This window comes from Silurus meridionalis, chromosome 8 (genome assembly GCF_014805685.1).
Source record: "Silurus meridionalis isolate SWU-2019-XX chromosome 8, ASM1480568v1, whole genome shotgun sequence".
Lineage (NCBI taxonomy): Eukaryota > Metazoa > Chordata > Actinopteri > Siluriformes > Siluridae > Silurus > Silurus meridionalis.
In genome coordinates this window covers 24,814,194-24,886,282 of record NC_060891.1, presented here as the reverse complement: position 1 = coordinate 24,886,282, position 72,089 = coordinate 24,814,194, and the positions used below count along the sequence as shown (strand labels likewise).

Here is a 72,089-nt window from a genome sequence, read left to right as displayed (position 1 = left end):
TGCCCTAGCCTCCTTTACCCTAATGATTCTCCATCACACCGTTCTCTAAAGCGCTCGCTCTCTTTTACACTCACACCAGACATGACCTCATCAACTGGAAACCAAGCTGCTCCACCCTTGTAGTGAGAATCGGCTTTTATCTCCCTCACACACGTCTTGGCTTGAATTATTTATGAATTCCTTGTGTAGTGATCGGTTATTATCTACTAATTCAGCTACAATAACAAAAGACGCGAATTAGAACGTGACACGAAGGATGAAAAATAGGGGTGTTTCGATACTTTTGCCTCTCCTTTCGTCCGTGATGGTTCGGTTTCTATCCATCTCTCGCTTCTCTTATCTTATCTGGGTGTCCTGTTTTGTTTACTCGTGTGCCTTTCCGTACGACATAATTACATTATCTGATCGGAAAATGAAACCGAGGGCTTGTTCTAAATCTCCTCACGTCTCCATCTGGTCGCAAACGAACAAAATAATATTTAATGATTGAGTTTAACTCGTACAGAACAGTTTATGCGTTAGAAGAATGCAGCACAGAGAAGTGCAATGGGAAACGACAATAGCAATGTAACAGCAGTTCTAAATAAATAAATACCGTATTTTCCGGACTATAAGCCGCTACTTTTTCCCCACGCTTTGAATCCCGCGGCTTAAACAATGAAGCGGCTAAATTATGGATTTTTCCTGGGTTTTTCCCGGTTTCACAAATTTCAAACCAAAAACTGAGCCCTGTAACATTAGACCAATTAAATTGGCGAACAGGTTCAGGTGAACCAATGAAACTCTTTATATTAAATCAGATGCGCTCCCACTGAATCGGGCCGCACCACATCATAAATATGGATGATGTTCCTCTGACGTTTGACCTGCCGCTCACTCGGACTGTCTACAGGAAAAGCGAATCATTCGTCACGCTGAAAACAACCGGGTATGAAAAAACACACCTCCCCTGTGTTCTGAGCTGCACGGCATCGGGGGAAAAGCTTCACCAATGGTGATTTTTAAACGCACGATGATGCTAAAAAAAAAAACTCCAGAGAGAAATCGTTGTGAAAGGAAGGAGGAAGACAGTGAACAATGACTTTCTTGGTAGGCTACTGTTTAGATACAAGCCGTGTAACAGACACTGTCTTTCATTAAAGCCTGTGTAAAGTTCATTAGTTTCAGTGTAGACATAGAATATTTAGTTCTGCTATAGAACGCCAATTCAATACTATTGGACACCATTGGGATGAATGTGAACACTGACTGCACTGAATGAGCAAATGCAGACTAAATGTGCAATAGGATGTTCAAAAAGCATCTAAAATCTTAAAATCGGGTGTACACAAACTTTTGCCTATAAATTATATATTAATAAAGTATTGACACCATCCTGGTCTTGGGCTTGTATCCGTCTCCATTGTGTAGAGATAAAGTGAGAGACAACTATCGTGAACACTTCTTGCTTTTCTGAGTAAAGAGTAAACCTCCTGGATAGTTCTTCGGAGCTCCGAGTTCAATTCCTAGAACTTCAGAGTGCCACTTTTTCATCAAACACCACCACCACGGATCACAAAATCAATTACAAGACAATCAGCCTGTATCTGCCTGTATCCGTTTTCACTGCATAACTCTAGTACTCAGTAAATTAGTTAGGGTTCTCTCTTACTTTATCTCTATATAATGGGAAATGGATACAGGCCAAAGACCAGGGTGTTGATTATCCTGGAACTGATTTTGTGTGGCCTTCTGGCAGTCCTGGGAATTGAACTCGGAGCTTTGCGATTACTGTAAAACTGGAGTCTAGAGGTTGTCAAGTGGCCACAATTAAGGAAGAAAAAACAGCCATGAGGTTTATCGTACTATAAAATGTCACTTGGCTCCTTTAAAAGCTTCCTATTCATTTTAGTCACATGAGGCACCAGTGCTGTAATAAAAGTATCCAGAGTATTTTTATTATTATTTTTTTTTTCATATTTGTGACACTTGATTCATCCACATCATCGAGCGAAGTTGCCAGTTATTGCAAAAGCTTGATCCCAGTTGTTACCAATTATTAGGTTTGGGGGGAAATTACTTTTTCCACATCAGGCCAGGTAAAAAAAATCAATTAATTCATCAATTAATCAATCAAACGTTTTCACAGCACTGTACGTCCTTTCAACTTTTTTTTTTTCTTCATAATTCCTCCGAACATGATGCGAGACATTTGTCGAAAGGGGCAAAACAAAACCCGTTAATGCGGACACCTGACCGTAAGTTCGGCATGTCCGTTTTGAACGTCTCGTTCCATATTTAGACCTCGTTTGCTGTTATATTAACCTTCACACTTCTTTTAAGATGTTCCACTACATTTTTTGTGGAGATTTGTGCTCATTCGCATACAAGTTTGTTAAAGTCAGGTACTGATGTAGGTGAGGAGGACTGGGATGCAGTCAGGGTTGAAGTTCATTCCAAAGGTTTTTAATAGAGTTGGAGCTCTATAGCAGGAGATGTTTCACTCCAAGTTATGTAGAGCAGATCTTCATTTAGCTCGCTTTGTGCACAGGGGTATCGTCAAGCTGGAACAGGTTTGGGTCTTCGAGTACAAGTGAAGGGAAAATTTCATGATATCCAAAAGACCTCCTATACAATTGTGCCTTCAACTTTGTGGTAACAGTTGAAGAAAGAACCGCATCTACTTAGCAAGAGATCGAAAGTGACTCGGAAAGAGAATTAATTTTTATAATCACAGACACAAAGACAACTGGAGTGGCTGTGTTTCAAGATATAAACAGTGACTTAACTGACGTTCTGCATTTAAACCCATGAGAGCGACAGGAAACAGGAAGTGTTTTCTAGTGTGGTTGACACTTAAAGAGTGTGATGTTCGTGCTTTAGAGCGATAAGCGAGATAAAACAGCAGGGTGTAAATCAGGAAGAACAGTGCGTCTCCTAAACAACGAGCCGGCCGTCTGTACAGAGTTCACTGCGGGCCAGTTAGGATTCGGCTCGATTGGGATGAAGGAGGTTTTTGACGCCAGTCAAAACGTCACTGTGGGTAAATTAATGTTGACATGTTGGCACAGGGAAACGAGAAAATGCAGTAGGAAAGTAGAAAAACTAGTCACGGAGACTAAAATTGTGTTTACTTTTCCGCTCTCCGATTTATTGGGACGAACACACCAAAAAAAGAAAACGGACAAAAGAATCGATTTTTGCTCCGTGTTTGGACTCCTGGGCTGACGTTTTTTCCCCACAGAATGAGAAAATGCTTGCAAGTGTATAATCAAGACACCGGTATAAATTTGTAGACGGACAGCGTTTTTTTTGCACAAAGCGTTCGGTCACAGGACATGAGACGCCTTTCTTCCTGTTTGTGCTTCAGTGCTTCACTAGAAACCTTTGGGTCATTACACAGCAAACAGAGGTCTGCTGATGAACCCGAAATGAGAAAAGAGTGTTGTCTTGAAGCACTGGGACACTCCCTTTGTTGTTGATTTTGTGTGTGTGTGTGTGTGTGTGTGTGTGTGTGTGTGTGTGTGTGTGTGTGTGATCCACTGATGGCTAATAACTGCTGTTACTGCACTTAAACTATGAACTGAATCTTCAATATCTTAAGGACAAAATAAAGTCACAAGCTGCTTGGGGTTTTAAATGAAACTGCAGAAAATATATCAATGTGACTGTGTTTCGATGATCACGTGTGTGTGTGTGTGTGTGTGTGTGTGTGTGTAAGCTCACCGAGTGCAGCACCAATCTCATGACAAGTTGACATATCTGCAGCGTCAGTGAGCGAGCTGATAGCTGCAAAACTCCTTTGTGTGTGTGTGTGTGTGTGTGTGTGTGTGTGTGTCCTCTGAAACTCAAGTGCCACTGGGTCAGTATATGGCATAATTGAAGTCAGAACTTAAATGCTGAATCAGGGTGTGTGTGTGTGTGTGTTTTATCAGAAATAGAAGGAGGTTGCAGTTACACTACAATCCACTGAGCTCATATTATCTGGAATTAACACTGATCTCATACACAAGGTCATAGTGATAGAGAAAGAAAGGGAAATATGCAGAGTTTTTTTAACCAAAAGATGTATGGTCTGGCAAAAAAGTGGAAAATGCGATTTAGCTGTGATAAGAATAACTGAAATTCTCGTACGGTTTTGAAACATTTCATACACTGTTTAATACCAGCCCTGAAAAAAAGTCATGAGATTCCATGGAGACTAGGAGATGAGCTGAATCCTATTTTTGTGCTGTTTTGGTCCTAGATACACAAATACACTCTTTGACTTAACTAAGAACGCTTCAAAAAGTACACAAAGACTGATCCTCGTTTGATCATCAGAGATGGGCCTCAAAAGGATGGGGTTTCTTTAGAATCTGGTTTATCTGAAGGTCCCATCGTAGTGTTTCAGGAAGGGTTTGTTTTTCCATCGCTTTCACCACAGGCTCAATCATTAGAGATAAACAAAAAACAGTGATTTATTTATTTATTTAAAGTGTGTGCATTTTATATAATCTATCTATCTATCTATCTATCTATCTATCTATCTATACACACACACACACACAGGAGGTGGTAGCTCAGTAAATAAGATGTTTTACTTCTGATCGAAAGGTTGTGAGTTCAAATCCCAACACCACAAAGCTGCCACCACTGGGCCCTCAAACAAGGTCCTTAACCCTCAAACTTCTCTGATATCTGCTCCTGCTAAATGCCATAAATGTAAATATATAAGTCGAGACATGGCAAAACATAGCATTTTAACATAGCATAGCGATTTGAGGGCGGAGTCAGACACGTTCTGTTCCAGTGTCTGGTGACGCCCATAAAAAGAAGAGAGACAGGAAAAATTGGGCTTTGAAACACCAAAACAGAAAAAAAAAATATGAACTCTGTTGACGCAAGTAAGTCACCTCACAAGGAGGAAGATGCATAGATCAAATAAATATTAATATAAGTATTAAATAATTTCAATGCACACAGACTGAAGTAGTTTAAGTCTTCAGTTCTTTTAATTTTGATGATTTTGGCTCTGAAATACAGTAAATTACTGTAAAGTAAATGACAATATTCTAATTTATTGAGATGCACCTGCATTTGTTGTTTACTTCAACATCATCTGCACATTTTTCACTGCCGAAAACTTGACGATTATTTGCAGTACATATATTTACATATTTATCTGCACTTGTCAGTTTGCACAATGTTTCTATTTGCAATTCTGGCCGAGACTAAACTGCATTTCATTACTGTGTACCTGCACTACGCAATGACGAAGTTATTAAAAAAGACAAAAAAAAGCTTCATTGCTCATCACTTTTATGTCTATTATGTTATACAGTATCTCACAAAAGTGAGTACACCCCTTACATTTGAGCAACCATTTAGCATAGAGTTATTTTTAGAGGACAGTTAATCCTGGGGGTGTACTTACTTTTGTGAGATACTCGGCTTGACTAGCAAGATTTTTCATCTACACTCCATCTACAGAAAAGACCTGTAGCATGCTTGGGAGCACCACACAATCGTTTCGGAACGTTTTGAGAATGTGACGCCTCGTGTTGACTCCAAAACTTACAGGAGGACACCTGAGGTGACACCTTTTTTCCTCGTGTTCAAATGCGACTGTACGTTGCAAAATTCAAAACTGCAGCCTTGGAAATTTCCACCACAGAGTCATGTGAGAAAGTCGTACCAACGCTGAGGGAAGTGGTGACTCGGTGGTCAATCTGCCATGACTGGGTTAAACTTTAACGGTTGTATCCCACTCTCAAATGTAAGTCGTGTCGGATAATAGCATCAGCCCAATGTACATTTATAGCAGCACCTCAGGAAAAAGGTTTTATTTCTTATATACCACAATCATTAACTCTCATTTATTCATTTAGAAAGTTTGACATTTTTCATACTCTCATAGTTCGACACTGTTTCAACACCAACACTCCAGCTAGAAAAAAGCTAGAACAGTGAATCGATCATTAGTAATTGATTCATGCTAAGCTCCAAAGAAGAAAGCAAGACTGATAACAAGCAGGATCCATTTTTTCTTCATCGCGTGTTCATTCGCTAAGCTGAATAGCCAATCGGAGTTCTCTTTCTCGCAGACGAACTCCGCCCCCCGATTTGACGTGCAGAATCGACCGTAAAAACAGCTGACTGTGTCCAATCAGAGCTAACAGTGCAAAAAAAACTAAAGCTGACCGACGCTGAAAACTCCCCTAACGTTTCTTGATGGTTGCCTGTCAGCTTGTCGTGTACGAGGCTTTAAATTCTTATCGTTCGTTCTTAAATCGAGCCTTATACATTTCAGCTTTTGTAGAGAGAATGAGAATAACCTCAGGAGAGAGAACTTCCTGGAACTGTTTTGTTAGAGAGCCTTCAACCAGCGGTAGTTTAGGCTACAGGTAGACACGGGGCCCAAAATCAAAACTAGTGCTCTGATTGGAGAGGTGCGTGTTGCTCAATAAACCTTGAATTAAGCCTTTTTCTGTATCATGTCCCATCTACCTCTAATCATGGGTCCTCGTAAGTTAAAGCGCTGGTCACGAGTATCCGGAACAAATTACAGATGAGTAACAGAAGTAATACTGTAATATTATCCTAGTGTCTCAAAGCCACAGACTGGAAAAGAAAATCTGCTTTACGAGTAGCTAAAGTACAGATTTAGAGCTTAGATTGGACTCGGACATATGTTCCAAGGTGTGTTTTGAAGAAACGTTAAGCTATTAGGCAAAGTTTTAAATGGTATTTTTCCCTTTTTCTTTTCCCAGTCCCAACAAAGACGACATTAGATTTCAAAGTTTACAAGCCACCTTGTTTTACATATCTATATTAAAGTATGTTGCATGGTTGGAGATACACCTGGTAATGCTGTAAGTCAGCTAAAGTTGTGTAGTGTAGCATTTCCTCATCCGATTACGCTGCTCGCTGTGTGCACCGCCACGCCCTACTACCAGCCTGTTTACCCTGAGGGTTTTATTGTCTATAAACCGAACGAAGGCGTGCGATTTGGAACTGCAGGTGACCCAGCGGTCATGTGATCAGAGAAGAAGTAAAATTACCAGAAAAAAGATTAATGAAATGAGTGTGTAAGACGGCCCACAGCAGGCCTCAGGACCTCACACATCCATCAGTCTGGCTGCATGTCGCTCTTAATGCCCGCATTTACTACCACCGGTGCAGTCTACAGTCTGGCGGCGCAGATAACCATTAACAAAGGTCATTCCTGTTAAAGACCTCTTAAAGCTCCTGAGGCGCTAATAATAGACTCTGGGATGAAGCTGACGATGATGAAGCACTTAGATTTTTCAACGCTTCAGAAGCATTCAGGTAGAGATGTAAAATAAAATAGCGTAGGGGCGCTTTCAGGGGGGAGGTGAGCCGAGTTACAATTCTTACAATGACAACTAGTAGAGAAGGTAGGGAAAAAAAATTATTAAAAATTTTTATATATATATATATATATATATATATATATATATATATATATATATATATATATATATATATGCAATATCAGGATTATATATATATATATATATATATATATATATATATATATATATATATATATATATATATATTCATAAAGAATTTACAATATAATTTATATTTAATAGGCGAATTTTATATCTTCAAAATAATGGGTAAAACGTGATTCTTGGACTTTCCTGTGGCGGAAAACCTTATTACAGCTTTACCTGTAATTTTACAACTGACACCGAAGAGAATGTTATGTAAAAATCTCCTCAGAGAAAAAAAAGAACACACTATTGTTTCCATTCAACTTCCATGCAAGTCCCTGTGAATTGCTATAAAAACAATGATGTAATAGAACAAGTGTGTGTTGCTACACACTACATGGTCAAAAGTATGTGGGAAGATTCTGGGAAGGTGTTCAATAGGGTTGAGTTCAGAGCTCTATAGCAGGAGATCTTCCACTCCAACTCCTCTAAACTACATCTTCAAGGAACTGGTTTAGTGCACAGGGGTAGCGTCATGCTGGAACAGGGTTAAATCTCCTAGTTTAAGTGAAGGGAAAATTTCCCTGTATACTGGTGTGCCTCCAGGTTTGTAGTAACAGTTTGATGAAGAACCACGTGTGGCTGGTAACAGTCTGGTGTCCCAATTTTTTTAGTCATAGTGTATATAAACCAGGCAAATATACAGAAAAAGCTATTCCCAACTATGAGACTTGGAAATATAATAGCATTGTTGTTCACAATATATTATTGCTGATACTAAAACATGCCTAAATAATTATTTTTACAATTAGACAAAAAAATCCAAAAGGCTTGAGATATATATATATATATATATATATATATATATATATATATATATATATATATATATATATATATATATATATATATATATTCAGTACAGACCAAAAGTTTGGACACACCTTCTCATTCAAAGAGTTTTCTTTATTTTCATGACTATGAAAATTGTAGAGTCACACTGAAGGCATCAAGGGCTATTTGACCAAGAAGGAGAGTGATGGGGTGCTGCGCCAGATGACCTGGCCTCCACAGTCACCGGACCTGAACCCAATCAAGATGGTTTAGGGGTGAGCTGGACCGCAGAGTGAAGGCAAAAGGACCAACAAGTGCCAAGCATCTCTCGAATATGACATTTTTCAGTCATGAAAATAAAGAAAACTCTTTGAATGAGAAGGTGTGTCCAAACTTTTGGTCTGTACTGTATATATAAAAAAAAAAAGGAAAAAGAGCAAACTCATAGAAATTCAACACAAAATCAAGTTACATTAAATATTCCAACTGTGACTCAGACACATTAAATAAGAATTAAAACGACAACGTTGCCATGTAATGCGAATGCACACAGTAGCCGAGGCGGATGCAAACACAGGCTGAGATCCAAATCGGTAGATAGAACTGAAAACGTAGAATGTGCAACAACAATACGTGAGCAAAACGTTAACAACAAACCCAAACGTGTTCAAAATCCGGGAAACATAAAATGAGTTACTTCAGCTTGTGTGTATAAATGAGGGTTTTTTAAACAGTGTGTGAAAGTAGTGTAGAATAAAAGCAAGAGTTTGTAGGTATGTATTAGCAGTTGCTTTATGGTTGCATGCTGTATACTATAAGGAACTGGAGTTTCTACGTGACTGAGAGCTGACAAAATACAAATAAATGCCCTTTAGCATAAACAAATATCTACGGTTTTGCTTGTACTTCTCACCTACGATGATATCCCTGTGTGCAAACAATTTTAACTATTTTAAACCGTAAAATATATTCTCAAAGCCAGAACCACATGTTCGAATGGTTGTTCGGAAACCTACAATTGATTACAAAACAATAAAAAAACTTCCTGAGAAGAAAAAAAAAAGCTTTTCTGGTTAACAGGAAACCAGCTCTGGCACCGTGTGTGTGTGAAAAATGGGGTTTGACAGTGTAAAAGTACTGTTCTACTGCCCTGCTAATGCCCGTAACACACTCACGCAAAGTCAATACAGAGGCGAACAGAGAGAGGATGGAGATACAATACTAAATACATCCCCAGGGCTGAGTCCAACCGGCTCAATATTTCTATAAATGAATTTACTGGAACAATAACTCCACCTTAACCGCACGGAAGTTACGTTTCTATGATGTGGAGAGCAGCTGGCACAGCACAGACCACACGAAAACATCTGGGCCTTCAGGAAACCACAACAAACACCACCGGGTCACAATCAAGAGGAATATACTGCTTTTAATAAAAATGTTGATGTCAAGCAACCAGACAGACTAAATGATGAGCAAAATAAAAGATTTCTGATAAATTACATATATTGGAAAATTTGTAGCATATTGTAAATATTCATATATGTATATATTTCTAACAAGGCATCAGGAATTTTTTTGCTAAACAATTACACATTTATTTTATGAATATATTGAAAATATATATTTATAATACTCAGGAGGTGGAAACATTTAATTATGACTCAAATTTTGTATTATTGCATTAATTTAATATTCAAGTATTTAAAGAGTTTATATGGAATAGAATTATATAAATGATCGTTATATAATATTGTATTTTTAATAAGAGGTTATATGTAATACAATTCATCATAAGCTGCTTTTAATCAGTTAAAATGAAAAATCTCAAATCTCCCTCACTGTGACTAAATTTGCCACCATTTTTATTTAGAACGTTCCAGATCTTTTCCATTTAAAGCCAGTCAGAGAACACAAATCGGTTAAATTGTAATATTTTAGATTCTGAAAAGACTTTTGGCTTGTAACGTTTTGATTCCTACCAAAACCCACTACCAGGTCCAGAGACGAATGTTACAGTTGTGAACGATCACGATCGGATAGTCATGCTTAGTAGTAGCTACTTAATAGTAAAAACCTGCAAACATTACTGCTACTAATCATGACTACCTGATCGTGACCCGATTGCGATGTTCACAGGTTTCTTTGAACCTGTTAATGTGTGTTGTTAAAACAATTTTTTTTACTTACAGGTCAATATACAATCAACCTCCGATAATTCGCGGTTCGGAAAAATTTTGTTTGGAACCTAACTAACAGCAAGTTGCGGATTACCATAACATTTGCGCAGCGAGACCGAATGTTCAGGAACGTTAACATTCTAAACTCAAAAGCCATAAAAAAATGTTTTAAAGCACATTATTGTATTAAAGGTACAATGTCTAGGTGAATTCATTAAGGTACCGGAGGGGCTGCGTCCAAAGTTCGCCGATGTTCGGGAACTCTTCCAACGTAACCCCCACGAGTTCCGAGGGACCACTGTATTAGAAAACACCTGATCTGTTGTAACACCTTGTTTAATGCCTACAGCTCATTTTTTTCCCCATCTAAACCAGCTGATTCAATCCAATTTAGCCTAGCAAACACAAGCAACATTTGATAGCTTATTACACCACATGAACAACCTGACCATGTTATTCCACATATAGTCCGCATTTTCTGTTATAAGAACCTCTACTCTTCTGTGAAGATGTTCCACTAGATTTTGTGGTGTGCTTGTGGAAATTTGTGCTCAAGGGTATAAAATCAGGTACTGATATAGGTGAGGTGAGGAGGCCTGTGGTGCACAGCGTTCACATTCATCCCAATAGGGTTGGAGCTCTATAGCAGGAGATCGTAAACTCAAACCAATGTAAGGCATATCTTGATGGAGCTCACTTTTAGCAATATAACAAGTCAAGATTGAGTGGTTAAACAGGTGGAATTAGGTGTGGATCTGGTATGACTGGAATGAAAACCTGCAACCACACATAGTTTTTGAACTTGAAGTGGCACAGGAACCTAAAGCAAAGGAAATGCAAACAAACCCTGCAATCAAAATTAAAATTTCATACAGAACATCACAGGTCTGTTTTTTTGTAATATCAGTTTTGCGGATTATAAACCATAATTTGTTATGAAACTTCTAAATCCATATTACCGTCTCCTTTGGGTTTCATTGATGCTGATGTCTGTGATGAGAGGAAAAGTACAAGCAAGCATGTAGTAACACTTATCATAATATGAAGTGAGTAAAAGGTCAGATGACTATTATAGTCTGATAAATATTTAATTGCAGCTGTAGACATGTTCAGCTATTAAAACCTAATTGTCACATCAAGACACAGTTTAGCACCAAGTGCTTAAAGGTAAAGTCACTGAGTTTAGCAGTAAATAGTAGAAGGTAGTAGAGATTTCTGAAAAGGCAAATACAGCCCATCCCGTTGAGTTACCTGCCAAGGGCAAGAGGAGGAGCGTTCAATACAAGTACAGCTGTCTTCTTGTCTAGCATGTTTGAATCTAAGATTTTGCTTGTTCTATTCAACGAACGAAGAGCACCACAGAGAACAATGTTTGTCTTCTAAGCAAATATTTTATTAAAATAAATAAATAAAATGTGAAAATGTAACAAATGGTGCAGTGGGTACCCTCCCAGACCGCGGGGTCCCTGATACGATCCTGAACTAAATACAGTTCATGTGGAGTGTTTAGAATGAAGGAAACTGGAGGAAAGCCAATGTCACCCAAAAAACATGGAGGTAGATGTTTTAATACTAAGCCTTGTACCCAGTGTTTCCAGGATACCCTCCAAATCCCACCATCACCCTGACGGATATGATCCAAGACAAACAAACCCACTGACCTCTGACACAGACCTGAACACAAAATCACTAACACTAATAATGTCGAATTTATTAACATCCTTTCAACGACTTTACAATCCAGACTCTCAGAAAGGAGCAGCTTAAACCATTGAGAACCAGTTCCAGTTATTATTCACAAAATCCTGAACCACACAAAGAACTAGGTCTCAGAGTCCAGACTCAGGAGCTTTGCTCTCCACACACCCACTTTATTCTCACAAAACAAAGTTTAGAACAATCAAAAAACTCCCAAAGTTTGCTCCAAGTGTGATCTCAGACAAACATACCCACTGACCTCTGACACAGACCTGCCTCAGACCAGCACTGCTGACCAAACTTTGATCAATGTACACTAGATTATCAGTGGAATGAAATAAGCCTGGGATAATAGACACCAAAAGACGATCCAAAATCCACTGATATATATAAAATCTTCCGTGAAAGATTGAGATATAGATATGATATACAGAGAATATAGAGTGACTCCAGGCTAGCTATAAGAGCTTCAGAGAAGAAAAACAACCCATTTGGTGATGACAAAATCCATGTATACACACAAACAAACACACAGATGTCTGCAATACGTTTTACCCTGTAAGATGACTAAGCAAAATCATACATTGTCCATTTTCCCTATACATTTCTGTAGTCTCCACATTTCAAGTGAACCTATGTATGGGCATGTTTGTACATGTTCATATATCTGCTTAGGAATGAGTGTTTTAGAGAAACTACTCCATCAGGGTTCTCCCATATCCGAGCTTACTGTCTAATTAACAATACTAATTTGATACCGACCTCCACGCCAGACTCGTGCTCTCTGCAGGCTCTCTGTAGCCAAGTCATTTGGCAGGGTTTAAGCTTTAAAGCAATTTATGTGCTTTGTTTGGGTGTAAAATCTGCAATAAGACATCACATTCACGCCACAAAACATAGCAGAAGAGAGATACACTGCAATACGCTACCACACAGAGTTCGATATTGGATCAAATCTCTGACTGTATACGTCACTAGCAGGTTTACAGGAATATATTGTGGATAAATTGCTTTTTATTATTTACATCAGCGCACCAGTGACTGATGGTCAGAAAGTCGAGTATATCCAAGTCGAACAATGAACCCTATCGTGCAGTTTTTATTTAACAAAGAAAAACAATAGGTGCATCAACATAGTTCAGTTGTGTGTTCAGGAAAATTTTAGTTTAGTATTTCCTGAGGGAATCTTCAGTGTTAATTCTTGAAAAGTCCTCTTCACGTTGCGGTTTCCCAAATCAACAAGCTGCATTTTTTCTTAACTTTAAAATAAATACATTTAAAAAGAAGAAGAAAGAAAGAAAAGGATGTGCAAGAATGAGTGTTATAGTGAATAGCGCTTTACTGTAAGCAATTAACTAGAGAACTAACTTGCTTCGTGAAAATTCTATAACGTAGTCTATGAGGGGGGTAGCTTAGTGCTTAAGGCATTTAACTTTGGATCTGAAGGTTGTGAGTTCAAATCCCAGCCACACCAAGCTGCCATGCCACTCCCGGGCCCCTGAGCAAGGCTCTTAACCCCTTGGCTGCTCAGTTATATCAGTGAGAAAAATATAAGCCGTGAATTAAATGGAATAAAAGTACAACACGTCATTCTTTAATAAAGAAAAGCGGAATCCAAATTGCTGATCTAAGTATAATAATTAACCCACTGGCAGTTATGCATGTAAAATGAACATGGCATGAAACCGCATACCTCATGGGCCCTAACACCCTTATTTTCACAAGAGGTTGCCACTCATTCCGAAGCTCTCGTGAAGAGGCGTGATATCGGGGCTCAGAGAGGGAAACAAACCCTAAGGATCTATTCGAACATCCAAACAAGATGAGTAGCCTGGTTTCTGCTTCAAACAGAAGTGAGGAGATATTATTCCCAGATAGCATTTATGCTAATGCTTTTTTTTTTTGCATAAAACAACCCAAGGGTATAAATCACTGAATGATTCTTGGTAGGAAGCATAAAGAGAAGCAATTTTGAGAAGAATGAAGCGAAAAAACAAATTGCACCTGACTAACCAGGCAAGCCAGAGGACGGGTTCCCGGGGACACAAAATCACTTTAAATGCCATTATGTAAAATTTAACCACATCCTTTTAACAATTTTACAATCTAGCCTCTTAAAAAAGAGCATCTTGGACCATTCAGAAGAACTCGAACGCTTTTAGAGTAATTTCCTTTCACAGAGTTCCATGTAGATCCCATTCATAAAATCTAGAATCCTAAAAAAACTAAGGAGGACATAATTACATTGGTGGTACATCCAAATTCAGCAGCTTTGCTCTTGATCTAAGAAACTCTTTATAGGTTTATTAGGTTTCCCTCTCAACCAAACTTAAACGGTTCCATACTTTGGCTGGCACATTTGAAGAAAGTTTTAAAAGTTCTTCCTTCTGAAACTACTCAGAAAAGCTATATTTGACAGATAAATCTTCTAAAAGATTCTAATTCAAACCCGGTTACTTTTAATAAAAACTTGTCTGTCAGGAAGATGCAGGTCCACCAGGAAGACTTTCCAGAGGGCCTCCCCTGACTTCAAGGGTGTATCATTGGACCTTTATTATTTTATCTGTAGCATTTACTTTAAAGCTAATCAAAGATACATCCCATGCACAATAGAAAGAAAAGGAAAAAAAAAAAAAACACACTAATGGTACCAAACCCTAAAAATATCATATCTGAGAGTGCTGCCTTTGGAAAACATAGTCTGCTGTGATGAATCTTGATTTCTGCAGAATTTGGTAACAGTATACCAATGGACACATCCTGCAGAGTGTCAACAATTCAGGTTGGTGGAGGTGTTGTAATGGTGTGAGGAATGCAATCTCTGCAAACTTCAGGCCTGAAAAAGCTAAATCAATAAATTATCGAATCAGACTGAGAACCTTCAGAATGTTGTAGAAAGCGACAGTTTAAAAATGCAACTGAAAATATCTTAAAAGAAGCTCAAAGGAATGTTTGCAACATTATTGTGGAGCACCAATGTCAAGAAGGACTGCTGATTTTGGCAGCAGAGGGGAGGCCCTGGCCTGTTTATCTACCGTAGCTGAAAAAGTGCAACGGGAGGTTATGAGTTACAACAGCTTGGATGAAATAAAGTCAATGCGCTCGGTTACTTTCCTCTGTGCAGAAGTTACGTAATAAGGAAGTTGTGGTGTGTGTCAACTTTACACGTTTAGAAAGTGTTAAACTGCAGCTTCCAGCATTTCAGTGAACTTTACATTAATGGCATTAGGCAGACAAGCCTTTTTCAGAGCGACTTACAGTTTTACAGATGTGCAATTAAAGGTTAAGGGCTTTGTTCAAGGGGCCAGACGTGGCAGTTGACTCCCTTAACAAGACCCTTAACTCTTAATTGCTTGAATATTGGACTGATACTAAATACAGAACCTTAATTGGTACATTTATTGGCTTGGGTACTGGACATTTATTGGTACCTTTATTTTTGCAGCGTGTGTGTAGATACATTATACATGTATCAGTTATACAGTGGAACTCAGTTGTACGAGCATAATTCATTCTTGAAAACTGCTCGTAGGTGTATTTGCTCGTACGCTCGAACTGATTTTCCCCATTAGAATGAATGTAAAAGTGATTTCATCCGTTCCGAGATCTCATCCGATCGCTTCTTTCTGCACTTATAAAGTATTTGTAGCCTGTTTTAACAAACAAATACACCGCAAATTACCGTAATATAAACATAATTTTACACTTACTCATGTGGTAGTGGTCGATCGCGAGTGTGAGACGTGCACCACGCTCATAACCTCCTCGGTTTCCATGGTAATTCTATTTACTTTCGTTTTCACAGCACCATCACTGATTTTTTTGGGAGAAATTTAAGATTTCTAGTAAAATAAAAATATAAAACTAAAAAAAAGTTATGTTTTTGCTGCACTGAACAATGAGAGCGACTGAGTGATATGTCCTCAACTAAGCGACTGATGCGACCCTCCGCCGAAAACGTGAACGGCAGCGTAAGTTTGCTCATGCCTTCGAAAGTTGCTCGTGAAACAGGGTAAAATTTTGCGAGCAAGTTTGCTCGTACTATAGGTTGCTCGTACAACGGGGTTTTACTGTACGACGAAGCAAGAGAGGGTCCAGAAGTGGCACCTGGGCCCATGAGAAAGGCTCTTGACCCCTTAATTGTTTGAATATTGGACTGATACTAAATACAAAACCTTGATTGGTACCTTTATTGGCTTGAGTACTGGACCTTTATTGGTACCTTTATTTTTGCAGTGCTTGTAGATAGATAGATTATACGTGTCAGTTATACGACGAAGCAAGAGAAGGTCCAGAAGTGGCAGCTGGGCCCTTGAGAAAGGCTCTTGACCCCTTAATTGCTTGAATATTGGACTGACACTAAATACAAAACCTTGATTGGTACCTTTATTGGCTTGAGTACTGGACCTTTATTGGTACCTTTATTTTTGCAGTGTGTGTGTAGATAGATTATACATGTATCAGTTATACGGCAAAGCAAGAGAAGGTCCAGAAGTGGCAGCTGGGCCCTTGAGAAAGGCTATTGACCCCTTAAATGCTTGAATACTGGACTAAAATTGGGACTTTTATTTCCAAGACTGCAATATAATATCTGCGTATTGTTATAATGAATCATCTCTAATAATTCTGTCTGTGCATTGATTATTTAGGGGCACACACTCCTTGCCTTCTATGCATCTTGAGAACATGTGCACCTAATGGGATCATTCCATGTGAGAAAGGAGTGTATGAGAAAAGTAAAAAGTGGCATGTTGAAGGACCTGATCTTGTAGTTGGGAAGCGTGTGCTTCTTCTTGATGACCCTCTTGAGCTGGTTGACGATGATGGAGGTGAGCTGGGGCAGGGGTCTGCCCTCGAACTGCGACTTGACCTCGAAGTCGACCAGCGGGTCCTCGACGAAGGCGAACGACCAGTGCGTGAAGGGCAGCCGGCTGAAGCGCAGGCGCAGGCGCCCGGCCACGCGGCGCATCTTCACGAACAGGTAGGCGGACTTGCCGAACAACAGGTCGACGTCGACGGCGAGGTGGAAGCCGCCCGCGTACTCGAGGTCCACCTCGAAGCCGAGCTCCTCGGGCATGCCGCCTTCGTCCAGCGCCACGGGCCGCACGAGGCGCGCCGTCTTGAAGACGGGCACCGAGTCGCCGAGCGACACGTCGCGCAGACTGAGCCCCTCGAGCAGGCGGCCCGCCGTGCGCGTCTGCAGCAGCTCCTCGAACTCCACGCGGATCTTCTTGGTGACCCAGTGGCGGACCAGCGGCGTGTCGCGCAGCTCGCGGAACAGGAACAGGAAGATCGCGTTGAGGAAGCCGCACGTCTCCGGTTCAGATGGGAGAGAAGAAGAAAGAGGAGGAGGATGGTGCGTTGCAGAAGAGGAAGACGATGGAGAGAAAGGAGGCCCAGGACACGCACCTTCCGTGGGCTGTTTGGACGCGTCTGGAGGCTGCGGATTTGTAAAGTAATCCTTTAGAACCGGATCCGGCACCGCTTTGACGTACTGCACGGTCCGCGCCACGGGCTCCGGGTTTCTCCGGTACAGGAGTGCGAGCTGTAACAGCACGGTTATCACCGCCCCCGTAAACGCTGAAATTAAAATCAAGTAAATCATTTTCTCTTTTTTATATTAATTAATGATAATTCCTATTCTCTCCGCCGCCTGGTCAATCCGACATAAGGCGGAATTGAACCACAAAAGCGAGTTCCACCTGGCCGCTCATAAAGCTGCCATATCATCCGCCTGTGCTCTCCCAGGCCTGACCACAAATCCCACACGGAAGGACACCTAGGGCACTATGTAGTGCTATTCCACACACATTAATAGTGCTCCCTTTGAAGGAAGCCATTCTCTATACAAGACTAAACCCTGGGCTCTTTAGGCTGCATCTGATTGGACGGCAGGACGCCTACGTCATCCACGCGACGACAAGACGCGGTTTACATGTGGCGTCCCAATCCCAAATCTTATTTAAAGATTTAATGTTCGATTTATTTTATTTAGTTTCATATTATTTTGTTTTGTTTTAATATTTTTTATAATGTCCATAGGAATATAAAACGTGTGGATATATATTATTTTAAACCATAAACTCTGAGCAAGTTCAAAACAAACAAAAACAAACACCCCATTTAAACAAACTTCCGGTCCGGAATGACGTTTTAGTTTGGATTGGACTTCCGGTTTGGAATTGTATAATCACTCCAAAGGGGCCATTGTAGAGGACGTTTTGATTGCAGGTCATTTATACACAGTACCAATGAATAGTTTGGAAACACAATCTCTTTCAATTGTTTTTCTTTTTTTGTGTGTTATTAATTATTTACAGTATTGTACATTAATACTGAAGGACATCCAGATTAGGAAAGAACACAGCCAAGAGAACAGAGTTTATTTGTGACATTTATTGCCTTCTTAATGTGCTTTAGACATCATCAGTTGTCTTGTGTAGAGAAAAGGTTTAGAACAGAGTCGTCGTCTTCTTTTTTCGGCTTCCTCTATTAGGGGGTGCCACAGCGGATCATCCGTCTCCATACTCTCTGTCCTCTACATCTGCCTCTTTCACACCAACTACCTGCATGTCTTCCCTCACCACATCCATAAACCTCCTCCTTGTCTTCCTCTTGTCCTCCTTTCTGGCGACTTCATTCTCAGCATTCTCCTACTGATATACCCCATGTCCCTCCTCTGCACATGTCCAAACCATCTCAATCTCACCCTCCTCACCTTGTCTTCCTCATATTTTTATATATATATAGTGGTGGACGAAGTGCACAAAGAATGTAGTAAAATGTGACTCCAGTAAAAGTGTCCCTTTAAACTCTCACCTGAGTAAAAGTGCGAAAGTATTTGCCTTCAAATGTACTATGATTTATTATGGCTATAATGTTCTTATTATCATACACATTTATACAGAATATAACGTATAGTAAAATCCAAGACTGCCAAGATTTTAGCACAAGACTCTTTGCTTAATCAACTCAGTTTATGTAAAAAGACTGGAATGTGACTCTCAACACACTGATCTAATAATAGAATGATATTCATGAGTCAAACACTGATTGATATCTAATAAATGATCATGAGCCCAAAACCTTCTTTTCAACGACTTAAAAAAAAATGTGTCAGGAGTCTGGAGTTTCTTCCAGCATTTATTCCTCTTAAAATGTTCTGCTTGATGTTGAACTAATGCTAAAATGTATGTTGGTGATAAGTAGCAGGTTCGCCTATAACAGGGAACTTAAATGTAGTTTTTTTTTATATAAATTTTGCAAGATAATTTTGTTAAAAACTCCAGATTTAATGCAATTTTTGTTTCATTTCTACCTGCCCAAACTTTTACCTCAGAAACCTCTTTTTTTTTTTTTTGTCCACAGACTTCTCCACAATGGTGTACTTTCAACCCCGGATACAATCAGACAGATACGTCTTCTAACTTCTGAAAACACACTAGAGTGTGATGTACTGTAGGTCTAAATATAGCATCAAACCTTTGCAACCAGTTAAAAATGAATGAGCGCTTTCGTGTAACATAAATATTAATGTTAATGTAATATTAGACGTAATGTATTATACTGTATTGAAAAGCTAATGGATGTAGCAAGCAGATGGGAATCATTTGTTCATGTAGAGAATTTTTCCTGTCAGCAAAATTATATTGGACAAATGTTTTGCTTGTTTTGTTTGGCAGGGGGAGGCTCAACTGGAAATTCCTTGTGTATTGGGCCAATATTGGCAATAGAGCCAATTTCAAAACAGCTCTGCCAACATGGACTGAGGTTGGCACAGAAGAACAGCTGACTTTCAAGCCAAAATTCATGGATTTAAAAGTGGCTTAAAGTCCATTGGGTCTTGGGGCCAAACATTTGCCTGACAGACAATGCTGTTAATCCAACATTATCTTCAAATTAGTGCACTTTTTGGGACACTAGTTCAGGTTACCTGCAGCATTCTAATTTTCCCAAAAGGTCTACGTTGCTTTTTTACACACAAGCAGACTGCTTTATCCTCACAGTCAAACATGGAGGTGGAACTTCACCATACAACAAGACAATGACCAGATGCGTACGTCCGAGCTCTGTAAGCATTATTTAGAGAGGAAACGGTGGGCTGGATTGATGGCTGCTCAGTCACTGCACTTAAATCCTAATGAACTGCTCTGGGAAGAACTGGAGGTCAGAAAGAAATCTCCAACTAGTGAAGAACACCTCTGGCAGGTTTTACACAGCAAAATATTTCAGCTGAACCTTTAGAGAAAGGAACTTGCCGAGAGCGTGTAAATCTGTTATTCATGCTGAAGGAGGATATTTCACTTAGAATAAAGTGGAACATCTGGACATTTATATCCAAAGTGATCATTATAATATCAAATGACCTGGTGTGTTGCATAGAATTAAACAGGCATGTGTCTCTCAAAAGTCTTAAAAGACTAGGAATTATTATTAGACATTTAAATAGTGATGGTATATTAGATTGCACACAATTTAATTAGTAAATATTGAGTCAGAAAGTTTGATTTGGAAGGTTTCTCTGCTACTAAATTAATTTAGAAACTATGGTGCTTGCAGTTCTTGTTGCTTGGTTAAAAAAAAAAAAAAAGTATAAATAGAAAGAAATTATTAATTCCAGCTCAAGTCAAGTGTAATAATAAAGCTTTATGACAAAATAAAGTGGCAGATACAAGATTCACCTGATATAAAACACAATCTTGATATGAGCCTACACTATATCGACAGTTTGTGGACACCTGACCAGAAGATTGGTATCTGCTTTTTTGAACGTCCCATTCCACATTTAATCCTTCGTAGCTGTTATAATAATCTCCACTCTTCTGGATTGTTGTTCCACTACATTTTGGAGATTTGTGCTCATACAGACACAAGGGTGTAAACCATATCTTCATGGAGCTGGCTTTGTGTATAGGAACATTGTCATGCTGGAACAGGTCTGAAGGTTCATGTTCATGTGAGGGAAATATTTCATGGTATTGCATCGAAAGAAGTCATATACAACTGTGCTTCCAACATTTTAACAACGGTTTTTCAGGAGGAACCACATATGGCTGGAAAGGTCGGATGTTCCAATACTTTTGGCAATTCGAGTTTGAGTGGTTAAACAACTGGAATTAAGTGTGAAAATTGTATGCTCTAGAATATTTCTCATTCACAAGAATGCTTAATTGTGTGCCTCCAACTTTTGGGGGGAAAAAGTACATATGGCTGTAAAAGTGTGTCCCAATACTTTTGTCCCTATAGTGTATTACACTCATGGTCCACTTCACTGATGCACTTTATAGGTGTACATTTTTAATGTCCCTATAGTATAGCTCATCAGCTCTCCTTTAACATGTCTAGATCTAAAAAGGAACACATCAGGACCACATATACCACACAGAAGCACTTTATAAAAACACTCATGCAGAGTATCGCCTGTTAAGCTGAATTCATTTGAGTGGCATGAATTGATTGAAGTGTAGTGGTTGCAAAGTGCCAGAAGTTGCACTGAACTGCCCATCCCTGTTCTGAAACATCAGGAAAGACCTGTCTTTGGCTTTGAAAGTCCTTAAAGGTTAGACATTATACACCAAAACAGAAATGAGGTGTAGCAAAATATGATGTATTAGATATGGTAAAGAACATAGTAATGCTTTAACAGACAAATATTTGGACAACTGTAGTAGTGTTCTTGCAGACAGACAGACAGACAGACAGACAGATAGATAGATAGATAGATAGATAGATAGATAGATAGATAGATAGATAGATAGATTGATTGATTGATTGATGATTGATTGATTGATTGATTCTTCTTCTTCTTCCGGCTGCTCCCATCAGGGGGCGCCACAGCGGATCATCTACTACTCCATACTACTCTGTCCTCTACATCTGCCTTTTTTAAACCAAATCAGTGTTATTCACTTAATCGGTCATAATGTTATACCCTGACCGGTGTATAAAATAAAAAATACTCTTCAGCAATTTGTGCAAAACAGCAAAAGGAAAAACAAGGTTTGTTGTTAGGCTCAAGGTTACTGATCGGAAGGTTGGGGTTCAAGCCCCAGGTTCGCCAAGCTGCAACTCTTGGGCCCCTTGAGAAAAGCCCTCAACCCTCTGTGCTCCAGGGGGCAGTGTATCATGGCTGATCCTGAGCTCTGACCCCAGCGTCCTAACCTATATGAGAAGAACGTATTTTATGGGTGAGAGCCGCGTATGCTTCTGTACCTTTCCCCGGATAGCAATAAGAGTAAGAAGTGTATGTGTGTGTGGGTGACTTTGCAAATGCAGCTTGTTTTGTAAATGTTTGTGATGTGGTGTAGAGAGACCCTGACGATCTTCACAGCCATCGTCACTTGCAATCCAAAATGGTGCCGTTCCCAAACCAGGAAGTGATGTAGCTGCTCAGGAAGGTCCCCCTGTAGAACGTTGTGAGGACCTGCAGTGGGAGCTGGGTCTTCCTTAGCGTTCTCAAGAAGTAGAGACACTGCTGGGCTTTTCCTTGTTATGGAGCTGGTGTTTAATGACCAGGTGAGGTTCTTCACTCAGGTGAACACCAAGGAATCTTTGGGATAAATGTGAATGCTGACTGCACCCCAGGCCTCTTCACATCACCCACATCAGTACATGGCTTTACTAACACTCTTGTGGCTGAATATTAACAAATCTCTAAAAGCACACTCCAAAAATCTAGTGGAACATCTTCCCAGAACAGTGGAGGGAATTATAAGAGTAAATTGGGAATACACGTGGAATGCGATGGTTAAAAAAACACTTTCTGTTCTTGTGACCTGGTGTCCACAAACTTTTGGCAAAACAGTGTCAAAATCTTTGTGTTGGTTTGTGTTTCCTGTAAAAACAAAATGATCCGCCTTCTTTCCACTATGATATTTGCCTTTTATTTTTTAATTGATCATAATTTGAGATTTATGTTTAATTTCAAATACAGAAGTGCACAACTTTACAAAATGGCGCCATCTATTGGTACAAACCATGAAATGCTCTTTCATCTTGTTAATTGAGCAGAATGAAATCATTTTGATTCTTGATTTTTTTTTTTTAAAGTGCTTTCTAACTGCATTTACTCACTTTTATTTCAGGAAAAGCTTTTCAAATATTACAAAACAATATGCACAGTACACAGTACAGCTCATAGAGCAAAGTCTAACTTAGTCTAAACAAAAAAAAGGCATTATTAATCGATTCAAATCCAAATCTCCAAAATATAAATTCATCAGGCGTGCTTTTCACACCATGGCCTTCAGTGGTATCCTGCCTGAATCAATCCTCCTCTTAAAACCATCATTTGTGACTTCACGGCTCTAGAAACGATCACAGACAGACAGTGAGAATGGCATTACTAAAGCAATAAACACAATTGAACACTTCTCTTTTCACTGCAGCCGCAGCTGCACCTCCCACATACATGCTTTTTTTTGCATTTTTCTGTGCATTACGCTTTTCCTGGGAATTTAAAATGAAGGCAAATAGTTTGCTTTTGTGCGAATTTTACAGGAAAGAATGTCCTTGTAAGTGTATCTGTGTCGAAAACCATTTCTTCTCCTCGGGTGTCACCCACTTGCAAACTGAGGAGAAATGAGGAGAGAAATAAGGGAGAGAGAAACTCGTGGAGAAAGAAAGTAAAAGAATTGAGAGAGAAATAATGGAGAGAGAAAATTAAATAAGGAGAAAGAAACAGAAATGAGAAAGATAGAAAGTAATGGGGAGAGAGAAAAGAATTGAGGAGAGAGAGAGAAATAAGGAGAGAGAAACTCGTGGAGAAAGAAAGTAAAAGAATTGAGAGAGAAATAATGGAGAGAAAATTAAATAAGGAGAAAGAAACAGAAATGAGAAAGATAGAAAGTAATGGGGAGAGAGAGAAAAAGAATTGAGGAGAGAGAGAGAAATAATAGAGAGAGACAATGAAATAAGGAGAGAGAGAGAGAGAGAGAGAGAGAGAGAATAAAGGTGTGGGAAAAGGAAATAAGGAGAGATATAAAGAATTGAGGAGAGAGAGAAAGAAAGCAATGGGAGAGAGAAAAATAAGGAGATAGAGAGTAGGAAATAAAAGAGAGAGAAAGAAAGGAAAGAGAGAAAGTAATGGGGAGAGAGAGAAAGAAATAAGGAGAGAAAAATTGAAAAATTGATGGTGTGAAAGAGAAATGAGGAGAGAGAGAAGTGTGAGAGAAAGAAAAGAGAAGAGAGAAAGAGAATTGATGATAGAGCTAAAGAAAACATGTGATTGAAAGAAATGAGGTGAAAGAGAAAGAAATGAGAGAGAGGAGAAAATGAACTGAGAGTGAGCAAGGAAAGAGGAGAGTGAGAGAACTGAGAAGAGAGAGAAAGAAAAGGTGTGAGAGAAGGAAATGTGAGGGTGAGCGATGAGGACAATGAGCAAAAGAAACGAGGAGAGAAAGGAGGAGAAGGGAAAAGAAATGGAGAGAGAGAGAGAGAGAGAGAGAGAGAGAGAGAGAGAGAGAGAAATAAATAAGGAGAAAGAAATGAGGAGGAAGAATTAAATGAGTAGAAAGAAAGAAATAAGGAAAAAATCAATTGAGGGAGAAAAAAGAGAGAGAGAGAGAGAGAGAGAGAGAGAGAGAGAGAGAGAGAGAGATACATGATGTATGTATATCTGATCGATGTGTGTGAACTCGATTGCTTTGGCCTGGCCCCGGCAGCTCCTGTCAGTGAGTGAACTCAGGCGCTAGTGAACTTAGCGTGTAGCTTTAACACCATGTCCTCTCAGGCGCCTCCAAAACCGTGGGAAAGACGAATTCCTGGAGCTGCTGGAGCTCCACTGAACTTTCGGTTTGTAAAATAATTAGTTTTAATGCCGTCCTTGAGTTTTATATACAGATTTAACTGCGATCTCGGGTTTCTACTACCCGAATGAGCTAAATTGTGACAGGCCGTGGTTTCATCCCGAATTGCTGCATGAGCACTAGAAGAGTGCACTACACAGGGCATAAAGTATGGGCATTGACGCCTTGTTATGGTCCCTATACGTCTGTATTTGTGATGCGACCAACTGTTTTTGCTTCTAGCTATAGAGCAAATAATAACGCTGCGTTTTGTGTGTGTGAGAGTCTGTGTGTGTGAGAGAGAAAATGTAAATGCACAAGCAAAAACAAATAGCAACTCTTGTTTGCAGAGAGAGAGATAGAGAGAGAGAGAGAGAGAGAGAGAGAGGAAATGTACAGAAAGTTTTGAGAGAAATAAGAAAGAAAGAAAGAAAGAAAGAAAGAAAGGAAGTGTGTTTCCCCAAATATTAAAAGTTGTGGGCAGATAGAGAAATGGTAAAAAGCAGATGCATGGAGAGAGAGAGAGAGAGAGAGAGAGTGGAATGGGAAGAGCAAAATAAATGGTGAGAGATAAGGAGAATTTGAGAAAGAAATGGGCGAGTGAGAGAGAAAGATACCAAACGAGGAAGAAGTAGTGAGTGAGAGAGGGTGATGAGAAGAAAGAGAAAGAAATCGTGAGCGATCAGGAGACTAAGAGAGATGAGGGTGCAATTAATAAATAGTGAGAAAGATTAGGAGACTGAAAGAAGAAGATAAGAAGAGAGTTAGAGAAAGATGAGGAGAGTAAGAGAGAGTGATGAGGAGAGTGAGAGGTGGGGAAAGTGAGAGTGAGAGAAAGATTAGAAGAGTGAGATAAAGAGATGATTAGAGTAAGAGAAAGATGGTGAGAGAGAGAAAGAAAAATGAGTGAGACAATGAAATGGTGAGAGAGAGCTGAGAGTGAGAGAAAGATTAGGAGAGTAAGAGAGAGATAAGTGTTATGATAAATAAGGGAATGAGAAAAGAAATGGTGAAAGTGGAGTTAAGGAGGCAAAGAAAAGGTGAGAAATGAGAGTAAGGAAGAGATTAAGAGAATGAGCAAATGAAAAGGGAATTTAGGAGAATGATAGAAAGAGATGAGGAGAGTGGGAGAAAGAGATGAGAAGAGTGTAACACAGATGAGGAGAGAGAGAAAGAGATGATGAGAATGAGCAAATGAAAAGAGAAATGAGGAGAGTGAGAAAGAGATTAAGAGAATTAGAAAAGAGATGAGGAGCTTGAGAGAACGATATGAGGAGAGTGAGAGAAAAGATGAGCAGGGTGATAGAAAGAGATGAGCATGAGAGAAAGAGATAAGTAGAGTGATAGAAAGAGATGAGAGTGAAAAAAGAGATGGGAGTGAGAGAAAGAGATTAGAAGTGTGAGAGAAATAGATAAGGATAGTGAAAGAAAGAGATGGAGAGTTAGAGACAGAGATGAGGAGAGTGAGATAAAGAGTTGAGTGAGAGAAAGATATGAGGAGAGTGAGAGAAAAGATGAGCATGAGAGAAAGAGATGGGTTGAGTGAAAAAAGAGATGAGCGTGAGAGAAATAGATGAGGAGAGTGAAAGAAAGAGATGGAGAGTTAGAGACAGATGAGGAGAGTGAGAAAGTGAAGAGGAGAGTGAGATAAAGAGATGAGGAGAGTAATAAAACAGATGAGAGTGAGAATAAGAAGAGGAAAGTGAGAGACATAGATGAGGATAGTGAGAGAAAGAGATGAGAATGAGAGAGGAAATAGGAAGAAAAAGATGGCTGGAGAAAGAAACGGTGTGAAAGATGGAGGAGAAGAAATGGCGAGATAGATTGATAAGCTGATATGGAGAGAGAGAGAGAGAGAGAGATGAACTGATCAGGATCTGTAGCAGGCTGTACAGATGGAAAATGGATGGAATGGAATTGAATTTATGTGCAGAAACATGCAGTTTATTGAACCACATTAATGATATAACTATTATCAGAGATGGTCTGAGGGAGAAACCTTGAGAGGAACCAGACTCCAAAGGAGACCCATTTTCATTTGGCTGACACCGAATTTCCATTTGTTACAGTTCCATTATTGTTAAAGGTTCTGATCATCGTAGTCCCAAGCCATTGGAGAAAACTGTTCCTATTAATTTCAGTCCAAATCTATCTTCATAGTTGTTCAGATCCTCCAAAGTAACTTCATAGTTCTTCAGACCATACCTGATTAACCTTCTTTAGCAGAAGCAGCGATTGGTCTCCAATTAAAAAGATCTTCTTTCATGGGTAGGGTGTCAGGATGAAGAAAGGTCCAGATAGAAGAAAGGGAGAAGATTGGTGGTACCTCAGGAGCATTATTAGGTTATTAGATATCCTTAGAGTAATTCCAAAATGAACCTTAGTTTAGTCCATTGTGTTTCTCCACGGACCATTTTTACTGACGCACCACCCGTTAAACTCTGGTGTGCTCCGGACAGGTAACACAAAAGACGCTACAGAAAGATAAATGGAGAAACGGTGAGAAAACGGCGAGAAGGAGGTTCAGGCCAAAGAAAACGTTCATCATCATCATTTTAAAGTAAAACATAAAGAAAGTGGCGTACAGTGCGGTTACCGTTTTTAAAATTAATTCGAATTTGATTATATATACTGTATTTTTCGGAGTATAAGCCGCTACTTTTTTCCCACGTTTTGAACCTCGCGACTTAAACAACGAAGCGGCTAACTTATGAATTTTTCCTGGGTTTTTCCCGGTTTCACAAACTTCAAGCCAAAAAACTGAACCCCATAACATTAGACCAAAGAATTTTCTGAACGGAAACGAAAAAACGCACCTCACCTGTGTTCTGAGCTGCACGGCTTTGGGAGAAATTTTTTTTTTTAAACGCACGACTATGCCAAAAGACAAACTCCCGAGAGAAATAGTTGTGAAAGGAAGGAGGAAGACAGTGAACAATGACTTTCTTGGTCGGCTACTGTTTAGATACAAGCCGTTGTAAAGTGTTGAGTCTGGGTGAAGGGAGAGCTCGCTAACTTCAGTTACAACAGAAATCATATAAGCACAGACAGGTTTCCAAAACTCCTGCTTTTTTATTTTTCTTGGCAACAGCGTTACGGGTTAGTCAAAGAAACTTAGAAATGAGCATCAGAAAATAATAAGGACATAATCCTCGTCTTGAACGTCTTGTAATACCGGAAGAATGCAGTGGCATGCGATTCCCAAAATACCGCTATGCTCCTAAAGGAAGCGCAACATATTTCACCCGTTACACCGTGTGTAACGTGTCTTTCATTAAAGCCTGTGTAAAGTTCATTAGTGTAGACAGGTGCAGATAATGTATGCTCAAAATAAAAATATTTGTAAAATTCAGTATAGTCCGGAAATTACAGTATTTATTTACACTTTTGTATTTGCATTTGATTTAATACGGCAACTAAATAGGTTACGTTTTCACAAACTACTTATTTATTTTAAGGGACTTAAACATGAGGTCAAAAAGTTTCGAGACTCGCTCTGTTTACGAGAAACTATTTTATTTATCCAAGTTAACACACTGTAATCTTTAAAATAGTCACCTCGCACAGCAACATAGCGCCCCCTGTCTTCGTTCTGTGAGTCGCACTGGATCTCTGCAACGGTGTCAAAACCTTCGAACCTCCCAATGCACACAGGACGATGTCTTTTGACACTGATTTATGAAGGCGGTGCTCCCTGTGACTGTGCGTGCAGCCTTGTGCTGCCATCTGTTGGCGTGTTACAAAACTGGTTTTAAAACGTTTATACCCCCTCGTATATGCTGCTATCATTACAATTATTAGAGATTTGAATGATTTTAATCTTTCTTTTCAGTTCCACTGATTTCGCGGGAGGAATCGGTCTCTCGCCGTCGATCCCTTCAACCATGACGCGTATGGCGCCTCCGATACCGCAACGTCCAATCAAGCAGAACTACCGTCCTGCCTACAGTTCTTTTCCGCCCTCCTACAGCCCCTTCAGCAGCTCTCCGTACGGAAGCTACAGCCCGTACAGCTACGGCGGTTTGGGCTACAGTCGCCTTCCTCCCCTGGAGGACGTGCCGCCAAGCCGCTTCGTGCAGCACGCGGAGGAGAGCAGCCGAGGAGCGTTCCAGTCGGTCGAGAGCATCGTGCACGCTTTCTCCTCCGTCAGCATGATGCTGGACGCCACCTTCTCGGCCGTCTACAACAGCTTCCGAGCCGTGCTTGACGTCGCCAATCACTTCTCCCGCCTGCGCGTCCATTTCACCAAAGTGCTCTCGGCCTTCGCGCTCGTCCGCACGCTGCGATACCTGTACCGCCGCCTGCAGAGGATCTTGGGACTGAGGTCGGGCGCCGACGTGGACGAGCTGTGGGATGACAGTGCAGCAAGTGCCGTGGTTCCAGGAGGCAGAGGAGCCGCTGCTGGGGATTCCAGAGACGGCACAGTCAAGTCTTGGCCCATATTTCTGTTTCTGGCGGTGGTTTTCGGTGGACCGTACCTGATCTGGAAACTTCTGAGATCGGAAGAGGGTGCAGAAGAGCACGGTGGGGCGTCATCTTTATGTCTCTTTTTCTTTCTTTTTTTTACTCTTCTCTCTCTTTCTTTGTACACTCCTTTTTTTTGTTTTTTCTCTTATTTAAACTATGGAAATAAAACATTAAAATAATAAATATAAGAAGGTTTTCCTTACGGTACCACCAAATTATAAAGAAACGCCTGAAAATGAACTGAACAAATTATCAAAAATATTTATTTTTTTAAACAAAAGGCTTATCGAGGTAAATGGAGTGATCAAACTATTTTTATAAAAAATGTATAATACAAATGTAACATAGTGAGAACAGACAATATTAGGACATTAGGACATCTCTGGTAGAATTATAGATTTGGGATGTGAGGTCGTATTCATCAGCTGTGTTTTGACTCTGAATTTCACATATTGATAAAAGTAAAGGACATAAATGATTCTGCTTGTGCCCTCAGTTTTCCACTGGGTCTTAAAGTCACAATTTAAAAATTTTAAAGTCAAAATATTAAGGCCTTAAAAAGTCTTAAATTCGCTGTTTTTGGTCTTAAATAATTTTAAACAGGTGTTAATTTTCCGACGTCCATGTGATGCCCCCTCTAATGCTCATTAAAATGCTGATGCAGCACTTTAGAATGTTTTTGTTTATAACTTCAAATGAGACCAACATGCAACAGCCAATCGGCTTTCTGTTCTTGTGTGTTCTTGATGTGATATAGATCTTACATTTTAATCTTAATGTTCTTGATAAGGTCTTAACAAGTCGTAGATTTTAAATGTGGTGTTTGTGTGTTTAGGCACCAACTGGGCAAGTGGTGAAGACGACCACGTGGTAGCCAGAGCTGAGTACGACTTCACTGCTGCGTCTGAGGAGGAGATCTCTTTCCAGGCTGGAGATATGCTGAACCTGGCTCTAAAGGGTAATAAACCCACCTTCATACACAGAAAATCAAATGCTGCTGCAATAAATCACAAATCTTTGAAATGTATAACCACATTCATGGGGGCATGGGGCAGACGCCCTTCTCTAGAGCGATTTATAAGGACCCAGCAGTGGGAGAATGCAAAATGGGTGAGCTTAAGGATTCAAACAAGTTTGACAAATTGTGATGTCTAGACGACTGGGTCAGAGCAGTGGTGAACCGGCGACAGGGTCACGTGTGGCCTAGGTTAATTGATGCACGTGGGGAGCGACTGCTGGCCCGTTTGGTCTGATTCATCAAACGAGCTCCTGTAGCTCAAACTGCTGTAGAAGTTCATGCTGTTGATGCTCGAAGGGTCACGACTGTTTTGGCAGCAAAATGGGGACCAACACTATATTATGCTGGTGGTCATAATGTTATGCCTGATTGGTGTATATAGAGATCTATATAGAGATTCCACCCTATCCCAAGGGATTTGAGATTGTTCCTCCATACAGATGACTCCACAAGCTTCAAAATGTCAAGGTCCATGCTTATGGACTCTCCTCATCAGTTCATCCCATAGGATTTCTATAGGGTTCAATCAGAGGACTGAGATGACTATGAACAATAAAGACAATTTTTCACAACTTCAGGGAACTGTACTCTCAGCAAAAAGGTAGACCCGGGTTCATATTTCTCCGGTACTGAGAATTAACCAAATGTTGTACATCTTTCTTTCCTCCTATCCCCTACCAATTTGTCAATGCTGACAATTTTTTTAAGGGAAATTGAGTTTTACTTTGTGTTTTGAAATGTTTTGAAGAAAGTCAATCCGTATTGTCACTTATTGATATATTATACAGCTACTTGCAAGACTATTCCCACATTACAAAAAAGCTTGGATAATACTTGATAACCGATTAAAAATTTTTAATAAAAAGACAAAAATGTGCTGTAGGAAATAAGTATGAACATATTGATTTAATAAATATAATTATATAATTAATAAATTATGAGTAATAAATACCTTATAGTGTGCACAAATAAACAAATAAAACAGCACATGGTGTCAGTGATTCGCCTCTAGAGGTCACTCTCGTAATGCCAGCAGCCCGGAAAAACTATCGGTATGGATTTTTGCCCATAGTCAACAGCCGATTAATCGATCTACCTCTATTACAAAGTTAAGAAACAGCCTTACATCAGACTGACACTGAAATCTTCTATAAATGCTAAAGAAACATTTCCTGAAGGTCATTTTGCTTGATGTATGGAAATGTTAAGGAACTACTGTCAGATCAGATCAACCTTTTGACCAATCAGAATTAAGTTTTATTTAAGTATAAAGTCTTTGATGTACTCAAGATGTGTTTATACTCATAATCTGGTGGTGCTAATTAAAGATCCATACTTTACTTTGAACTATGACTATTAATAGTGCACTAAATACATTTGACCGTGCTGCACCGTGCTTACGACAGAACTCAAAGTGCAGTTGTTATATTTAACGCATTCACGTTCATAAGCCTGACTCTTGTCACGTTCTGCACCTCCAGAGCAACAGCCAAGGGTGCGTGGGTGGCTGCTGGCCAGCGTGGATGGTCAGACTACAGGCCTCGTCCCTGCCAACTACGTCAAAATCCTGGGGAGGAGGAGGGGCAGGAGGCAAGCTGAGCTAGAAAGGTTGGCACAGCTCCAGCAGTCAGCGCCGGTTCAAGTTACTGCCACTGTGCCATCTTCAGCCGCAGCTTCAGTGGATCAACCAGACCACGAGAAGCTGCTGGAGAGTGTGTATGCTGAAAACCCAGCATGTACAAACACAGCAGTGATGATGAGCAGCTCAAACAGTGCACTAGGAACTCCCGAAAAACTTGACTTATAAAAGTTTGTGTGTGTGTGTGTGTGTGTGTGTGTGTGTGTGTGTGTGTGTGTGTATATTCTCCAGAATTGATACGAATCTTCTCATGTGTGATTTTCATCCACCTGCTTTTATGCGTTTTAAATTCAATAATAGAAATGGCATAAAAACGAGGTGGTTACACGGATAAGTAGAAGATGTGACGATCAAAACGTCGACTGGAGCACTTTCAATGACTTTTGGTCGTTTCGTTTATAAAAAGTTACTAAACGTTTGTACGGAATTGAAAATAAATTCATTAAAAAGAAGAAGGGGGGGGTTACATAGCTGCTGATATGTTTAAAGGTTTGATTGGGATATTTTGATTCGAAATTAAAATTATTAAAAACATTTACCAATATAAATAAATAAATAATACCCTGTTTATTTCATGAAACGTGGAGAATCTGCTAAGGAAAACCATTTAATGGAAAAAAAAAAGTGGTAGAGATGAATTAAAGGAGCGGTTTGTACATTTTTACGCTATTTGCTGCTTGTGATCGCAATGTACATTGTGTTCGCAATCCTGTTTGACCAAAAGCCCCCGGTTGAAATCGGTATAAAATGTTAACGACGAGCAGCAAATCTGAGCAGTTCCACCCGGGGGGGTGGAGCTTGTTTCTAGACCAGAAAAAAAAAATATAGACTTAATGTCTGAAAAAAGAGCCAACTCACATAAAAGCAGGAGTGAATTCAATCTATTATATTGTATCCATGGAATATTTTTTATCTGGATGTAAAAAAAATGTCATACTGCACCTTTGAATTTTACGCTACGCCTGGGGGTGGAGCTTGTTTCTGGCCCAGAAAAAAAAAAAACCCAACCCACAGTAGATCTAAGACCTGAAACAAAAAAAACAATTCCAGTGAAATCAGGACCAAAAGCAGAATCTGTGTTATGGTTTGGGTTATTGATGTTAATTATTTATGCAACCCCCAAACACACGTGTAGAATGCGTGTCGGTTTTTTTTCCCCCTCGGAAAGGTTAAACAGTTATAAAGGTCAGAGGCGTTTTTACACGCAAGCGTAATGTATGTTTATGAACCGGGCTGTAATTTATCGCATCTTATAGTTTTGTCATCAAGCTGAAATCAAAGAATTTACTGTTCATTTCGTGACGTTATTAACAGATTTCAGCTTCAATTTTGTTAGAATTTTTGAATTACGACGAACATCATACGAAAATACGCCCGAATGAGTCCTTCAGCAAATTGTATTGCTTTTATCTGTTTCTTCTTCACGTGTGTGTGTGTGTGTGTGTGTGTGTGTGTGTGTGTTACTGTCGTTGAATAATTATTAGGGAACACGCAACTGTGTACATAGAAACATTATTTTCATTAAAATATTTTCAGACTGATATCTCCTGGCTTCTTGTGATTTAATTCCAACACCAGAGCCTTCCACATTAACCTCCACTCTTCTGGGAAGATGTTCCTCTAGATTTTGTGTAGATTTGTGCTCATTCAGCTACAAGTCTGTTAGTAAAGTCAGGTACTGATGTAGGTGAGATGAGGAGGCCTGGGGTGCAGTCAGGAGTTTACACTAATCCCGTTGGTGTTCAATATTGTTGGAGCTCTAGCAGATTTTCAACTTCAACCCAGGAAACGCAGATCTTCATGGAGCTGGATTTGTGCACAGGGGCATTGTCATGCTGGAACGTGTTTGGGTCTCCTAATTCAAGTGAAGTCACACTAACACACACCAGAGTTTAATTACTATAGTATTATAATAATTCATTAATTTTTCTAAATTAAGAAACCACCATACTATATAGTTCCTTGTTGCAAATTGCTTATCGTTTAATATATTTCTATTTTTTTAAACATGCTCGTATATTGAATACACTGATCACGAGGAAACGGTGTTTGTTATGTCAAGAGCATTTTGTTATGTCGAGAAAATGAAGTCGTGTTCACGAGAAAGCAAGAAGGAAAATAAAATATAATGCATGACCCCTTAAAACTTCCGTAGGATTATTTATTAATATAATATCCAATCATTCAAAGCACATATTATACATTGTATTCGAAATAAAGAATTAATTTGTTTTAATATGGTACGAGAAACCAAGCTGTTGCTCATAGTGTTTAAGTGATTACATGACATGGCGCATGAATACATTATTCAGTTGTTGTGATGCGGTCAAAGCGGTATCGAGAGCCACTCGGCCAATCAGATTTCAGAACAGAATATTATTTATTTATTTGTGAATAGAATATTTTTAAAATTGTTTTACTTTGCGATAAAATAATTGTTAAGTAAAACAAAAACGCGCCACTATAAATTTCGTCATCTTTTCTATCAAACCGGAAGAACTCTGCGATGTCACCATGACAACGAGGACGCCGTCGGGCACCTGCTGCACTGCGGCACCGGAAGCGCGACAGGAGCAGGAGCGGCTGATCTGCTCAGAGAGGAGCGCGTCCGCGTGTTGTAGCGTTTACATTAAAATCTGTAAAATAAATATATATGTAAATATGATGTGTTTCCTGCGTATGAATGACGCAATTGAATACCGTGAGTGATTTGATGCAACATCCGGGCTATAATAGCTAAGCTTTGTCTCATAAATACATATAAATACATATACATACATATACATGTGCATCAATATGGAGTTGTTTCTGAATTAAAGCATTAAATCCAGGCAAAGAGGACAATAACATCACCGTGGAGAGAAGAAACACCAAATAAGACGTAAGAAAAGCTTATATTATTTCCAATGTGCTGTTTCTGTTGCATTATATCTGAAATAAATATCAGTACAGGTTGCAGTATAATAGAATATTACAGTATATTGTATAATAGTGTGTATATATAATCTTTCTTCCCACAGGTAATCTATCTCATGAACAGTTAAATGTTTTCCCCATTATGCAATAAGAATATGAAAAAGTGCAATGCCACAATTTATTCATTGATTGATTGATTTAAATAAATGTGCAACTGGATGCTTCTTCTCTTTTTTGTTCTTCTGTGAAACAAATATCTATGTATTTTTTTTATTCATGTTTATTTATATAGCACTTTTCACACTGGACATTGTCCGAAAGCAGCTTTAAAGTATATAAGATTGAACCCGTCCTCACCAAGATTGCGATTATAAATCATTAAAACGTTACAAATACCCGAGAGTGAGAAAAATCCTGAGCACCGAAGTGTGTAATTATGATGAATGTCCTTATTACAGTCTTATTTTTGTAGCCAGGAGCTTCTGAGCAATAAAATAGCTCAACATCAAAGATCATTATAAATTCAACACTAACAGGTTTATGCTTTAAAATGTTTAATATTGGAGAAACAGCATATGTAGAATATTTTCTGGTTGTTTATCTTATCCTATTTATAATTTAAGCTATCTTCCTTGTGTGTACAACTGTACAAAAGTTATACGCAGTGTGTGTGTGTGTGTGTGTGTGTGTGTGTGTGTGTGTGTGTGTGTGTGTGTGTATAAGTATATGTATGTGTAGAGAGAGAGCTCTGATCTCAACTCTACTGAACACCTTTGTAATGAGTGTGAACACTGACTGCACCCCCGGTCTCCTCACCTTACCTATATCACTACCTGACTTTACTAACAGCCTTGTAGCTGTCTATCTATCTATCTATCTATCTATCTATCTATCTATCTATCTATCTATCTATCTATTTGCATGTCTCTATCTGTCTGTCTCTATCTATCTGTCTGTCTCTATCTGTCTATCTGTCTATCTGTCTGTCTGTCTGTCTGTCTGTATCTGCGTGCCTGCCTGCCTGCCTGCCTCTATCTATCTATCTATCTATCTATCTATCTATCTATCTATCTATCTATCTATCTATCTATAGTGAGGAAAATAAGTATTTGAACACACTGCTATTTTGCAAGTTCTCCCACTTAGAAATCATGGAGGGGTCTGAAATTGTCATCGGAGGTGCATGTCCACTGTGAGAGACATAATCTAAAAAATAAAAAATCCAGAAATCACAATATATGATTTTTAAACTATTTATTTGTATGATACAGCTGCAAATAAGTATTTGAACACCTGTCTATCCGCTAGAATTCTGACCCTCAAAGACCTGTTAGTCTGCCTTTAAAATGTCCACCTCCACTACATTTATTATCCTAAATTAGATGCACCTGTTTGAGTTCGTTAGCTGCATAAAGACACCTGTCCACCCCATACAATCAGTAAGAATCCAACTACTAACATGGCTAAGACCAAAGAGCTGTCCAAAGACACTAGAGACAAAATTGTACACCTCCACAAGGCTGGAAAGGGCTACGGGAAATTGCCAAGCAGCTTGGTGAAAAAGGTCCACTGTTGGAGCAATCATTAGAAAATGGAAGAAGCTAAACATGACTGTCAATCTCCTCGGACTGGGGCTCCATGCAAGATCTCACCGTGGGGTCTCAATGATCCTAAGGAAGGTGAGAAATCAGCCCAGAACTACACGGGAGGAGCTGGTCAATGACCTGAAAAGAGCTGGGACCACCGTTTCCAAGGTTACTGTTGGTAATACACTAAGACGTCATGGTTTGAAATCATGCATGGCACGGAAGGTTCCCCTGCTTAAACCAGCACATGTACAGGCACGTCTTAAGTTTGCCAATGACCATTTGGATGATCCAGAGGAGTCATGGGAGAAAGTCATGTGGTCAGATGAGACCAAAATAGAACTTTTGGGTCATAATTCCACTAAACGTGTTTGGAGGAAGAAGAATGATGAGTACCATCCCAAGAACACCATCCCTACTGTGAAGCATGGGGGTGGTAGCATCATGCTTTGGGGGTGTTTTTCTGCACATGGGACAGGGCGACTGCACTGTATTAAGGAGAGGATGATCGGGGCCATGTATTGAGAGATTTTGGGGAACAACCTCCTTCCCTCAGTTAGAGCATTGAAGATGGGTCGAGGCTGGGTCTTCCAACATGACAATGACCAAGCACACAGCCAGGATAACCAAGGAGTGGCTCTGTAAGAAGCATATCAAGGTTCTGGCATGGCCTAGCCAGTCTCCAGAGCTAAACCCAATAGAGAATCTTTGGAGGGAGCTCAAACTCCGTGTTTCTCAGCGACAGGCCAGAAACCTGACTGATCTAGAGAAGATCTGTGTGGAGGTGGGCCAAAATCCCTCCTGCAGTGTGTGCAAACCTGCTGAAAAACTACTGGAAACGTTTGACCTCTGTAATTGCAAACAAAGGCTACTGTACCAAATATTAACATTGACTTTCTCAGGTGTTCAAATACTTATTTGCAGCTGTATCATACAAATAAATAGTTAAAAAATCATACATTGTGATTTCTGGATATTTTTTTTAGATTATGTCTGTCACAGTGGACATGCACCTACGATGACAATGTCAGACCCCTCCATGATTTCTAAGTGGGAGAACTTGCAAAATAGCAGAGTGTTCAAATACTTATTTTCCTTACTGTATCTATCTATCTATCTATCTATCTATCTATCTATCTATCTATCTATCTATCTATCTATCTATCTATCTATCTATCTATCAAAAACCAGATTTGTGAAAAAATTGGATTAAGAAAATGAAAAGTATCTAGTAGTAATATCTTTGCTATGACACTTGAAATTAAGCTCCAGCGAATCCCATTTCTCTGCATCTTCTACGAAATGTTTCTGCAGTTCAATCGGAGGCCACGTGTGGCAAACTCAGTAGACCGGACATGATTTGGAAAGGCAAGCACTGGTCTATATAAAGGCTGAAAATGCAGGTCAAAACAAACACCAAGCCATGAGGTCAAAGGAACTGCCTGCAAAGCTCCAAAAATTGATTGTGTCAAAATCTGGGGAAGGCTACAAAATGTTGGCTGCACTGAAGTTTCCTATAACACAGGACCTCCATAAATCTTAAGTGGAAAAAGTTTGGAGTCTAGAAGTCTTCAGAGAAAAGCAACATAATGTAATCTTAGTATGATCTCCTTCTCACTTTTAACCCATGTTTTGGCTGCTTTTCTTCACAATCTTGGGAGCTGATTTTCTTACAAATATTTGCAGAACTAATTGTAAAATTTGATCCTATAATCTGAAAGACTCATTTGATATTCATGCATGTCTCTGTTCTGTTTTGTCCTTTTTTTTTATGTGTTCTTCCGTCATGTTTTCTCCTTTCCTTTCCTTAAAATATTCTATTTTCTTATCTCACATTTTCCTGTACTGTTTTGTTATAAAACAGTTGTTTTGTTTGCATTTACAAATGTAACAAATAGCAAAGTTGCCTTTATATTTACAGGTAGACCCCCGACTTACGACGTAGATAGGGGTCGTAAGTCCATCAGGTCGTAATTCGAGAAAAGTGACTTCTCTATGATGCGTTCCGACGCAGACATAAAGAGGCACAATATATAATGTGTGTGTGAATACATAAAATGTGTCAGACGTGACAAAACAAACGACTCGATATGACAGACTTAATACATAAATAAATAACTCAGACCCCTGGTAGAATATATATGTTTGAAATTGTACTTTGTCATATATTTTGCAGACATCTCAAACATAAATAAATGAAAATCATGAATCCTGTATCCCAGGACAAGTTTAAGGATAATTTATGGATGGAAGGATGGATGGATGGATGGATGGATGGAATTGATTAATTAATTATTATCATAAATCCTGTATCACTGGCAGGTTTATGGATAATTTATGGTTGTATTATGATCGGTAGGTAGGTAGACAATCAGACATACAGAGAGACAATGAGAGAAACTGTGTAGATGATAGTGTAAGCAGATAACGTGTGTAAAGTGTGTTGGCGGCGTTGTTTTTGAGTAAACTGTAATATTATGAATTCTGCATGTATTGTTTTCCACTTGAACCATTTTCACTCTGTTGTTTTTCAGATCATGAATCGCCTCTGTAACATGAACAACAATTTCCCGTATGATAACAGTCTCCTGGTGTTAGACATGGTTCTGCGGTCACTCTGGGGAACCACGCAGCCAATTAACTGGGAGAACGTTGCCCGCTTAGTTCCTGGTTTCACTCCTAAAGAGGTAATTAAGAAGCAAACGGTGGTCAGAATAGAAAACAGACAGGCCGTGTAATGGGGCTGGAAATGTAGGAAAAACTCACGATGTGACAATTAGACCTTTTTCTGAACTACTATTTTTATGTGCACATCCCAAGACTTGCCACTAAAATGTTTAATACACTATGTTTTATCTATTTTTAATCTAAATGTACTCATTCACAAAACCGTTTTGGTTTCATTTGACATTTTTAGCAACTTTCAGAACTTATATTGATTCCCTATTATAGTAACATCCTGGGGATCATCAGATTAGCGTATTAAATTTGACATCCTGACAAGTAGGTCATCATAGCAGCAAAAAACAAAACAAAAAAAAAAAAACATAAAAACAAAGGTATTATGTGGTCAGTCAGATTTGAGAGAATATAGACGGCTTAATCTACATAAAAATATAAATCAAAATGTTTATTAATAAAGTCTTAGTTTAATTGCTTTCAGTTTAAACATGCTCCTAGTTACTAGATTGGATTATTGGAGTGAATTCATGTTGTATTAATGTTATCCTATTATGTTATAAAATCTCGTGAGGCTGTTCGTAATGAAAGAAATAAAATAAAAATCATTGAATGACACTTTAAATGAAAAGGAATTGGTTGATACAGGTACCTTCATTCATATTAATGCATAATTAGGTTTTTACATCTTTCAGAAAGCACAGATGTACTGTGATTAAGTCTTACCTACATGCTACAAACTCAAAAAGCAATCACACTCAACCTACTGTATAGACTACTCTCCGCACTAACTCATATTAACCGGAAACAGGGCAGTTTAGAGTCAACAACATTCTGTACAGTGTAAAAAATTCAAAAGTTTACTGTCAAGCATGCAGCAGTATGATACCTGCCCCAATGGATCTCTATTAGCATTTGATGCAGTTCTCATTCCTGACCACCAGGTGCAATAATTACTCCATGAATGTTGAGCGGTGCCTTAAACGTGCTGTTTCATGACTGTGCAACATCTGGAATAGGGAGCAAATCACTGGACAGTGGTCTTATGTTTGACAAATGACTACATTTAGACACATTTTGGACACTGGTCATTTTTAAATAGAGGTCATTAGTATTTTGACGTAATTTAAAATGTGAGTAAGGATTGTTTGATTAGATATGTTTTAAAAGGATGTGGTAATCAATTAATGTAATCGTTTGAGGATCAATAGCTGCTATTAAACAAACCAAACGGTTACATACTACAGTATCGTTACGGATTTGTTTTTGTCGTTCTTGTGTGTGTTTGGTTTTTTTTTTAGTGTGCACGCAGGTTTGATGAGCTGAAAAGCACTGGCAGTTTCCCCCTAGTAGACGAGCAGTGTAACGCTCTTACTGGAGCCAGTGGTTCTCCATCTGAACCTCTCTCTGCTTACATCCGATCCACATTATTGGACCTTACAGGGGAGACTGGGGAGTCAGGGGAACAACAGACCAACCAGAGCACACTTTCAGTGTCAGGTAAGGTAAAGGAAACCCAAATTAAATATTCAGATTGAAAAAATACAACTATTGCATATGGTTTCAGCATTTGGGACAGTGTTCACTGACAATCCTACAGGAAATCCAGACAATCCTAAATTGTTAAACCTAAATCTTTATATAGAACACATGAAGGACAACTTATATTATATAACATATAAATTGTCCTCGTCAGAGACACATGTTAAACTATTACCAGTTCCATGTAACCTTTCAAACAATTTGCTGTAATTTTAAAACCTGTATAATTCATATAAAAATGGATTACTTTATGCAAAAGCTTCCAGGCTTCTATTTATTTTAATGTAATGTGTCAAGTGGGTCCCAAGTTTGTTTCAGTTATGTTAATGCTAACAGTAGCTATAGCTTTGCATTATTATTGTTAGCAGCATTGTAAAAATAGCTCCAGCGCAAAACAAAACAAAGGAATAATACTTCACAACATGCAAGTCCTTGCTCATTTAATACAATAAAAGTAAGTTCTCAACACAATATTCTTTCACTTATTTCATGAGGTAACACCTTTAGAGTATTCGATAAGGTAAACCAAGCAAACTGAGCTAAATCAGTGATAGTAATAAATACAGCAGCACTGGTATGGTAATGTTAAATTGGTAATAATTCACTAGGAATAATCCTAAAATCCCACTCGTGTTCACCTGGGACCAATGCAAGCTATGTTACTAGGAGTTAACTAGATGACTAGCTGTAAGTGTTATTATTGTGCAGTTCCACGCAGGCAGAAAATCATAACAAGGATCAGTAACGTGTCTGAGAGGTTTTGCCGTGTTTTTTCTAGGTATGAATGTGACCCCTGTTGTGCATGGAGCAAGTTTTGAGACTGAAAAGACAGCGAGCGCAGAGGACGAAGAGAAGAAAGACAGAGGAAAGAGGTAAAACTGTACTGAAGGTGTTCTATATATATATATATATATATATATATATATATATATATATATATATATATATATATAATACAAACCCCTCTCAGTTCAGCGACCATTTTATAAAATCTTCTAAAGGGCCAATACTATAGAAATGAAAGGTGGATATATTTTTGAGTAGTCAATATGCAGCTTGTATAGCAGTACAAATTCAATGTCCTCTAAAAATAACTCAACATACAGTCATTATTGTCTAAATAACTGCCTAAAAAACGTGAGAAAAAGTGTCAAAAACTGTCCAAAGTGTCAGTATTTTGTCTGAGCACCTTTGTTATCACTGCCTTAATCCTCCTGGGAATGGAATTCACCAGAGCTGCACAGTTTGTTGCTGGGATCCTCTTCCACTTATTTACATTTACATTTGCAGCATTTAGCTGACACCCGTGTCCTGACATACAAAAGTGCTTTGAGTCTCTAGCAATGAATAAATCTACACGGGTATCTACACGCTAGATTACAAACATAATATAAATCAGACTATATCTCTTGATTTTTACAAAGCAAACTCCTTCATAATGACATCACGAAGCTGCTGGATGTTAGACACATGGAGAATCTCCACACTCCACACTCACAACTTGTGATTGCAACTTAATCTCACATCTGTTCTATATATATATATATATATATATATATATATATATATATATATATATATATATATGGGCATGGATAAATCTGGATGCTTTATGCAAATGTATGTTTATTATAAGTAAAACCAAACTCAACATAGAGCATGAAGACAAAATATTCTTGTAAAATTTTTAAAGTAATTATGGTGTTTTAAATTACATAAATCATCAGGACACCAAACGGAACCAATGCAACCAAACGGGTTTCCATACGGACGGTTTTAATTGCCGGATGTGTGCATCATGGTGGATTTTGGTGCTTGATTTGAGACTTGGCCCATCAGTAAAACAAATGTTTAGTGATAAAAAAATTATTTTATATTTATTTAATTTATTTATTTTAATATTTATTATCCGAGTAAAGAAGGGACATCATGAATTAATGTGTGTTGCGTTGAAGGTTTTAATTTCGCCTCTTTCATATTTATTTAATTACTAAAAAAAAAAAAAAAAAGGTCACAGAAATGCAGGCTGCTTTAATCACGTGTTAATAAATTTTTTAAATATATACATTTCAAAGCTGTGTTCAAATGTTAAAAGCTAATTTTGAACACTAAGTACTGATATTCAAACTTTTCCAAATATTGGATTGGGTATGTCTGTATAACAATGTATTTATATATTCATAAACATCTATATATTTATATACAATAGACTGCTATTGTGAATATTGTGACATTTACTAGTGCTCTAATTGAGCTAAAGGGATAGTTTTGGCATTTTATTTGCATGGTAAATACACTACTTTTCATATATTGGCTGAGACACAAGAGGAATTTAATGCACTGAAGGAGAAATCATTAAAATAAGAAATATGACAAAAAACACAAATACTGTATATATCACCAACAGCTTCAGTATTAATAGAGATGCTACACAGATGCATAATTCACACAGATTTTCTTCTCTCTCATTCTCTAATAATATTATAAAATAATATAATATACATTACAATTCCTTTCAATACATGTAATTTTATCATACAGGATCTAGATCACATTCTAGATCTGTATATAAAATAACTAACAATTTAACCAGTATTTTTATATGTCTAGTCAGTTTTGCACTGCAAAAGAAATTACAGCTTGTCCATGCTGGCAAGTAAACCTGGTATGAATGGGATAGACAATGGCTAGGTGTGTGCTACACCATTGGGGTTTTGGGGCAGGTATTCAACTTTGCGCAACGTACACTTAGCGATTGAAATTTCATCTTGTAAATTACAGTTTTTCATTAAAATGATATGAATAGTAAATGTCAAGAACCTACTTTTACAGATTACATAATGCATCTTTAACTGCTGCTCTTGGTTTCCTCATCTCAGCCCTATCATGGTGATCCACGTGTGCGATGAAGCGAAGAACCTGAAGCAGGATTTTGAGTGTCCGCGTGACCTGTTGATCAGAGAAATGCGCTACTTCGCAGAGTACCTCTCTATGGACGCCCAGCGCTGGGAGGAGGTGGACATCTCGGTGCACTGCGACGTCGAGATCTTCGACTGGCTCATGAACTACGTCAAAAGAAACTCCTCAGAAGATCAACCAGAGAAACATGTGGACAAGCCAACTCTGGGTGAGAGATTTAGCGAGGCTCATAACAGTGATGTTTGGTGTATAAAAGTTTAAAAGCCAGATTTGGGTGTTTTGTGAGTGTTTGGTGTGTGTGGTTTTGAACGATGGCCTTTTCTTTCATGTGTGGTGTGTGGAGTGATGGTGGACAAAGGAGTTGTGTTGTTGGTTGTGATGTGCTCGTTTGGTTATGGGGTGTCGTGTTTGGTGTTTGGTTTCAGAGCCCAGCAACGTCATCTCTATCCTGATCTCATCCGAGTTCTTGAAGATGGATGCTTTAGTAAGTGTGGTTAATTTAGTCGGCGTGTGTGTGTGTGTGTGTGTGTGTGTGTGTGTGTGTGTGTGTACTTCAAACCTCAATCAAAGATTGCTAACATGTCAGTTAGTTCAGTAAGAACAAGAGGACACAAAGTTCCTCAAAAACCAACCTAGAACTCACTGCTATGTTTAATATTGAAAGTAAGAGCATCTCCACACTTAAAATACGAAGAGAACTCAACAGCCATGTAGCCTTAGGACAATCACTTATCAGTAAAGCTCATTGGTGGAAAAAGAGTCAAGTTTATTTCTATAGCGCTTTTCACAACAGACATTGTCTCAAAGCAGCTTTACAGAATTTAACAGTTAAGGTGAACGATGTGTATTTATCCCTGATGAGCAGCCGTGGCGACTGTGGCAAGGAAAAACTCTCTTAGATGTTATGAGGCAGAAACCTTGAGAGGAACCAGACTCAAAAGAGGAACCCATCCTCATAAGGGTGACACTAAGAGTGTGATTATAAACTTTTAAAACAATGCAGAACACCAGAGAGTGAGAACTAACATGAGCACCGGAGTGTGTAATTATAAGTAATGTCCTTTCTACAGTCTTATACAGTCAGTTGACGTTATGGAACCAGGAGCTACTGAGCAACTTAACATTTGAGATCATCATAGATCCAACACCAGCTTCTCCAGCCTTTAAACACTCCGAGGTCCAATGTCCAAACTCTACATAAAGTGGAATCCAAAAGAGGTTCTGTTTGTTAGAGATCATAAAGATTGGACTCTGGACCAATGGAAATGGGTCATGGGGTCTAATAAGTCCACATTTACCCTGTTTCAAAGTGATTTGTGCATCAAAAAGCAGAGATAAGCAGATAAAGGGATTCACCCATCATCAGTTCCTATCGTAAAAGCCTGTGGGGGCAGTGTTATGATCTGGGGTTGCTTAGGTATATCAGGGGTTAGCAATGTTATGTGACCCAAAACAAGAGTTTAGCTGACTACTTGAATGACCAGGTTTTTCCATTAGTAGATTTTTTTTCTTTCCTGAGGGCATTACCAGTATACAAGTATATAAAACACTAAATATGGTATCTTTTCTGGTATCTTCTACAATGACAATTCTAGGATTGATCAGGCTTAAATTGTGAGAGTGCTTCCATGAGCATTAGTCGTTTTTTTTTTTCTCCAGAATCCAGACCTTAACCCCATTGAGAATTTTTGGAATGTGCTGGAGAAGACTACACAGCGGTCCGGTCCTCCCATCTTAAATACAATCTTGGCGAGAAACGAATGCATTTTAATAAACATTTGGACATTTACATAGGCTTATTGAAACGGCGGTGAATGCGTGCTGTAATCGAAGCAAAAGGCCAATTCCAATTGAATGTTAGTGTGTGGGATTTTTTTTGCCAAGGCAGTGTAGATAGATGTTTTAGGAAAATTTGGTATGATTTTGAAATAAAAACAAAAATATTTTTCAGTCTTTTTTTTTTTTCACTTCAAGAGCAATTTCTATTAGCTTAGCTATGCAAATTCTTAACAGATGACAATGTGGTGACATTACCACAGATCCTGCAAATTAGTTCATTTCCCTGCAGCTTAGCTAAAATCGGTTGGTGGAAACATTTCGTTTTCGTGTTTTCATTGGTTGGGCTACAAATATGACAAATCTAATCGGGATCCTAAAATCCTACTAATGCTTACCTAAAGGAAAGCTAGTTTACTATCTGTTGACTGTCTGGCTAGCTATGTGCTAGCATTTATATAGAGTATATGTACACACTACAGTGATGGCTAAAGCAGGTAAAAGAATGAAACTACTGCTCAGATACATGAATGAGTTACCAATGCAGGTATACAGACATCCAGATCAGTCTGAGTTTCTTATTGCAGATACCCACTGTAGCCTGTTGCTCTTTAATATTGGCTTTGAGACCCTACTGTGCCTTGCTGCTACAAAATGTAAACGTATAGATCTATTATAAGGCTATTTTAATAGTTTGTACACAAATTAATAATTATATTGTATATTCTTTTGGTTACTACTAATACTACCTAATAATTAGCTGGTATTTATCTATTGAAGAAAAACAACAGGAACTGGCTCCTGATTGAGGTTTTAAGATTCAGTACTTCATTAGCAATAGTTATGTGAGGATGCTTTAGTAGGTGTATTTCAGTCTTGTAGGCGTAGCGCTGGGTGTCTGCGTGGTGTGTTCAACATGCTGCATGACCTGTGATATACAAATAATCATATTAAGCAAAATAAAGTTTACATGGTCCCAGATTAGTGACGGGTTTCATTCGTTTTGAACGAGGCGTCTCAAAGAGTGATCTGTTGATTTTCTACTGGACGTGTATGAGCAAAGCATCGCAAAATTTGAATGCACAGGAAACAGAATTGAGTAGTTTATCTCGAGTTCTCTGGTCCGAGTCGTTCCTTTTTTTTGACTCCCATCGACGCTACACGATGTAATAGATCAGGTTTTTTGGTCTTGACATTATTGTTGCAATAATTATAGAAGTCACGTGACAAAAGAACTAACGACATGGTCCAGAAGATACGAGGGGTGAGCTATTCATTCTGTTTAGCATTTAAACAATTTTTTATCCACATTTCCAAATTTTACAGTAATTACTAAAACTATAGTCAAAGTTGGTTTGAGATGGTTTGGACATGGGGTATGTCAGTAGGAGAATGCTGAGGATGGAGTCACCAGGAAGGAGGAAAAGAGGAAGACCAAGGAGGAGGTTTATGGATGTGGTGAGGGAAGACATGCAGGTAGTTGACAGAGGCAGATGTAGAGGACAGGGGGGTATGGAGACTGATGATCCGCTGTGGCGCCCCCTAATGGGAGAAGCTGAAAGAAGACGAAGAAGATAGTCAAAGTTGGTGTATGTAGACGTGTTAGGGGGATCTGCTTATTGAAAATGTAACATTTTTTTTTACTTCTGATCAAAGTAATGAAAGAAACTAAATTATTAAAAAAATATATATATATATATATATATATATATATATATATATATATATATATATATATATTGTTTATTTTGATGAACAAGACTTAAAGAACCAAGTCGCTAAAATGATCTTTCAGTCTCAGATCCACGACCAAGCGTTCTAATCTCATGTGAAGGTGAAGAACAAGTTCAGGCCCCAATCAATTGTCCTCTCAAATAAATTGCACCACTTGAAGAGTTTTTATCTGTTAAGAAATAATGCAGTTTTTAAAAGAAATGAGCCCCAACCCATGGTTTGCACTCATTTATTAGCAAATAGGTGAAAACTATCACCAATTAGAAAATGGTTTGGTTGTGGGATGTTGTTATCTGATAGAAAGACAGAATCATTACTTATTGTCTGAAAGGAGAATTCAGTTCATCTCCAGCTGTATTAAAAATAATATTAAACTATTAAAAAAAAAATCCCTTTATTTAATAAATGTATTTAATAATGTTTTATCTGATGGTTTTCTGGAAATGAAGAAAGGTGAAGGTTGAATAATGTGTCTGCAGGTGGAGGAGTGCATTCAGTACTGTCACGAACACATGAGCGCCATCGTCGCCACGCCGTGCAACATGAGCTGCATCAACAGCAACCTGGCCTCGCGCATCGCCCTGCTGTTCACGCACAACCAGGCAGATGACATCAAGGACAAAAAGGACAAGTTTAAAAGGTAATTCTTTTTTTTTTTTTTTTTTATGAAATGATGTGCATAAATCAGATAAGAAGACAAACATGGTCCTTTTCAATGCTGTGATATGCATCTTTCAGTAAAGTGTTCCAGAAGAAGATTGAAAAGCTGTTTGATCCAGGTTTTGAAAGTCATGATTCCCCAGGAAATGCTGCTACGCTGTACAGGTCAGAGAGAAATGTTCAACCTCCCTGTATCCTCAAAGGCTTTTGAACACCTTATATTTTTGGGCCAAATGCATTAATGATGCTGCACTGTGGGGTTAATTAGGGTTGATATATTCTGAATCTTCTCACTTTATTCCAATGGTCTTTCCACTAAGGTGTGGTCTTTGCCTTAAGCTTCTCACCAAAGACACAGAAAGGAAGGTCTCCTGCGTTCCGGGTAAAATCAACATCGACCATCGTGGGGATATCGTCTACACACACAGCAGGTACAAAACGCTTCTTCTACATTTTTTTATTCTTTCTTTTTTCTGAGCTTCAATAAGTAAAAATGACCAGTGTGGACTGGTTTGTTCACTGATGTTGTTTGTGTTCCCTCAGACAAAAGAACTGGGACGTTCATGAGTATCTAAACAGCTTATATGAAGAGCTGAAATCGTGGGTGATGGTTTACTGGAGGATCTGGGGTGCCATTAATTATCTCACCTGCTCATGCTGTAAACAGGTAACTGTATTTACTAGGGCTGGTCTGATTCACAGATACGAATAGGTGCAATGATGTGACGCATCAAGCTTATAGGCTCAGTCATTAAAAAAAAAAAAAAATCATTTGAATCTTATTCAAGCCCACCCATATATCTATTAGAGACGTTTTTCCCCAAATTCTTACCTAACACACCTATAACAAGCTGAAATTGCACTATCCATGTTCCCCTAATATACAAATATATATTTTAGGTCATAATGTAGACATTCCTCTGCTGCAGGTTTTCCTCTGCTGTGATCTGGCCCAGTGCAGGTATCATCCTGAGGCTGTGGTTTACCCAGGCATGGGCGCCAGTCGTAGTGAGCATGGTGCCGGGATCTACCCCTGCTGCAAGCAGAGAGCTTTACGCTTTGACCCGGTCGCTATGCCAACGGTGAGATTGAAGCACATACAAATGTGTAACCAAGTTTATGATTAGCTAAAACACACTACCTTTCCCAGGTTAAGTTTGAACAGAATAGCTGTGTATAACACAAGTTAAAATAGCTCGAACAGCTAAGTTTAGTGTAAAAGGCTGACATTCACAGTTAGCGAGAACCAGACCACCGTTTAAACTGTAATGATCGTGTCTACATTACATTTACATTCACATTTGCGGCGTTTAGCAGACGCCCTTATCCAGAGCGACGTACAAAAGTGCTTTGAGTCTCTAGTAATAAATAAATCTACACTGGTACACAAGATTACAAACTTAATATAAATATAACTCTTGAATTCTACAAACTTGGATAGTGTGCTTATGTATAGTAGAATAATATATATAGAACTATATATATATATATATATATATATATATATATATATATATATATATATATATATATATATATATATATATATTTGGTTCGATATATGCAATATCTAAATTTCTGTAAGCACTGCAATCCCTGTGTGTGTGTGTGTGTGTGTGTGTGTGTGTGTGTGTGTGTGTGTGTGTGTGTGCGCGCCTCAGGGTTGTAAGATGAGGGACCACACGGTTACTGTGGCAGAACCTGGGGACTGCGAGGGCAACATGAGCTCTGTGCAGACTCGAGTACTGAATGACCTGCTTCTCCACAGAGACGCTGTGTGCATGAGCTCCCCAACAGCACCAGACAGGTCTGAAGGATGTTCAGCTTTCAGATGCTGTTTATTTTTGTGAGCAATATTACGAATTATGAATGATTTTTACCCTTCTGTTTGTGCTGCGCTGCATCCGTGTCGCAGTTCTGCTGAGTCGGCCAAACAGAGCGAGCAAGCGCCCGAATGCGACATCACGCTGGACCACGCAGACCTTAACGTTCTTAGAGCCAGAGAAGTAACCGCTGTGAGTCTTCTGCAATGTTTAATTGTCATAATCATAATCAGTTATCGGCAATGATGTTTAATACCATGTATACACGGATGAGAATGGGTTCTTCCTCATACCATCTCAGGAATAATTTTTTTCCTTTTTCAGTCACCACTGCCTCAATCATTAGGGATAAACTATAAATTATAAGAAACTAATGGGCACTAAACTAATCATTCTTTTATTCACCTTTATAATACACCCTTTAAAATCCTTCAATACACCTTTTTTGAAAAAAAAAATCTGCTTTGAGACCACGTCCATTGTCCATTGCTACAAATAAAAAAAGAATTGAATCGAATCAAATTGAATGTATATACGTGGTTGTTTATCCAGTTTTGCCTTCTTTCTTGTCTGTGGAAGTTTTAATATTGCAGAAAAGACCAGACGCTTCTTCTGTTCTATGGTTCTTGTTTGGTTGATCCTGTCAAAAAATCCTAGTATTCAAGCCCTCAACCTTAGGGGTACCTCAAATGTGGAAATGACTCCAACTCACGAATCAATTTCGGACTGTTGTTCAATCAATCCTATGTTTAGGATTAGCTAAACTCATCTCTCTTTTCTCTAATCGGTTTCAGTTTTCACTGTTGAAGAACTGGAGTCTCCAACTCGTAAGCACACACACTCACACTCGGTGTATCCACTCTCACAATCACCCAGTCCATAATAAAAGTGTTGAACCTGTCTTTAATGTCGCATAGAGGCAACATCCTTTATTGTCTGAGGAAGAGGACTACACTACAGGTTCAGAGGTCACAGAGGATGAAGTCGGGGATGAAGATGACACATCAAAGAAGCAAGGTAGGATGAGGTTGTAGTTAAAGATTTGATCTAGTTGGCACTGGAGCATTTGGCAGCCCAAATTTGGTCAAATTCGGAGACGCCCCAAACTAGGGCTCTTGGTGAACTTTGATTTGGACCTCCATGCCATATAAAAAAGGACCAGCTTTATGTGTCTCATTAGAGGATGAGACATAATTAAAAGATAGAGGATAATCTTCATCCTCATCATGGACTATTGAGCGTAGCCTGTTCAGTCTCTTTTTTTTTCTTTCTTTTTTTTTTGCAAAGAAATAATTTTTCACTTTTTTTTATGTGCACATATGGATTCCATTTCCGCCACATAAAAAAAAGTTTCGCAATTCTGGTTTTATTTCTCGTAATTCTAAGTTTATTTTTTCACAATTAAGACTTTATTCTTTACAAATATTGCTCGCAATTATTGTTCACAATTCCTATTTTATTTCTCACAATTATTTCTCGCAATTCTGACCCGACTTTTTTTTCCTTGCAGTTATTTTTCGCAGTTATTTTTCGCAGTTCCAACTTTATTCCTTTCAATTTTGACTTAATTTCTCGTAATTATGACTTTATTTCTCACATTTCCGACTTAATTTCTCGCAATTATTTCTTGCAATTCTGACCTGATCTTATTCTTTACAATTCTGACTTTATTTCTCAATTATTTCTCGCAATTCCGACCGACTTTATTTATTGCAATTCTGACTTCATCTCTCGCAACAACCAAGAGGTAGCTTGAGCAATCACCTCTGCTGCCGCTTTAATGTTACAATGCAACGTGTGTACATACCAGTAGCAGACAGGAGCAAAGGCTACAGTGGCTACGCATGTTCTGTCCAATGATGTATTTGAATATTTCTAATTTTGTGCGTCAGTGGTACATTGAAACTTGCAACGATTTGAATTGCTAAAAATAAAGCCGGGATTTTCGAGAAAACTATGTGAACAAAATTGAAAAAAAAAAGAAACCGTTTCACTAGCGCCATCTAGAGGTTATCCTTTCAACAACCTACTACTTTACTGTTATACGCTTAATTGTTATTTTTAATATTTATAATTATGCTAAGTTTTGTGGTGCCTATAAAGTAAAAAAAAAAAAAAAAAGACCAAGAACATTGTGGTCTGGGGCCTATGTATTTATTTATTTATTTATTTTTAATGTTATATAGTATTAAATGTTGAAGCATAGTAGTTTTTCCTCAGAGTTTGCAGGCATGAAACCCTTCAGATTAATTTACAGATTTTTGTTTTGTTATATTAGCTGTAAAAAAGCTAAGGAAACCAGGCAAGCCTTTAAAAAGACAAGTGTCCTCACCGAGCATGCTGCACAAAGAGCGAGCCGGAGGAGAGAAGGTACGTTAAGGACGTTCAGTATTATTATTTTTTCTACAGTTATAACTCCAGCGATCTCTACCTCACAGCGTCATTCGACTTTTTTTACAGAGCACTTCGAAGGACTCGACCCCGTTCACGTATGTCTTATCAGTCACGTTAATACGATTCTAAATTCTCTCAAAAATTAGTTTAAATCATGCGATGCCAACAAATTGTTCTTTTTTATTATCTTTGTTTCTTCTTGTCTCTCTGGTTTCCCAGCGTGAGCATGCAAAAGAGTAAATGGGACAGCACTCGCTCGATGAGGTTTAACCAGGATGCCCAGAGAGAGGAAGGTCTCTGCTCTCCCTCATCAATATACGTTTATCCTTTAATCCGCTCAACCATGTTTTTCCTTCATTATCACTAATCTGTATGTTTTCCTGTGGTGTGGAGGAGTGAAGAGAAAAGATGCCAGATATTGTATTTAAGAAGTTCTTCAGCAGATGCATTGACGTTCACGTTTGCACCACTATGTAGTTGTTGAGTTAATTGAGTTGGATTAGAGAAACACTCTGCAAAATATAACTCCAGTAAAAGTAAAAGTGCTTCCTTCAAACTTTCATTTGACTAAAAGTACAAAAGTATTTGCCTTTAAATGTACTTGTGTACATTTAAGTGTCCAAAGTGTTACGATTTATTGTGGCGATAATGATCCTATTAGCATTTCTGTCACTTTGCTTAATCAACTCATAAGTTTATGTGAAAAAACTCCAATGTTCCTTTTAGCACATGAATTTATTATTAATATTAATAAGTCACACAATGATTGATATCTATTACAATGATCAAGATGAGTCAAAAAAACAAGGTCGCGGGTGTCAAGGCGCCTCGAATCAGGAGTTCATCATTCATTCCTCTCAAAATGTTCTGCTTGTTGTTGAACTGATACTGAACTGTTTGTTGGTGATAACACCAAGGATACACCAAGCACCAATCATTTACATTTACATTTGTAGCATTTAGCAGACACCCTCATCCAGAGCGACGTACAAAAGAGCTTTGAGTCTCTAGCAATGAATAAATCTACACTGGTACGCAAGATTACAAACTTAATATAAATATAACTCTTGAATTCTACAAAGCTAATTTAAGTATTTCAGGAAGAGGCAGGTCTTCAGTCGTCGCTTGAAGATAGTCAGGGACTCTGTACGGACGTCTAGGGGAAGTTCATTCCACCACCTCGGTGCCAGAACAGAGAAGAGCCTTGAATTGTACTTACCTCTCATTCTGAGAGAAGGTGGAACCAGTCGAGCAGTGCTGGAGGATCTCAGACGATATAATCACTGATGACTTGCTAAAGAGGAACAACCGATTTTGCAAAATGTAGTTGAGTAAAAAGTAAGATATTTTACTAAAGTAAAAGTCTCTCCAAATGGAAATACTTCAGTAAAGTACAGATACGTGAAAAAGCTACTTAAGCACAGTAACGAATTACATTTACTTTGTTACTGTAAACCACAAATCCACAGTGATAACATTTATGATCACAGACTGAGCAGCTAAGGAGCAGTGGTTCTGGGATTTGAACATCTTAACCACTGAGTTACCACTGCTAGAACTGTGCAACGTAGGAACTAGAAGGATCATAATTATGTTGAGTGATGTAAATAAGCGATAAAGGTCTATAACAAAGAGCTCGACACTGAGAATCCTTTACGGTTGATTAATGATTGAAACTTCTGTCATCTTCAGTCTTAGCCACATTTAAATTTAAATACAAGGGCAAGTGTTTTCATTTCTCTCTCTTTCTTTTCTAAGATTTGAATTACAATATCAGTATAATAATTATAATAATAATATATTGACAAAATTGCAAGGTGACAGTGTAGGACAAAAGTACGACTGACAGGTGCAATAATTCAAAATAAAAATTCAGTCGATTAAACTCTCTCTCTTTCTCTTCCCTTCTCCCTTTCTTTCTCTGCAGACCAAAGGAGAATGGTGGAGATTATTGACCATCTCACTAAGATGCGCTTCGGTGACTTGGAACAGAGCAAGTCAAGGGACACCAAGGAGGTAAAGCAGAACTGTGTTGATTGTAAAACATGTGAAAGTTGAATACACTGTGTCAGAAAGTGACAAGAGAAAGAAGATCTTGCATAAATGTGTGTGTGTGTGTGTGTGTGTGTGTGTGTGTGTGTGTGTGTGTGTGTGTGTGTGTGTGGGTATGTGGGTGTATCCTCAGCATGCAGGAGGTATCTACGTCAGGTTGGAGGCGCAATTCAAAAGCTCCACTCAGCTGAGTAACAGACAGAACACCTCGGAAAAAACACTCCGGTATGACGCACACTCACATGCCGCTTGTACAGATTTTTTTTTTTTTTTTTATAGGGAATAAAACCTTTGCTCCGATAGGAATGATTTTTTTTTAAAATTAGAAACAATAATACATCATAATAAACCTATGATTTAAATTAGATTGGATATTACAGAGTGTCAGAGCAGCTGTTTCTTGAAAACAAATCAACGCTTGCGGACCAATCAGAGTTATTAATCACACAATGATTCGGTGTATGTTTAGCTACAAGGGCGTTAAAAAGTAAAGGAGTGGACGTCCAGGGTGCAGTCAGCGTTCCAGTTCATCCTAAAGAACCACAAATGGCTTTTCGCCAAAAAGACTATAAAAAAAAAATACAGGTTTTCAAAAACAAAACCTTTTATGTCCACGTACAAGCTTTTTTTTTTTTTTTTTTTAAAGCTATTTAAAATAAACATACATTTTACTATTATAAAAAAAATATTAAAGTATTTGATGGAAAATATATATTTTTACTATTATTAAGAAAATAACATTTCTATAACAAATTTATTTCGGCCCAAAAACAAGTCAAAATAAATAACTAAAATATGCAGCAACACAAGTTACGTGTGTGTGAAGATTAAAGAACAGAGCTTAAACTGGGGCCTTCAAACCAATATTTCCATTGTTTTTAAACCATTGGCTTTGCATTGTCGTGCTAATAGCTTTGTAGTCTGATTAATAATCAGAATCAGAATCGGGAATTTGGTTCCAGCTGTTAGTGACTCTCAAAGTACAGACATAAATAAAAACTATACATTCAGCTTGGACTATACAAGAAAACAGACTAAACAAGACAATACAGACAATGTGAGACGATATAGACAGTATGAGTATTAAATAAGGATACAGATTACATGACAGATGTACATAAAGTGTGAGTGCATGGTAGTGCAAATAACAGTATTGTGCATCAGGTATGATAAAGAGTTTACTATAGAACTTTGTACAATATACAATACAGACCAAAAGTTTGGACACACCTTCTCATTCAAAGAGTTTTCTTTATTTTCATGACTATGAAAATTGTAGATTCACACTGAAGGCATCAAAACTATGAATTAACACATGTGGAATTATATATGGAATTATATACATAACAAAAAAGAGTGAAACAACTGAAAAATGTCATATTCTAGGTTCTTCAAAGTAGCCACCTTTTGCTTTGATTACTGCTTTGCACACTCTTGGCATTCTCTTGATGAGCTTCAAGAGGTAGTCACCTGAAATGGTCTTCCAACAGTCTTGAAGGAGTTCCCCGAGAGATGCTTGGCACTTGTTGGCCCTTTTGCCTTCACTCTGCGGTCCAGCTCACCCCTAAACCATCTCGATTGGGTTCAGGTCCGGTGACTGTGGAGGCCAGGTCATCTGGCGCAGCACCCCATCACTCTCCTTCTTGGTCAAATAGCCCTTGATGCCTTCAGTGTGAATCTACAATTTTCATAGTCATGAAAATAAAGAAAACTCTTTGAATGAGAAGGAGTGTCCAAACTTTTGGTCTGTACTGTATATCAGCCATAGTGTGTGTAACATATACAGATAATGTGATGACTGACAGTTCTGTGCAGTACTTATAGATATGAAGCAGGGAATATAATTATGGTCAGTTGTTAATGAAGCTGATTGCTTGGGGAAAGAAACTGTTCCTGTGTCTGGCAGTATTGGTGAGCTACAGTATATTCTGTAGCTGGGTGTGAAGGGTCAGCAGTGATAAGTGGTAAAAAGTGGTCAGGTTAAATTTCATGCAAGCGTTCAAAATCTCATCTATCAGATTTCAAAATGTCTCTTAATGTTTGATTTTTAAAAAAAGGAAATACGTTCTGTGCAAACCAGACAGAGCAGAGCACCAGAGCTTTCAATAAAAGCATGTTTTTGTCCAATTGTTTTGAAACTTTCGATGATCCTCAAAAAAAAATTTTTTCGCCATCACCACTCGTGGTTATCATAGGAAGTGATTTGCCGTTTTAAATACTATATTTTACAGTATACTATAAAATATAATACCAGCTGAAGAGTCAGTATGGTCAAATATGCAGTTTTACCTGAAAATGTCCTTTATTACTAGGGGTGTGCATCTCCATAATTTAGGCCGATGTGATTCACATCATAATGCATCGCCAACGATACAATACATTAAAGATACATATGAAGCAGCTACTGTGATGTTGTATGGATTAGAGACGGTGGCATTGAGTAAAAGACAGGAGGTGGAGCTGGAGGTAGCAGAGCTGAAGATGTTGAGGTTTTCGTTGGGAGGGACGACGATGGACAGGATTTAAAATGAGTTTATCAGAGGGACAGTGCATGTAGGATGTTTTGGTGACAAGGTGAGGGAGGTGAGATTGAGATGGTTTGGACATGTGCAGAGGAGGGACATGAATTATATTGGTAGAAGAATGCTGAGGATGAAGCCACTAGGAAGGAGGAAAAGAGGAAGAACAAGGAGGAGGTTCATGGATGTGGTGAGGGAAGACATGCAGGTTGTTGGTGTGAAAGAGGCAGATGTAGAGGACAGGGTGGTATGGAGACGGATGATCCGCTGTGGCGCCCCCTAATGGGAGCAGCCGAAAGAAGAAGAAGATGAAGCAGCTACTGATGCGATGCGATACAATTCACCTATATTACGATTTGGCGCGATTGAATTTCTATTTAATTCAACACCATGCAATAAGATTCAATGGAAAAAACATTATGCCATGCAATTCAATATGGTACAGATCGTTCGCTTTTATTTCTGTGGTTCAGACAGACAGCAAATCATCAATTTACTGAAGTGCCTTGTAACTTTTAACACTTTTAACTTCTAGTACAATTAAACACGCCTTTTGTAGGGCAAAAAAAAAAAAACACCTGTTCCTGGTGTCTCTGCAGGAAGTTACAGCTCTACCTCTGCCATGTAAATCTGTATTCTATGTGACTCTCAGGACACGCCTCGGTCTCCGTATAGTGTTGCTCTGCCTCATTTTCACGTAGCAGCAGCGGTGCTGAGAGAACGCGCTCGAGAAACAGTTCAGCGACAAGAAATCGATCTACCTATCAGAAATTGGTCATTTTCAAATATGTTAAAAACGATGCATCCCGATACAAATACAAACTTGTATTCGTAAGCAAAAAACAATTTGAGTCAATGCAGCACATTAACTTTTATGCCGATGCGAATCGCTGAATATTACCATCCATAAACTGTACACATCTTTACAATTTACAGCATGGAAAATTTCCATTAGATTATTATGTATTAGATTAGACATTGTGTATCCCAACTTTTCTCTCTCTCTGTTTCAGATCTATTTGTAACTCATCTTTGGTCTTTCTTTAGGGCGAAGATACGCAGTGGTCAGACCAGACCAACGTGAAAGAAAAAGCAGTAGAGACAGATTTACTGATGACTGTGTAAGAAATGAGACTTTAATAATATGTTTAAAAAAAAAAAAAAAAAAAGTCCTTTCAGTGATCTTTCCTACAGCCTGCAGCTGTCCTTTTATCCAACCCTTTTGAGACAGTCGGGAGGTCTGCAGTAGCGTAACGGAGGCCAGTAAAATCATTAGTTCAGCAGAAGTTGATGAAAAACGCATTGGAAATTAATAGCATCGCAGAAGCTTTCAGAATCTTTGCCCTTTACATATTCTGCTTGGTGGCAGCATTTTTCATTCCTCTTTCATTTTGTCAGATTGAATTCCTGTCTGTATCAATCCTGTAACCCGTTATACAGTGCACTGATGCTCATGTTCCTCATGTTCTAATCTCAGGTGAACAAAACCCATCCAGTCCTACTATAGTGACCTGCACTTTTACCATCATAAACAACCACAATAAAGCAAGCTTAAGGGGATTTAGATATCCTGTACAATAAAACTTGGAAGCTTGAACTCTAATGTGGCTTTATTTGTGAATTTTCTTTTTTTTTTACCTTAAATCACATGAAAAAATGCATTCCTTTGCAGAAGGAGGCAATTGTGCTGTTGATGGGAATGGATATGTTTTTGATAATAATAATGACAATCTTTTTTATATTAAGACTAATGTTCATCATTAGAGTTTATTTTATTATAAATAAAACCAATGGAATATATATATATATACACACACACAGTATATGTAATAAAATAATTGTAACATATAAATAAATACAATATTGCAGATGATGCTACATAAAAAAACAGTGCAAACTGGCAATACAAAAAGAAAGAAAAGAAGAAGAAATTGTGTGTGTGTGTGTGTGTGTGTGTGTGTGTGTGTGTGTGTGTGTGTGTGTGTGTGTAAAGGCATTCACACTGTGAATGATTTCCTAAATACAGAATTCATGTAATTCTGCAATATTTGAATTCATGTAATTCATTATGTAGAAGTACAGTTGCAGAACATCTGTAAAACATTGTTCTTGCTATCACAAGAGCTAAAAACAGTCGTTCTGTCACCGACTGTCCTCTTTTACTCTCTCTCAAAAAGAAATGGGGAAACAGTTAAAAGCATGAACTAAAAACATACTAAAGTCTCACAGATTCCTTTCATAAATAATAAATAAAAGTAACAGAAAACCACACGATACCAACAATAGTTTTTTCCCCCGAAAGACAACACACTTTTGTCTGTTTATTGTAATAAGTGATTGATCTGTTACTCCAAATGTAATATCAGTTCATTAATGAATGAATGAATCAATTGATTCATTCATTAATTAATATAATAAGAGCTCATTCACATTGCACATCATCTAAACTACTAATACAGTGATTTATAAAATGCGTTTATATCTAATAAAGGTAAATAAAATAAAAGACTAATAAAATGTATTTACGCATTCGGCATTACTAAATATAACAGTGTTTGGTTGTTTCAAGGCGGTTTACAGCTCAGGCCTGTTAGCATTTGGCTGTATTTAGTTCAGACTCGTTACAGTACAGGAACCAATGAGATCCGTTTTTGTCCTTGCCAAGCATACGGTGAATATTGCTGTAAACTTTTCATATGAACTTCATTTCTCCATATCTCCTATAAATCAAGGTGGTCAGAAGAAGCAGAATGTAGGCTAGTAGTGATGGGAATATCAGTGAGCCAGCTCAAGCACTGACTCTTTTGATGTAGAAAATGTCACACAGACAAAATAGTTTGTAATCTTTCGATCATTAAACAGCATGATAGTCTATTCTAAATTTCTATACTCACAGGACCTAGTTATGAATAATTACTCTGTGTGAAATTGCTTCGATAGTGTTAGTGAATCATGAATAAATCCCTCCCATCTTAAAAAAAAATCTTAATTCCTTTTTATCTGTATAGTTCTTTTAACGACAGCTTTGTCTCAAAACAGCTTCAAAGAAATGAACAGATTACATATAAATTCATTAATTATTCTCTATAAATGTATACCTAATGACTGAGAAGTGACTGCGGAAAGGAAGAGCTCCGTGACCTGGTGTGAAGGAGAAACTTTAAGAGGAACCAGACCCATAATCAACCTCAACAATGAATGTCCATCCATTGTAGTTCCATTACTGTTCAGTTTATAAAATGTTCACAGATGGACACTTGCATGCAAAATTGTGACAATTGTACCCCCAAGCCATTGCAGCTAAATGTTCATACTTAAAAATATCCTCTGCATTTGAAATATTTGCATTAAAAGCCTAATTTAGAGTTGACTGAGTCTTGAATGACACTTCGCTGAACTGTATACGACCAGACACACAATATCACTTAGTTACTGCCAGCTTATGATGTGAGGATGTTGCTATTTAGGAATACAATGGGGGGAGCTGAGCTGTGGCAAATTTTGTTGTCCTGGCGGTCTGTCCCAGAACTTTTATATGTAGTGAACACTATTAAAAAGCATTTATTTAAATACAATTGATTGCTTTTCGAACATTTGACGCTACAGAGCACCAAGCACCAGGACAGCCAGGAACAAGAAGAAGTTTCTTCCCCCAGGTAATCTATCTCATGAACACTGAAATGCTCTCCCTATTGTGCAATTAAATAAAAATATGTGCAACACCACTTCTGTACCTTCTGTGCAATATTACTCTTTATTTATTTTTATTTATAAAAATGTGCAATAACACTTTTTTTTATTCCTTATCATTATTTGTATTACTTTGTTCAATTTTAATTATCATAAATAAATAAAAAACGTGCAACTGGAAGCTTCTGTCACCTAAAAATAATTCCTTGTAAATGCAAACATTCTTGGTTATTCTGATTCTGAAATTGCTAATATTCTGAATTATTTTTCCTTTTATCAAATCCAAAGTAATAAATAAATAAACAGACAGACAGACAGACAGACAGACAGACAGACAGACAGACAGATAGATAGATAGATAGATAGATAGATAGATAGAAAATAAATAAATCACAATCTACTAATATACTTATTACAATCAGAAACATTTTTATTGGCAGGTATCATGGGTTGCATGTACAGGAAATTTAATAATAATAATTATAAACATATGAAATGTTATAAATACTAGGAATATTAAATAATACAATAATAAATAAAGATAAGGATAGAGACATTAACTATAACTATATTATTGACTTCTGTCCAGTTTGACTGCTCACTAAAAAAAAAGTCCTACTCGATGAACAAGCGTGTAAATAATGTCAGGTTTATGTCTGTTTAGCAAAAAAAAAGAGAAAAATAGCTCTATAAATCCATTATATAGTCATTAATACAGCACAACATTACTGTACATACTAGAATACTGATTCTAATGTTGGAATAGCAGGATTATATTCCTGTAATAAAGGCCGTCCGTTTCAAGAATCTATCCGTCTTCATTCCTTTATTAAGCCACATTCGTTTCTGTTTTGTTTACAGTACAATATTTGAAGGTTTCAACATTAAAATGAGCCTTCAGGAGTCGTGGTGATTCGACAATGCTATAGCGGGACAAGTAAAATAGTGTCTGTGTGGAGGTTTTTAATGTCGTGTTTTTGTTGTCATAAGACAAAGAGCAGTGTACACACACGAGCGCAAAGATGGACAGTAGTTGCATTCTCGGTGTAGGAGGTCAAAGGTCATATCCGGGCCATTTGTTTGCCCTTTGTTCATTGTGCCTGCCTGGTGAAAGCTTGCCATGGTCTCAAGTGAGAAACAACTCTGTGCCTTATGGGTGTAAATAACAAACATAGGTTTTTATTTTGATATATATTTTGATTATTATTAGCCTGTTCATTTATATATACAGTATATTTATTGGAGTGCATTTGATTACATATCAGAGATGTGATTGCTGCAATATTGTACCCCAAAAAAGGAAAAAAAAAAAAATTCTTGTCATAATGAATGAAAGCCACTAAAGGGAGCTGTTCGTTTCTCTCCTCCTGCTGTATATTGACTCCTCCTCATTGTTTGTATTGTTTCCAAGTTCACTTCTTGGAATAGGCCCCTACTATTTATAGGGGCGAATATAAATAAACACAGCGACAGTTTTGATTGGTTTGATTTTTAGGTTTATTTGATAGAGAACACACAATAAATCTAAACCAGGAAATCGCCTGGTACCTGGACTTCTCTTTCTCTGTCTACATTTCCATCTGACTCTTAAATACAGCACATGATCACTTTTCATATCTATTTTTCGTATCTTTTCTATACTTTATAATTATGCTTTATACTTTTATTTATACGTTATACATTTGTCTTTCAATTTTTTTTACATCCTTTTTCTATTTTCACGTCGTACATTCGGAAAAAGAATTTCACCACAAGTCCTAATCTTTACGAATGTGAATGTGACGGGGGAAAAAAATAATAGAGTTGTGCGCTCGATTTTCTGGCTCAATTTTCACAAGCGTGCACATTTTACGTACACATACACGTAAGAAATGCTTTCAAAAATGTTAAATATCAGTGCCGTTTTCATGCATGTTACTGTACACTGATATTAAACGATGCAAATAGGTTGCTTTTTTTTTTTAGTCCAGCATTTGGAGGAACACTCAGCCAAAGTGGGGGCTAAGTCGGCCTGCTGACCTGACGGCATGATAATGTATGCAAATAGACAGGCAGGACCGGCTTGAACAAGCTGAAGCTGGCCGAATCCTGAATGTGGCGCTCAACCTCGCACTCGCTCGCTCGTTCACTCAAACACACACACACACACACTCACGTGTAGAAATGTGCTGTACTGTGGCCTGTGACTTTCAGGTGGTTCTACCCACGACCAATGACGGCTTTGATCTCTTTTGTAGTTGACTCACTTTCTGGCTAGGTTTCTATTTTGACTTGAATTTCCGTTTCCTTTCAAACTAAATCTACCACAGGTTTCACAATTGGTGTTATCAAACAGCCCTTGAGCGTAAACGGTATTTACTCCTGAAAGACTGTATACTATCGTGATGGTGTTCCGGTTAGTTCACTTCATTTTACACACTAATTTTTGTGGTTTTAAAACTACAGCTATGAAGATGACGTGATTGGCTGCTCAGTGCGTTGTGTTGTGCTCAGCTGCTCAGTGATTGTGTTCAGTGCATTTCGTATTTCATGCACCTTTGACGTGAACGTGCTCGTAGCAAATTGTGTCAAGTTTGTGGACATCTCTTACCATAAAACTGGTATATGTTTTTTGGAACATCCCATACCAAATTTAATCCCCATTTTCTTATAATAAACTCCACTCTTCTGAGCAAATGTTCCACTAGATCTTGGAACTTGGTTCTCAAAGGGATTAGTAAAGTGAGGTACTAATGAAGGTGAGTTGAGGAGGTCTGGGGTCAGTCAGTGTTCCAATTTATTCCAGTTTTAATCAATAGGTGGTCACACAAGATCTTCCACTCCAACCCATGCAAACCATATCTTCATGGATCTGAATTTGTGCACACGGGCATTGTCGTGCTGGATCAGGTTTGGGTCTCCCAGTGAATGATGCCGCATCTAAAGACATCCATATACAGCTGTGTGACATTGTGGTAGCAGTTTGGGCAGGAGACACATACAACTGGAAAAGTGTACAGTGTGTATGAGTAAACACACAACACTGAATGTGAACTATTAGCCAGAGGAGTCACTTCAAGCAAGTTTGTTTAAAAAATGCAGTAAACATAACCAACATTTCACATTAATTGTGGCTTCCTAGGAGAGGCATGTAATACGACTTCCTGTGGAGTGCAGACAGTACAAAATGAACGTGTTCTCTTCTCACAAACCCCTTTTACCCCTGACTGCTTTGAAAGGAACATGCCGTGCTCGGGTTGCCCCAAAAACACAAATAAAGCGCTAGGAAACTAACGTCTCTTCACTCTGCACTAACACATTGCTCTATTGTGTCAGTGTTCTTTTGGCTTCTTACACAACACTGCTGAAAAGACCAAACAAAACAACAAGAACAAAAAAAAGGCGACACAAAAAAAAAGTCGGATGCTGCAAAAACAATTTCTGGTGAACTTTTTTTTCCACAAATCTTTTACAAGCTGGCATTTTCTTGTATAAACCAGGTTCAATTCCAATATTTAAGTTTAAATAGTTGTCATGAACAATAAAATGACGTTCATGACCACAGACCGAGTGCGATCAGTTCGTCGATGTGTAAAGTGTAGATGAAATTTATATTGTTACGTTTTTTAAAGAAAAAAACATTTCCTGTGAACAGAAGAACAAGTCATGCAAATTCCACACCCGTTCCTGTCGTTCTATCTTCTCAGAAAGAGACTTTCCATTTCCTAGAAAGCAGAGCACTTCAGGGCACTGCAATCAACCTGGAAATTTCTTGACGTTGACTTTGTACACTGTACAACAGGTAACCATTAAAGAGCTCGTGTCAGGTCTAAATACGGCGAACAATCCCGCTCGTTTATCACAAAGCTCTCATGCAAAAAAGCTAAATTATGGAAAAACTCTTGTTAAAGGGGATGCACCAGAGCGAGGATGCATTGATCCTGCATCTCAGGATTTATATATTTATTGCAAGGAAATTGCGAAGCATGCACATGCGATGATCACTTGATCAGGATCACAGTTTCATGTGCCACCACGTGCACTCACTCTGCTGCAATCACAAGCTAGTTAATCATTGTATATGTTTTCCTTTGTTCTGTTATTGCTGCACTAAAGTCCTTTTTCTCTCTCCTCCCTATATCCTACACCAAAATCCTGTATTTTTCCATCAAGTGACGAGTTGCACCACGTGATAGTTCTTTGGAGGGAGGGGAGGGAGGGGTGGTTGTGTTGTGGTGGTGAGGGCGCCTTGCGGGAGCTGGAGGAGCATGGGGAGGGGGAGGAAATCACGTGGTCGTGTGAAAAACTCTGTGTCAAAGTCACACGCTTTACTGTAGGACCCACACAAACAAACGAAACCGAAGAACCATAATGGACTGTTTATGTTTTAGGTTGTATGATTTTTTTTAAGTCGACATACCGCAGGTTTATACACATCCCCCCCCTCCTCTCCGGGCGGTTTAAACGTGCCCGCGACCTGCACGCCTGTCTCTCATGCAGAGGCCACGCCCCCTCGGTGGCGAGTGGAAAATTACCAGCTTGCTGACAATCAGCCCTAAATAAGTACAGGTTCTGTTCTGATATCCGCTATATAGGAGGATCGATCAAATCTATAATTCGATTATTGCTGCCTTTTTTCCCCTTTTCTCACAGATGTCTAGTAAAGGATATTTTTTTATCATAGTAGCGAGTCTATGGGAGTTAATATAGAAGCGTTTCCGGTTCTTTATTTATTTAAAAACATACAAAATCAGTATCATTACGTATCGGTGAATAATTTTTATTTTGTATTTATCCTGCGAATAAATAGTAAATAAATAAAAGACTGCAGCGCGCGGTTTTTTTTTCCTCACAGAAGGCGGAGCTGTTGAGCAAACATATGGGGGGGGGAGAGGTGGGGTTTATTTTGGTTTTTTTTATATTTTTTGATTGACATGCATGCGAGCTAATGGGAAGCCAGCGCGCGCTCGCTCGCCGCGTCCCAAGCCAATGGCGTTGCGGCACGGGTGGGGGAAGTAAGGGGAGGGGCTGAGGGAGGATGAAGGGGGCGGGGCGTGACGTTGATCCAAACTTTTCGCGGCGCCGACGGCTGCGAACTAAACCGAGATGGAATCTCCCAGTCTGAACCGGTTTCAGCCGGTTACGAGTTTGGTGCTTGTGAGGAGCAGAAGAAGAAGAAGAAGAAGAAGACCGCGCAGACTCACGCGCTCTCTATCTCTCTTACACACAGTCTCCTTAAAAAACAAAACAAAAAAAAATACATATAAAATATAAACTAAGTGAAAGATTTGTTTATGGAGGTTCGGTTTTCGGGGCGTTGAAAGAAAAGATGAGTCGGCTGGAGGAGATACCGTAGCTTTTTTTTGCCGTGATTGTGAGCGCGCTGAGGGAGGTGCAGGGGTCCTTGTCAAAAAAAAAAAAAAAAACTAGCATAATATCCGTGAGGCTAATCAGTGTTTTCATTCACACAGGTACTGGAAATAGTTGAGGTGATATTTTTTGTTTATTATTATTTTTTTAGCAACTCTGGCAGACCTTTCTCTCAAAGGCTTGGACTTTCGGTAGGTAACTGACCTGAGTGTTGGTTGAGAAAATGAATGAACTGAGAACTAACTTGTGTGTATGTATATATGTATATATATGTTGTGCTTAGTGAATGAGGCGTTTCTGCTCTTCTGCATGTCCTCCTATATCACGAATGATCAAAGATAATATTAATAATGAATCTCCTTGCAGGTTTAGTCACCTTGCCTCCATGCTTGCTAGTCATGTCATTCATACTGCCTAACTTATGTATTATAGTTGTATACAGAGCTCATGTGTGTTCATGATTGAGTTTATTTGGTATACAATGTTGATGAATGACTATAACTGGGTGGAGTGCTGTATATTTTTTTCTTTTATGCCATGTGAGTAAGTGTGTGTGTGTGTGTGTGTGTGTGAAGAGCATGATGTTGGGTGGGAGGGGTTGACCAATCCTGTACTACTTAGCTTGGAAGCATTGCACACTTCCTTATTCAAGCCATCAGTGTTAAAAATATTGATATGTATATACTTTTAAAACTATTGAGCATAAATTTCCATTCTATTTTGATAAGACCTCTACTTTGTCTAACAATGCTGTACATTTCATTGTTTTGCCATGCAATTGTTGTGATTATATTTGTTCCTATTATAGATGGTTGCGTTTAGAGAAAATTCAAAATTATATTAAGGGCTAGTTTTATTGTTGAATATGTGTGTGTGTGTGTGTGTTATCTTTTAGGTACAATGCTGAAGAGCTCATCTAGCTGATCTTGCTTACAATCATGTTTCCAATACAGGCTGATCGCAGAAAGTTTATTCCTCGCATTACTTTGCGATCATTCTGCTGCCAAAACCCTGTACAACTGATTTAGGATTAGGACACTGAACTGGTTTGTTGAATTAGTCCTCAAGCTCCGACAGCTGATTGGCAAGCACGTGTCTTTGCGTCATGCCTTGCTCGATGACACGCTGGCGAACAGGTTTCAGATTCGGTCACACGGCCACGCCTATCCGTGACAGATGTAAACATTGAGGCGTCGACTGAAAAGGACGATTCGAGCGTGTTCTCATTGTGAAATGAATGAACGGCGTCCTCACGTGCTTTCAGGCACTGTCGAACGCAACCCGTCGAAAACATACAGTGTCGTTTTTGTTTCGTCTCCTTCGTCATTCATTGAGCTTCGAGACTTGTTTTAAATTATTGACGATAAGTATCACATGTCCAGGATTGAGCGTAGTTCTTTTTATATCCGCATGTCTGGAACCAGTGACCAGATCAGTGGGCTGTTCCTGGAATTTCATTCCATAGATTCTGACATGCAGGTTGTTTTTAATATGAAATTGACCTGAATATCAAAGTACAAATGTGAGTAAGCCTCCTGTAGGGATTGGGCGATATAATCATTGCAATACTTTGTTACATGATATCATACCGTGTTCTGAAATGTGTAGCTCAATGTGTATATCATTGTTACATTGAGAATTTGGCTTTTTATGTCAGAGTCTACGATTGTGAGGAAGTTGTTGTGCTCGTTTCACATGACTTTGCCCTGTTGTATGTTTACTGCCCCAAAAAAGGCCTCACCAGCCCTCCCCTGTCCCAACAGAGCTCTATGCCAGCAGTTATGACAATGTTGGCCGACCACGCAGCCAGACAGCTGCTGGACTTCAACCAGAAACTGGATATTAATCTCCTCGATAATGTGGTTAACTGCTTGTACCATGGAGTGGGACCGCAGGTAAGCTTTTAAACCTCGTGCTGTGGTGTAGCTTCACCAAAGGTTTTTTTATTTTACTGAATTCTGAGCAGGTTTTTTTTCTTTTTTTTGATGGGGAAAATCTCTGATAAATGTAAAACTTGTATTTCTGTCTGAAGTGTCAGGGTTTTTTTTTTGTACCTGTTACCAAACCTAAACACAACAGGCATTAAGATTTCCATTGACTGGAACTAAGAGACTCAAACCTATATGACATTGACCCTGTGGACAAAGTGAGCTCCATGAAGACATTGTGTTAAGGTTGGATTGGTAGAAATCTAGTGTCAATTACAGAACCCAGACCTCAAGCCCACTGGAACATCTATAGCTCCTCAGGTGATCTCACTAATGCTTTTGTAGCTGAATGATCACAAATTCCCACATTTTTAAAATCCATTGCAAAACCCTTCCAGATGATTCGAGGTTATTATAACAGAAACGAGGACTGATATTTTTAACAAGATGATGATGTGAGCATATAAGCGTGAAGGTCGTGTCCAAATCAGACTGACCATGTAGTGTGTGTTACCATATTCTGGATGTAAAACATCACTGCTGATATACCCTCAAGAACCCAGCTGGTCATCAGGAGTACAGCGTGTCGTGATGCAATATTTATTTTTCTCTGTATTCCAGCAAAGAATGGCCCAGGAGGTCCTCACACATTTAAAGGAGCACCCGGATGCATGGACCAGAGTGGACACCATCTTGGAATTCTCCCAGAACATGAACACCAAAGTAAGCCTACGTTCTCACCCAACCTGCTTGTGTCAACTGGGCTGATGCTCATGAACCATCTTAGTGGAGGAGCGCTGATCAGGCCTTTTTTATTTTTTCCCCTTTTCTGATTTTTCGTGATCAGCAGGTCCTACATCAGCGCTCTTACTCAGAGATGCTTTGTGAGCACAGGCCCTGACTTCCCTGCTTTGAGGAAGTTCTGACATGATGTCACTAATTGATACACATATTTGGGGAGCTCGATTTAATCTCTTTTGTAGATCCCTCAGCAATTTCTTTGTGTTATAGACAACCTAGAAGCCCCCTTTTTTAAGTGCTTATTTAGTGTGTTTTATTGAGATTGAATAATGACCTAGAATCTTTGATTCCTCCCAACACCTGTGAGCCTCGATAGTGCTTTCTGCCCCACCTAAACAAATACACTTTATAATTAGAAGGAAATTGTTTACTCTTTGGATTAGCTTTAGATTTTCGACTTCAAAAATCTCTCCCTTTGTAAACTTTTGTATCTGTTACTTTCATTTGATGGGAAAATATATAAAATAAGTTTAGTCATAACCTCAGTTTAGTAATCTAAGGGCAGCATGTGCATGTTTACCTGGTTGTAAACTCAGCTAATCCCGACTCGGCTGTCCCTCCTGTTTAGCTGATCCTAATTGGGGCTTTGTTCTACTCAGCAGTTGTTGGGATGGAGAATATTCCCCTATTGTGCATCAGACTTCCTTAAACTATTGGCGACAGTTTGCATTTAATTCATTTTGTTCTGAGCTTGCTGTAGGTGTTGCTCTAATCCTTTGGTCATTATTACTAATGTTTTGGAGTGGATTTGACAACAGAATTAATGAATGTATTAATTTTATAATAAGCTGCCCAATAAAAAAGAAAAGAACATTTCTCATACAAAACTCATACTTTCAAAACCCATACGTAAAAATCTTGAAGTGCGTCAGTCACTTGTGTTAAATTTGGCTTCTCTCTATTTCTTATTAAACTAAGAATGAACAAACACCAAACCACAAGAAGAATTTCTTAACTGAATTTGTTCATATTTGATCATTAATGCCAATGTTCCATTATGTTGATTGCTTGTAATAGGAAGAAAAGGGGTGTGTCTTCCTGTGCACCTTGACACAGCTAGGCTTTGGGCGGCAGGCCTCCACAAGGTCTACCTTTTCATTCCCTTATACTTAATTCTGCTCTGCATCCGTTTTCATTGCATTTGCTTCTTCTCGTCCGAAGGAGGGAGAGCTAAGTGTAAGATGAGTAAGATGCTGATCCAGGAGCAGTTCCTCCTCTTTTTTTTTTGTATGGTCGTGTTCATTAAGAGAAACTGATCTTAGGTCAGCACTCTTCCTCTTTTCTAGGCAGGTGTTACCTTTTGTGTATAGGCATTTATATATAGGTTGAAGGGCAACTAGGTGTTTCAACTGTAGAGATCATTTTGTTTCAAGTGTGTTTCTTTTTAGTTTTGATCTCTCTCTTTCCTCCCCGCCCCCACTCGCTTCGTATACCTTTTTCTCTCGTTTGTTCTTCAGCAATAAAATGTCATTGCCGAATCACAGCTTCGACATTAATCAAATGGCACAGTGAGATTTATTTATTTATTTATTTTTTAATTAAAGGTGGACATCTGAACAGGGGGTTTGTGGGTAAACTGTAGGGTTTCTATATACAGATTTCACCTTTAATCGCATTCCTTCACTTTGTCAAGCCTCTGTTGTATGTTAAACTCCACTCATTGCTTCTTTCTCTGTTTGACCCACTGCATTTTTCCCCCTTTTCTCCTTTCTAAAAGTTATCGATCCCTACAGCTGAAATACTATCAGCCCAAACAACACAGATACCAGTAACTGACCACTAATGAATTCTGAAATGAAACTTTTTTTTTTTTTTTTTTTCGGTTAATGTAAAGGGACAAAAAAAGTAAACGAAGCAGTTTGTTTTGCTGTTCCCAGAGGTGCACTTAAGCCAAAGGTGAAAAAAACAAAAACAGGTGCCAATATTTTATTGATCATTTGCCAAATTCTTAGTCACTTATTTTTTTTTTTTTTGTATTCGTTTCAATGGTTAACTTTGAGTACGTAAAGTGTTTAATAGATTTAAAAATAATATTTAGAGCTTTCTGTGGCTCTCTGTTCGGTCGTACCTAGACGCTGCCAGCGATTAGTGAATATGGAATTATTTTCTTTCCTGTTTTTCACTTTCTGGTGTAAAACTGGCAGAAACAGCAAAACGTGTACAAGCTTTCGAGAATCTAGAAAATATCGATTCTCTAGAATGTTTACAGCAAAACTATGAATTAACCCAGTAAAAAGAAACCTGCATGAAAGACCATGTTCAGTCTGATTTTATTAAATTAAATAAATAAATCTTTTTAAGTGTACTCAGGCAATGATGATATTTCTGTCTCTGTTTTGTCATATTTCTTAAAAAAAAAAAAAAGTCAGTAGCACATGTGGTGAATTGTCTAGTTAAAGGTGAAGTCCTTAATGTTCGCTTTGTTTCCTTGGCATTCCAGTACTATGCTCTGCAGATTCTGGAAACAGTTATTAAAACAAGATGGAAGATTCTGCCCAGAAACCAGTGCGAAGGTACGTTTTCATTTCTAAAATCTACATTGATGAATACGAAAATAAACCTACAAAACACACTTTTTTTGTTGTTGTTGTTGTTGTTGTTTCATTATATATGGTATGGTCTTTGGCTCAGGGTCCAAGTTTGCGTATTTCCTAATGTCTTCTAGGATCTGCTCGTAGTGGACCTGCATCACTGTTAACTAATCCTAAGCTTAGCATGTGACTGCTCTGTACACACCCCGGTGTTCTCTATTCTGTCTCCAATACACCTGATTGAGTTCAGCAGCTCATTATCACACCCTTCGAGTAAGCGTTAAACCATGCCGATGTGCAGCAGTTCCAAAACGGGTTCTCCGAACACACTTTTAGCATGAAATTTTGAAGTTATGCAGTGATCGGGGCTAAATCACACAGGGATGTTTTTTTTGTTTTCTTTCTGAGCACTGGATTTGGCTTGAAGGCTGCTTTAATTGGTGAGAACCCCATTTGTTTGCTACAGCAGTCGTGTGTGCTTTCCAAGTTGCATTCGCATTTAAAATCCCAACCTTTTTTTTTTTTCCTCCTGCCTGCCTTTGAACACTGAGAATTATTGCTTTGGCAATTCCATTTGTAGCACAGCATGAATCTCTAATGTGTTGCGTTATTGTACTGGACCCAGTGTAAAGTTAGGAGGGTGAATGGGTAAAAAAAAAGGAAATTTCCTTAAAATGGTCCATTCACCTTTTTGTGTTTGTTAAATTATTGTATCTTGTGTGGTTTTGGCACTAAACTTCAGATTACAATTTAACCCCTTTACCCGTGACGGATTTCTCTTGTCTCCCCCTGCTGTTTTACATATTTACTGCACCCCTCTTTTTTTTTTTTTTTTAGAAGGAGTGTGTATAGACAGTCTGTATAGCTTGTTTCTTTGTAAGTGTTCTTTTATAGCTTGGCTTATTAGCTTTGTTTTTAATATACGCATTCAAGCATTAAAACCGAGTACTGCGAAATGAAACCGTGCGATGCAAAGCAAATGGCACACATGCGATGCAAAGCAATTGCCATTGTGGGCAATGCAAACTGAAATGCACGTGGTTTCTTTTGAGGTAATCGCTAAAACCCAGTTGGCATCTGCAGGAGCACCAAGACGGATGCAATTGAGTCATATTTATAAACAGGTTTTCTGTTGTGCACTGCAG

At 38.5% G+C, this 72,089-nt stretch overlaps 4 protein-coding genes and 1 long non-coding RNA gene across 10 annotated transcripts in view; 4 read left to right on the top strand and 1 right to left on the bottom strand.

The window, feature by feature from the left end:
* The window catches only part of pdzd8 (PDZ domain containing 8), a 59,513-nt gene extending 40,683 nt beyond the window's left edge, over positions 1-18,830 (bottom strand). Inside the window, exon 1 of one of the 2 annotated variants that reach the window (XM_046855707.1) lies at positions 16,897-18,830. In XM_046855707.1, the coding sequence (XP_046711663.1) occupies positions 16,897-17,741 (845 nt within the window). In that variant the 5' untranslated portion in view covers positions 17,742-18,830. The remainder of the gene's footprint in view (positions 1-16,896) is intronic. The other variant, XM_046855708.1, reaches the window with a different exon arrangement.
* On the top strand, positions 17,606-20,674 carry LOC124390031. The gene is made up of 3 exons (XR_006926682.1): positions 17,606-17,732; positions 19,505-19,594; positions 19,819-20,674. It is a non-coding gene; the product is annotated as an uncharacterized LOC124390031 (long non-coding RNA).
* Positions 20,675-24,786: 4,112 nt separating this feature from the next.
* Positions 24,787-33,588, top strand: pex13 (peroxisomal biogenesis factor 13). Its single transcript, XM_046855961.1, has 4 exons — positions 24,787-24,928; positions 28,754-29,445; positions 30,224-30,346; positions 31,888-33,588. The coding sequence occupies exons 1-4, from the start codon at positions 24,855-24,857 to the stop codon at positions 32,211-32,213; spliced, it is 1,215 nt and encodes a 404-aa protein (XP_046711917.1). The 5' UTR covers positions 24,787-24,854; the 3' UTR covers positions 32,214-33,588.
* Positions 33,589-34,593: 1,005 nt separating this feature from the next.
* sanbr (SANT and BTB domain regulator of CSR) lies at positions 34,594-58,248 on the top strand. 2 transcript variants are annotated; one of them, XM_046855959.1, is made up of 23 exons: positions 34,594-34,746; positions 34,877-34,926; positions 39,082-39,234; positions 40,528-40,726; positions 41,547-41,640; positions 43,648-43,895; positions 44,113-44,171; positions 47,677-47,837; positions 47,936-48,022; positions 48,178-48,288; positions 48,401-48,524; positions 48,787-48,939; positions 49,519-49,664; positions 49,773-49,872; positions 50,475-50,507; positions 50,598-50,697; positions 51,959-52,050; positions 52,141-52,169; positions 52,294-52,367; positions 54,002-54,090; positions 54,260-54,351; positions 57,693-57,766; positions 58,123-58,248. In XM_046855959.1, the coding sequence occupies exons 3-22, from the start codon at positions 39,085-39,087 to the stop codon at positions 57,727-57,729; spliced, it is 2,178 nt and encodes a 725-aa protein (XP_046711915.1). In that variant the 5' UTR covers positions 34,594-34,746; positions 34,877-34,926; positions 39,082-39,084; the 3' UTR covers positions 57,730-57,766; positions 58,123-58,248. The 2 variants fall into 2 exon arrangements, with proteins under 2 accessions (XP_046711915.1, XP_046711916.1); XM_046855960.1 differs by having other exon boundaries at positions 34,595-34,746; positions 34,865-34,926.
* Positions 58,249-65,394: 7,146 nt separating this feature from the next.
* The window catches only part of xpo1b (exportin 1 (CRM1 homolog, yeast) b), a 24,355-nt gene continuing 17,660 nt past the window's right edge, over positions 65,395-72,089 (top strand). For 2 of the 4 annotated variants that reach the window (XR_006926648.1, XM_046855429.1), the window contains exons 1-4: positions 65,396-65,875; positions 67,448-67,579; positions 68,234-68,335; positions 70,854-70,926. Coding sequence is in view for 3 of the 4 variants with exons in the window: in XM_046855429.1 (XP_046711385.1) it covers positions 67,454-67,579; positions 68,234-68,335; positions 70,854-70,926 (301 nt within the window). In the remaining variant the exon portion in view is untranslated. Of the gene's footprint in view, positions 65,876-67,447; positions 67,580-68,233; positions 68,336-69,430; positions 69,499-70,853; positions 70,927-72,089 lie in introns of those variants that run through there. The other 2 variants (XM_046855430.1, XM_046855431.1) reach the window with 2 other exon arrangements.

What these genes read in the sequence shown, in the direction of transcription:
- pex13 (XM_046855961.1), top strand. Translation starts at nt 24,855, where the DNA reads ATGTCCTCTCAGGCGCCTCCAAAACCGTGGGAAAGACGAATTCCTGGA. An exon ending in GGAGCTCCACTGAACTTTCG is followed by an intron (nt 24,929 to 28,753) that starts GTTTGTAAAATA and finishes CTTTCTTTTCAG; the next exon opens with TTCCACTGATTTCGCGGGAG. An exon ending in AGAGGGTGCAGAAGAGCACG is followed by an intron (nt 29,446 to 30,223) that starts GTGGGGCGTCAT and finishes TTGTGTGTTTAG; the next exon opens with GCACCAACTGGGCAAGTGGT.
- sanbr (XM_046855959.1), top strand. Translation starts at nt 39,085, where the DNA reads ATGAATCGCCTCTGTAACATGAACAACAATTTCCCGTATGATAACAGT. An exon ending in TGTGGACAAGCCAACTCTGG is followed by an intron (nt 43,896 to 44,112) that starts GTGAGAGATTTA and finishes GTTTGGTTTCAG; the next exon opens with AGCCCAGCAACGTCATCTCT. An exon ending in ACCCGGTCGCTATGCCAACG is followed by an intron (nt 48,940 to 49,518) that starts GTGAGATTGAAG and finishes TGCGCGCCTCAG; the next exon opens with GGTTGTAAGATGAGGGACCA.